Here is a 72089-nt window from a genome sequence, read left to right as displayed (position 1 = left end):
ACTAGAACAAAAACTAATTGGACCAATGGAGGAATCACATACCAAGGAACAATCTCCCTAAACAGTTTTGTGAGAGGTGCTTTGAGCAAGGATATCGAAAATGGCAGCAAAACGAGCTTGGACTCGGGTTTGAGCTGGTTATTTGAGTTTGTGGGAAGAAGAAGAAGTGTATGGGTGAAAGGATAAGTGGAGGAGGGCCACCGTGGGCCCACAAGGCAGGGGGGCGCACCCTCCACCCTCGTGGGAAGGTGGTTGACCCCCCTGCTGTGTTCTCGGTGCCAAATATTCTCAAATATTCTAGAAAAAATCATATTTAAATTTCAAGGCATTTGGAGAACTTTTATTTTCGGGGTATTTTTATATTGCACGGATAATCAGATAACAGACAGAAAAATATTTATTTTTATTTAATTTAATATAAGTAACAGAAAGTAAAGGAGAGTACAACAGGTTGTGCCTTCTAGTTTCATCCATCTCATGATCATCAAAAGGAATCCACTAACAAGGTTGATCAAGTCTTGTTAACGAACTCATTCCGAATAACATGGAACCAGACAAATTTCGAATAACACTATGTTACCTCAACGGGGATGTGCACATCCCCAATAATAAGAATATCATATTTCTTCTTGACAGTAGGAAGAGGAAATTCAAAACCTCCAAATATAATCGATGGAATTTTTCCAATAGAGTTGATACTATGAACTTGAGGTTGTTTCCTCGGAAAGTGTACCGTATGCTCATTACCATTAACATGAAAAGTGACATTGCCTTTAGTGCAATCAATAACAGCCCCTACAGTATTCAAAAAGGGTCTTCCAAGAATAATAGACATACTATCGTCCTCGGGAATATCAAGAATGACAAAGTCCGTTAAAATAGTAACGTTTGCAACTACCACAGGCACATCCTCACAAATATCGACAGGTATAGCAGTTGATTTATCAGCCATTTGCAAAGATATTTCAGTAGGTGTCAACTTATTCAAATCAAGTCTACAATATAAAGAGAGAGGAATAACACTAACACTGGCTCCAAGATCACATAAAGCAGTTTTAACATAATTTCTTTTGATGGAGCATGGTATATAGTGGGTACTCCTGGATCTCCTAGTTTCTTTGGTATTCCACCCTTAAAAGTATAATTAGCAAGCATGGTGGAAATTTCAGCTTCCGGTATCTTTCTTTTATTAGCAACAATTTCTTTCATGTATTTAGCATAAGGATTCATTTTAAGCATATCAGTTAATCGCATACACAAAAAGATAGGTCTAATCATTTCAGCAAAGCGCTCAAAATCCTCATCATCCTTTTTCTTGGATGGCTTGGGAGGAAAAGGCATGGGTTTCTGAACCCAAGGCTCTCTTTCTTTACCATGTTTCCTAGCAACAAAGTCTTTATTATCATAACGTTGATTCTTTGATTGTGGGTTATCAAGATCAACAGCAGGTTCAATTTCTACATCATTATCATTACTAGGTTCAGCATCATCATGAACATTATCAGTAACATTATTACTATTTTCAGGTTCATTACCAGATTGTGTTTCAGCATCAGAAATAGAAATATCATTTAGATTCTCAGGTGTTTCAGTAATAGGTTCACTAGAAGCATGCAAAGTCCTATCATTTTTCTTTTTCTTCCTTTTAGAAGGACTAGGTGCATCTATATTATTTCTCTGAGAATATTGCTCAATTCTCTTAGGGTGGCCTTCAGGATACAAAGGTTCTTGAGTCATTCTACCACCTCTAGTTATAACTCTAATAGCATTATCATTATCATTACTATTCAATTCATTGAGCAAATCATTTTGAGCTTTAAGTACTTGTTCTACTTGAGTGGTAACCATAGAAGCATGTTTACTAATAAGTTTAAGTTCACCTTTAACATTAGCCATATAATCACCCAAGTGTTCAAGCATATTTGAATTGTATTTCAATTGTCTACCAAAATAAGCGTTAAAGTCTTCTTGCTTAGCCATAAATTTATCAAAGTCATCTAAGCATGGGCTAGCAAATTTAGTAAATGGGATTTCAGCTTTATCATATCTGTAGAGAGAATTTACCTTTACTACCTGTGTCGGGTTATCAAGACCATGAGTTTCTTCAATAGGTGAAGGATTAAGATTATATGTTTCTTCCACAGGCGGTAAATTAAGACCGTGTATTTCTTCAATGGGAGGTAAATTCTTAACATCTTCAGCTTTAATACCTTTTTCTTTCATAGATTTCTTTGCCTCTTGCATATCTTCAGGACTGAGAAATAGAATACCCCTCTTCTTCAGAGTTGGTTTAGGAATTGGCTCAGGAATTGGCTCCAGAAAAGTCCAATTATTTTCATTTGTCAACATATTATTCAATAGAATTTCAGCTTCATCCGGTGTTCTTTCCCTGAAAATAGAACCAGCACAACTATCCATGTAATCTCTGGAGGCATCGGTTAGTCCATTATAAAAGATATCAAGTATTTCATTTTTCTTAAGAGGATGATCAGGCAAAGCATTAAGTAATTGGAGAAGCCTCCCCCAAGTTTGTGGGAGACTCTCTTCTTCAATTTGCACAAAATTATATATATCCCTTAAAGCAGCTTGTTTCTTATAAGCAGGGAAATATTTAGCAGAGAAGTAATAAATCATATCCTGGGGACTACGCACACAACCAGGATCAAGAGAATTAAACCATATCTTAGCATCACCCTTTAATGAGAACGGAAATATTTTAAGGATGTAAAAGTAGCGAGTTCTCTCATCTTTAGTGAACAGGGTGGCTATATCATTCAATTTAGTAAGATGTGTCACAACAGTTTCAGATTCATAACCATGAAAAGGATCAGATTCAACCAAACTAATTATATCAGGATCAACAGAGAATTCATAATCCTAATCAGTAACAAAGATAGGTGAAGTAGCAAAAGCAGGGTCAGGTTTCATTCTAGCATTTAGAGATTGCTTACTCCATTTAGCTAATAACCTTTTGAGTTCATTTCTATTTTTGCAAGCTAAAATAGCTAAAGAAGCTTCTTGATCAAAAACATAACACTTAGGAATAACAAGTGATTCTTCATCATCACTTTCATCAGTATCATCAGATTCAATATTTTCAATTTCTCTAGCTCTAGCAAGTTGTTCATCAAGAAATTTACCAAGTGGCACAGTAGTATCAAGCATAGAAGTAGTTTCATCATAAGTATCATGCATAGCAGAAGTGGCATCATCAATAACATGCGACATATCAGAACGAATAGCAGAAGCAGGTGTAGGTGTCGCAAGCTTACTTAAAACAGAAGGTGAATCAAGTGCAGAGCTACATGGCAGTTCCTTACCTCCCCTCGTAGTTGAGGGATAGATCTTGGTTATTGGATCTTTCAAGTTCTTCATAATGATAAGCAGATATATATCCCAAGTGACTCGAAGAATAGAGCTATGCTCCCGGGCAACGGCGCCAGAAAATAGTCTTGATAACCCACAAGTATAGGGGATCGCAACAGTTTTCGAGGGTAGAGTATTCAAGCCAAATTTATTGATTCGACACAAGGGGAGCCAAAGAATATTCTCAAGTATTAGTAGCTGAGTTGTCAATTCAACCACACCTGGAAACTTAATATCTGCAGCAAAGTGTTTAGTAGCAAAGTAATATGATAGTAGTGGTAACGGTAACAAAAGGTAACGGTAGTAAAAGCAATGTTTTTGGTATTTTGTAGTGATGATAGCAATAGCAACGGGAAAGTAAATAAGCGAAGAACAATATATGGAAAGATCATAGGCAATGGATCGGTGATGGAGAATTATGCCGAATGCGGTTCATCATGTAACAGTCATAACCTAGGGTGACACAGAACTAATGTAACACCCACGATGCGGCTATATCTCCCACGTGTCGGAGCACGACTTAGAGGCATAACCGCATTGTAGGCATGTCGCAAGAGGGGTAATCTTTACACATCCCATGTACTGAATAAGAAAGGGATAAAGAGTTGGCTTACAGTCTCCACTTCACACAATACATAAATATAACATTACATCATCCAGAATACAATCAAGGTCCGACTACGAAACCAAATAAATAAAGACAACCCCTAATGCTAGATCCCCGATCGCCTCGACTAGGCTCCACTACTGATCAACTGGAAACGAAACAACACAATGAACATGATCTTCATCGAGCTCCTCCTCGAGCTGGGTTGCGTCACCTGCACTGGTATCATCGGCACCTGCAACTGGTTTTTTGAAGTAATCTATGAGTCACGGGGACTCAGCAATCTCACACCCTCGCGATCAAGACTATTTAAGCTTATGGGTAGGGAAAAGGTAGTGAGGTGGAGTTGCAGCAAGCACTAGCATATATGGTGGCTAACTTACGCAAATGAGAGCGACAAGAGAAGCAAAGCACAGTCGATAAACTATCATGATCAAGAAGTGATCCTGAAACTACTTACGTTCAAGCATAACATGAGACCGTGTTCACTTCCCGGACTCCGCCGAAAAGAGACCATCACGGCTACACACGCGGTTGATGCATTTTAATTAAGTTAAGTGTCAAGTTCTCTACAACCGGACATTAACAAATTCCTATCTGCCCATAACCGCGGGTACGGCTTTCGAAAGTTCAAATCCCTGCAGGGTGTCCCAACTTAGCCCATCACAAGCTCTCACGTTCAACGAAGGATATTCCTTCTCCCGGGACGACCCGATCAGACTCGGAATTCCGGTTACAAGACATTTCGACAATGGTAAAACAAGACCAGCAAAGCCACCCGAATGTGCCGACAAATCCCGATAGGAGCTGCACATATCTCGTTCTCAGGGCACACCGGATGAGCAAGACGTCGGGTTGGCATAGACCCTGGTTGCCCAGGGGGCGTCGGACATCGCTCAGGTCGGACCAACACTTAGAGAAGCACTGGCCCGGGGGGGTTAAAATAAAGATGACCCTTGAGTCTGCAGAACCCAAGGGAAGGTGATAGGTTGTTAGTGTAAATGTAAAACCAAGGTTGGGCCTTGTTGGAGGAGTTTTATTCAAAGCAAACTGTCAAGGGGTTCCCATTATAACCCAACCGCGTAAGGAACGCAAAATCAAGGAACATAACACCGGTATGACGGAAACTAGGGCGGCAAGAGTGGAACAAAATACCAGGCATAAGGCCGAGCCTTCCAACCTTTACCAAGTATATAGGTGCATTAAAGTAAACAAGATATGATAATGATATCCCAACAATATCCATGTTCCAACATGGAACAAACTTCATCTTCACCTGCAACTAACAACGCTATAAGAGGGGCTGAGCAAAGCGGCAACATAGCCAAACAACGGTTTGCTAGGACAAGGTGGGTTAGAGGCTTGACAAGGCAATATGGGAGGCATGATATAGCAAGTGGTAGGTATCGCAGCATAGCAATAGAGCGAGCAACTAGCAAGCAAAGATAGAAGTGATTTCGAGGGTATGGTCATCTTGCCTGCAAAGTACTCCGAGTTGACGTAAGCTTGATCCTCGTAAGCGTACTCAACGGGTTCCTCGATCACGTACTCGTCTCCCGGCTCTACCCAAGGCAAGAACACAAGCAAAAGAAACCACAATCAACCACGGTGCTATGCGCCAGCAACATGATGCAAAACATGGCATGATATGCGGGATGTGCTATGCAATGCATATGCGTGCTTCGGAAGGGAAAGATTGAACCAGGCCTCAAATTGGCAAACCAAGTGTGCCACTGGAAAGATGAGTTGATTTTGGCCGAAATCGATATAAAGATCACCGGAATCGGATGCATGGTTTGCAAATGGCAAGCAAAACAATGACACGATTCTGCGATTAACAGCATGATGCCATATAAAATGCAACAAGAAACTAAGTTACTGCACTCCAACGTAGCAACAAAGCACATGGAAGTGATCTACTCAAGATTCTTGACAAAAGATGAACACTGAGCTACGGCTAAATCACACAAGAGCAGGTTCAAACAAGCATGGCAAAAGTGCAAAAGATAACAGCATCACAGACTTAGTGAAAATACTAACATGTCAAGAATTAACATCAGGAAGCAATGTTTAGAGCAAGATATCAACATGCTACAGGATCAGATCATAGCAATACAAGGCATGGCATGCATCTACTCAAAGCATATAACAGAAGTCCCTTAATGACCATAAGCCAAAAAGGATCATAAGATATGATGGAACCCATGTAAACATAGCAAGTTTCGTTAACAGATTCAGACTTAGCAGAAAACTGGACATGGCATAAACAGAGTTACGTAGGCATGTTTGAGAGCTCGATGCACTCACCAAAAGGCATTGCATGACAAACTAAGCATACACCCAGCAAGAAGACATGATCAAGAAGCTAAACATGGCAAGAAGAATCTCATAGCATGCATGGATCAACTACAACAACCTTGGCAAAATTGATTAACACGTAAACAATCTGCAGGAACATTTTATACCAAAAGTAGAGCAAGATTGAGTCATGCTAGAGTTCTCCATAAATGCAAACAAGGACATGGATGGATAGAGCATAACCATATGCCCAAATCAACCTTACTGAACATACTCAAAAGAAGCATGGATCACTCTGTAGCAACATGAATACATGGCATAAAAATAACAGCAGAGCAAAAACTTAGTGAAATTCTAAGTCCCTGAAATCAGCAACATCACGAGAGCTACTTTGCATGCTTGTGCTAGTCACCACATTGATCACAAAAATACATGGCATACACCCCTGTAAAGATGGCATGGCATAACTCAAAACACATGTAGAACTCATGACCATATGCGGCACACAATAATCATGGCAAAAATGACAAATGATCAAGATCTAATAAGAAACAGCACCTAACATTTTATAGCACTCTTGCAATAGTCATTTGGGCATCAAGATGGACTCAGACAAGCATGGTGCAATGGAACAAAATGAAGAGCACATCCAGATGAACATTTTGATATATCATGCATGCAAAAGGGAGCACCGAGCACGAAGTTATGGCATGATGAAGTAGGCATGAAAATGTCGCAGATCTGGGACTTAGCAGAAATTGGACCTCGGGAAAAATAGACGGAGCGGAGCGGGACGAGGAGATCCGGGACGCGGGTGCCTGTTTGGATGGGGGTGCTGGTGGATCTCATCCACCTAGCGATCGGATCCAGCCGGAGTGGATCTCTGGCGAGCTCTGCGAGCTCCGGTGACGAAGGCGGCGGCGGAGGCGTGCTCCGGCAAGCTCGAGCGGAGCTGCTTGCCGGCGGAGCGGGCGGCAGAGGCGAGGTGGCGCGCCGGTGGGCCGAGCCGGCACGCGCGGCGGCGCGACGAGGTGCAGCGGTGGGCCGCGGTGACGAGGTGGCTGCCGGAGCGGGGCGCCGGCGACGATGGTCGAGGGCGGCACGCCGGATCGACGAGGCGGGGCGCGGGGCGCCTGCGGGCGGCGGCGGCACGAATCGGGCCCGGGGGGCTCGCGCGGGCTCTGCGGGCCGCGGCGGTGGGGAGGCCGGACAGGATGCGTGGCAGCGCGTGATTGGCCGCGAGAGGTGGTGGACATGTCCGGCGAGGGGCGGACATGTCCGGCGCGGAGAGAGAGTTGGATCTAGGGTTAGACTGCGTGAATTTTCGGGGAGGCACACATATATATAAGTAGAGGGAGCTAGGAGAGTCCAAATGAGGTGCGTTTTTCGGCCACGCGATCGTGATCGAACGACCGAGAGGATGGAGGGGGTTTGGATGGGTTGTTGGGCCACTTTGGAGGGGTGTTGGGCTGCAACACACACGAGGCATTTACGGTTCCCCGGTTAACCGTTGGAGTATCAAACGGACTCCAAATGGCACGAAAATTGACATGCGGTCTACCGGTGGTATACCAAGGCTGCTTGGCAAATCTCGGTCCAATCCGAGGACGTTTAACACCCGCACATGAAAAGAGGCAAAAGGGCGGCGCCGGATGACATAGGAGTGCCGGAATGCAAAACGGTCAATGGGGAAAATGCTCGGGTGCATGAGACGAACACGTATGCAAATGTGATGCACATGATGACATGATATGGAATGTTTCGGTGTCAAAACCGGCAGATCTCGGGTGGGGGGTCCCGAACTGTGCGTCTAGGCCGGATGGTAACAGGCGGCAAGGGACACGAAGTTTTACCCAGGTTCGGGCCCTTTCGATGGAGGTAAAACCCTACGTCCTGCTTGATTAATATTGATGATATGGGTAGTACAAGAGTAGATCTACCACGATATCGAGGAGACTAAACCCTAGAAGCTAGCCTATGGTATGATTGTTGATGTATATGTTGTCCTACGGACTAAAACCCTCCGGTTTATATCGACACCGGAGAGGGTTAGGGTTACACAAAGTCGGTTACGATCGTAGGAGATCTTCATATCCGTATCGCCAAGCTTGCCTTCCACGCCAAGGAAAGTCCCTTCCGGACATGGGACGAAGTCTTCAATCTTGTATCTTCATAGTCCAGGAGTCCGGCTGAAGGTATAGTTCGGCTATCCGAACACCCCCTAATCCAGGACTCCCTCAGTAGCCCCTAAACCAGGCTTCAATGACGACGAGTCCGGCGCGCAGATTGTCTTCGGCATTGCAAGGCGGGTTCCTCCTCCAAGTACTTCGTAGAAGATTTTGAACACAAAGATAGTGTCCGGCTCTGCAAAATAAGTTTCCACATATTGCCATAGAGAGAATAATATTTACACCAATCTAATCTGCTGACGTATTCCGTAGCGTGACACACCACGGCCAAGCCTTTATCCGAGTCGTTTCAATATCCCACCTTAGCGCATTATGCGAGGCGGTTTCCTTGGCACGTCTTGTTAAAGCAGAGATCGTGTCCCCTTATCCCGGGATTCTCATCAATACGGGCATGGGTAACCCAACCGCGCCATTGATTACGGCGCTTGGAGATAAGCGAGTCTTATCAGGCTAGTGGGGACATGTAGTTGCATCCACCCATATAAGGGGATAAAGATCCACCTTTTCACCTACGCCATCTTCCTCCTTCGCCTATCCATTCTTGCGCACTCGAGCTCCGGCGCCCAAGTCCGCACTCTCCACCTCAACCTTCTCCAGCCATGTCCGGAGCGGGAGGCAAGTGGATGGTCTCCTCCGTCACGGAGGGACATATCAAAAAGCTGAGGAAGGCCGGATATCTATCTAACGACACCACGTACCGGCTCCCCGAAAAGGGGCATCTCATCCCCACCCCTAGGCCCTATGAGAGGGTGTTGTTCCACCCCCATTTCCTCCGCGGACTGGGCTTCCCTCTCCACCCATTTGTCCGGGGGCTCATGTTCTACTACGGCCTGGATTTCCACGATCTGGCCCCGAACTTCGTCCTCAACATCTCGGCGTTTATCGTCGTGTGCGAGTCCTTCCTCCGCATCCGCCCCCATTTCGGCCTATGGCTCAAGACTTTCAACGTCAAGCCGAAGGTGGTCCGCGGCAACCAGGCGGAGTGCGGAGGCGCCATGGTGGGCAAGATGGCCAACGTCCTATGGCTCGAGGGCTCCTTTGTGGAGACCCTGAAGGGGTGGCAATCGGGGTGGTTTTACATCACCGAGCCACGCGATGCCGAATGGGTCGCACCCCCCGAGTTCCGATCCGGACCCCCTACGCGGCTCACCTCCTGGAAGGAGACGGGCCTGTCTTGGGGTAAAAAAGGAGAGCTGACCGGACTCCAAACATGCATCCAAACCCTGGCGGACAAGAAGCTCAAACTTGTCAACGTAGTCCAGGTTATGCTCATCCGCCTGATCCTCCCGTGTCAACAACGGGCTTTCAACCTGTGGGAGTTTGACCCGGCGCGGCACCAAACTCTGAGCAGGCTCTTCGACACGATGTACGAAGATGCCTGGAAGGTGCTTTTCAAAGGCGCCGAGGCTCCCGCATCCGCTACCGAGGATCGCGGACTCAGTGCGCAGCATCACGCCCTCGCAGTAAGCTGTTTTTTTCCTTTTACAGGGTATCAGTTCTTCATAGTTTGACTCCATGCAGGATCTAAGCTCCCTTACCTTTGACAGGATTGGCAGGTGACGTCCGGACAGATCAACTATCCGGCTCCTTTGCCCGAAGGCCCAGCGGACGCTCGCTTGGCGAAGCTGCTGGTTTCGGCACCCTATGTGGTGCCGGAGAAGAAGGCCGCGAAAAAGGCTGCGGGGACTCAAAAGAGTGCCCGGTGCCAGGAGGTGTCAGATCCATCATCCGATGGTTCCGAGGCGCATTCTTCCCGTGAAGACGAGGAGGAAGAAGAGGAGAACTCTCCCCCTCCAGCGGGAGGAGAGAAGAAAAGGAAGGCCGCCCTCTCTGGGGAGGCCGGAGGGTCCAAGAAGGGGAAAACCCTTCCTCCGGACTACTCCACCGATGCCGAGGGCGAAGAGGAGTGGCAGCCCAGGGCCAAGCCCCTGGCAAAATCTTAAGTATCCGGATACCAGAGTAATTCATAGTATTCGTTTATTGCACAGCTTTCCCTTATGTCGAATATGTTTATGTAGCCCACCCAAAGACCGGCTCGACGCGTCATCGAGCGGCTCACTGGATTCGTTGGATGTGAACTCGCTTCCGACGGCTTCCTCCTCCCGCCCTACGGACGACACCGAAGTGTTGTCCCAGCAGGTTCCAAGCCGGGAGGAGGTGGTCCTGGAGGCATCGCAAGGCGACCTCCCGGACTCCAGGAGTAAAGGGGATGAAACCCCTCAGGGCTCCAAGTCCGGCTCTAGGCCGGACACCACTCCGGAACCTTCAAAGGTTCCAGAGTCCGGCGGGGGACCTCCTTCCAAGAGGAGCAAGTCCACCGTGCCAGCGGCCCCCGTCCAACCGGAGGCGCCGGACAATATGTTGGAGGCGCTCCAAGGCGCCTCCATCGACGAGGAGCACCGCGCTATTATGAGTGCGGTGGTCCAGAAGGTTCAGTCCGCCAAGAGCGGACTGACTGAAGCTTGTACTAGCCTTTTGACAGGCTTTGAGGTAAGTAAAGAATGTGTAAATAATAGTACCGCATAGACAGTAGCCCCTGATGCTCTGTTTGGCGTTCGGGAAGAAAAGCCTAATAGAGGATCAAATAGAATTCGCAGGAGTCTAACAAAAATGAGTCAATATGCATATGCAGGCTTCCCTGCTTGCGTCCGCCGCACTGACTGCGGAAGTGGACACGCTAAAGCAGAACCTCGAGCGGTCCGAGCAAGAGCTCGGGCGTGCTAAGAAGCAGCTCGAGGACAATGAAGGTAAGAAATACCATGTAAATATATATATATATAAAGGTGCAATTGCAAATAATGACAGGATTATCATGGCTATTTTAGGGGCCACGTCTGAAGTGGCGACCCTTAAGCAGGCGCTGGTCGAGGCCGAGAAGAGGGCGGCCTCGAAGCGCACCGAGCGGGAGAAGTATGAGGCCGAGGTTGGCAAGGTGCGGCAAGAGCTCCATGCTCTCATGGAAAAACATGAGAGTTTGGAGCTTGACTCAAAGACGCGAGCGTGTGAGCTCGCGGTGGCTATTGAAAACGCCAAGTCTGCCAAGGCCGAATACCAGAAGACCCTCCAGGAGTTGGATGAGGTGAAGAAGATAGCGGCGGGTAAGGCATTCTTTATGCAAAGCAAACACATAAACATGAGTTACTTGTTACTTACCCGAATCCGGAGCTCTCCAGGAGCGTTCGCAGATCTTCCCCGGAGTGTATCCGATGCCGCCGCATTCTACCGAGCCGAGGAGGGCAGCTCGACAAAGAAGGTGTTCTGGTCTCAGTATACTGAGGCCGGACACCCCGTGCCCCTGAGCGACCAGCTGAAGCAACTGGTCGAGCTCCACAAGGCGGCCGAACAGGCCATGAAGGGCCTCATTGTTCGGCTGTGGCCTGGAGGGGCTCTGCCTGGGAGCTATTTCGGGCTGGTGCGGCAGTTGGTGGAGGCCTGTCCAAGGCTCGAAGTCATCAAGCGCTCCGTCTGCATTGAAGGTGCCTGTAGGGCCCTTGCCCATGCTAAGGTGCACTGGGGAAAGCTGGATGCTAAGAAACTGGTGAAGGACAGGCCACCGCCGGGGAAAGAGCATCGCAAGCCCGAGAATTACTATAAGGATGTTCTGAAGGGTGCCCGCCTTGTGGCGGATGAATGTTCTAGGGATGTAATGTTTGAGTGAAACTTGCTTGTTTTGTCATGTGCGCTGAAAACTTGTTTATATGCGCTAAGCAATGGCGTTGGAATTTAAAATATTACCTTCTGTGCGGCTGTTTATCAATTCTGAGAGATGGCGAGTCGTCGGCTTCTGCCCCCGTGCCGCTAGTGCTGGGGTGTTTGGGGATAAACCTGAGCGCTCTTTTTCCCATGTTTGGGTCCTTCGAGGGAGGCGCTCAGCCCAACGAACAAGGCAATCGGACTATAATGCGTGAACACTCTCACTTAGCCATAGAATTCTATAATTTTAAATTTCGGTGAAGCCCCTGGTATTCGGAAGACCGAGTTCGGGGCGCTATCCATGCCTTGGCCAGACAGAGCCGGCTCCTCGCCCTAAGCGGCATAAGTCTTTAGGGACTCGAAAAACCTCTTGAACAGCGACCAGCTCTCGCTTCATCATGACAGTCAGTTTTAGCTTTCTCCACTGAGGTGCTCGACCCAGCTCAACTGGGGCACAATCGCAGTGGTTCTCCTAGTGCTACCTTAGCCAATATAGCGGAACGTAAGGCACCAAAACATAGGAGCCGGGCAAACCCAACTATTGACCCAAGACATGATTCGGAGCCGCATATAATGCTATAAGTTCAGGGTGCCGCACTTGTTAAAAGTGTTCGGACTTCTCACACCATATTGAGGGGTACTAAAGCCCCTGGCGTATTTTGGCCGTACCAACGTGTACGGGTGCAACATGTCGTTAAGGAACATACATAAAAAAAGAAAAAAGGTAATGCAAAAATAGACGAAAGCTATGCATTGTTTATTAAAAAGGGTTGCGATCAAAGCAGAACGATACAAATAATGCGATAAGTGGAAGGTTGGACTAGTTAACATGTCCGTTCCAGGGGCAAGCTGCGGAATAATATGCAGAACAGGTATACTGCTCGTGATAGAGACCACCTGGGAGTTCCGTACTGCGGCGTGGCTTGTCTGCTTCCCTGGTTCTTGCATCGTTTGTGTGGCAATTGAACTGCCGAACAGGCCTTCCGAAGGATGGAGTCCTGAAAGTAAGAGAAAAATAAAAAAATCGGCAGCCCCTGGTACGGTTTAAGCCGTATTTTTGGGCGTGCCGTGATGGTGCCCCTCCCCCTGTACCCATGGTATCTCTAGGGCGTAGTTATGGACGCGAAGTACTGGCGTCGCCTTTTTGCGAGGGTTGGAGTTGGGGCCGCATTGCTACGCCTGCTTGGATCGTGCTAGGCGGTCTTGTTTTAGGTTACGCCGGGCGCGCTTGACGGTGTCCGGTCGTTTAGTGGCCGGACTAGAGAACTGCCTGGAGAGGCTGCTTTGTACTTCTGCTGCAAGGGCCGCCGTGTGCTCCTCCGTTCGGAGGGAGCATTCAGTGTTTCCATTTACCGTAATTACTCCTCGAGGGCCCGGCATCTTGAGGTTAAGGTATGCGTAGTGCGGTATCGCATTGAACTTAGCGAATGCGGTTCGCCCGAGTAGTGCGTGATAACCATTGTGAAACGGGACTATGTCGAAGATTAACTCCTCGCTTCGGAAATTATCCGGAGATCCGAAGTCCACTTCAAGTGTAACTGAGCCTGTACAGTTGGCCTCTACACCTGGTATTACGCCTTTAAAGGTCATTTTGGTGGGTTTAATCCTCGAGGGATCTATGCCCATTTTCCGCACTGTATCCTGGTAAAGTAGGTTCAGGCTGCTGCCGCCGTCCATAAGGACTCTAGTGAGATGAAATCCGTCAATGATTGGGTCTAGGACCAATGCGGCGAATCCGCCATGACGGATGCTAGTGGGATGGTCACTTCGATCAAAGGTGATCGGGCAGGAGGACCATGGGTTGAACTTTGGGGCGACTGGCTCTACCGCGTATACGTCCCTTAACGCGCGCTTCCGCTCCCTTTTGGGGACGTGGGTTGCGTATATCATGTTCACCGTCCGCACTTGTGGGGGAAAACCCTTCTATCCACTGTTGTTCGGCGGCCGGGGCTCCTCGTCGTCATCACTATGCAGCCCCTTGTCTTCATTTTCGGCGTTTAACTTGCCTGCCTGCTTGAACACCCAACAATCCATGTTAGTGTGATTGGCCAGTGTCGGTGTCAAAACCGGCGGATCTCGGGTAGGGGGTCCCGAACTGTGCGTCTAGGATCGATGGTAACAGGAGGCAGGGGACACGATGTTTACCCAGGTTCGGGCCCTCTTGATGGAGGTAATACCCTACGTCCTGCTTCATTGATATTGATGATATGAGTGTTACAAGAGTTGATGTACCACGAGATCGTATAGGCTAAAACCCTAGAAGCTAGCCTATGGTATGATTGTTGTATATCTCTATCGACTAGCTTGGCCTCGGTTTATATAATGCACCAGAGGCCTAGGATAACAAGAGTCCTAGCCGAATACGCCAGTGGGGTGGAGTCCTTGTCTTGATCGCCAAGTCTTGTGGAATCTTCCTTGTATGCAGCAGCTGTCCGAACTGGCCCATGAGTATGCGGCCATGGGGGTCCTCGGCCCAATCCAACTGATTGGGAGACGATATGATGAGTACCCCCTAGTCCAGGACACCGTCAGTAGCCCCCTGAACCGGTCTTCAAGTTAGGGACGCTCCTCGATTCTTCCGAACTGTTCTTCATCTTCGGTTGACAGTCTTGAAAACTGGTTCAACAAATCTTCTCATCTTCGATCTTGAGGATCGCCGAAATGCATTCGGTGAGTTTACACGTCGGGTATCCGAGGAGCCCCTTTAAGTTTCCGGTCTTTATCAATGCCTTGTTATTTTTATGCCACACCTCGGGTTTGAACTTGTTCCCGGGAGGCAGTGTCCTCTTGCGTCCGAGCTCTAACGCCGGACTGCATTGGAGGTATCTTTTGCGGCCGAGCACCAATGTCGGACCGCTTCCGAGCTCCAACGCCGGAATGTATCCGAGCTCCAACGCCGGACTATGTCCAAGCTCCAACGCCGGACTGTATCCGAGCTCCAATGCCGGACTATATCCGAGCTCCAACGCCGGACAGTGTCCCAGCTCCAATCGTCGGACTATATCCGAGGTGTCATATCACCTTGGTTCAAAAAAGTTGAAGGAGTTTAGTCGAGCTTAATGCCGGAAATGCCCTCTATGGAGCCAGCCACTAGCGCCCGAGCTTTATGCCGGACTGCTTCCGAGGTGGTGCACCACCCCGACTGTGGGCCGATTTTTTGTCAATATTTTTTGTTATTGCAATTTATTCTCTGCCGAGATATATGGCCAGTAGCCCTCAAGGTGTGTATCGGTCTAAAACCCGAGATGCACCTGAAGGATGACGTAAGACCGCTAATCCCAGTAGCCACTGAGACTCCGGATGATTTGCAAAATCAGCCTGAGGATCAAGTCCTAGCTCGGCAGAATACTTCGGGACACAAAAAGCGGCGTGCTTAGTCCTCGAGACTCGGGTTGGGTGCGGCCGACCAACCTGAGGGTCAAAATCTCCTCAGCAACTGTATTGCACTTAAATTTTCCTGCATTGGACAGGCAATGCAGTAGCCCCCGAGACACTGGTCGGGTGGCAACACCAGATCAGGGGATCGATGTGCCCCTTTAATATTTGTAAATAATAAGGCCGAAGCCCAGTAGCCCCCGAGCCTTAATGCGGGCACGGGTGGCTGAATTAAGGATCGATATCCATAGTAAAATCACAAACTATGTGTAATGACTCTATGTATCCAAGTACTTTACGTCATTAATGCTTGGATCCGCATTGTACAAAACTTTGTTGACCGACCATCGGCTTCCACCTCCTCGTGTTTGTCCTACTTTATAAAGCCTTTATGAGGGCAAAGATTTACGACAAACAAGGCAATCTGGCCATACGGTTTTATGAACAAGGGTACGCAGAGAGATATGTTATATTACTGTTTAACATAAGAAATGTCTTCCAAAGAAAATAGTCCCGCTATCGGTTCCTTTCTTTGGGTTGTCATGCTAAGCATGATCATGCAGCCTCAGCTCTAATGTAAGAGCATAATATCGAGGATTTAGTTTGGGAGGCCAGTTAATAGCCCCCGGTAGTGTTCGGCGATAGTCGAGGTCAAGCCGTAAACACTTCGGCCATTGTTATGAATGGCCTGTCATTTAACACTGTTATCGGATTGCTGACCAGTTTACGCTTATTGTGACAGTCAATTTTCGGCTTTCTCCACTGAGGTGCTTAACCATGTGAGCTGGAAGCACAATCGCAGTGGTTCTCCCTTTGCACACCTAGCCGAACAAAGCGGAACATAGGAGGCAAGCGCAGGAGCCGGGCAACCCAACTATTGACCGAAGACACAATTCGAAACCAATGCATATATAGTGAGATCAGAAAATGTTTTTGCCGAATCTATAAAGGTGTCCGGCATTGCACTACGAGACTTGTGCTGAAAACAAACAAATAGTTTAAAAGTGCCATAAGCTTGGAAAACCAAAAAAACGTCAGTAAAAACTTGACGTTCGAACAAGATCAAGTGTTCGGTGCCAATCCGAAAATTGGGAAAAAATCGTGCTTCTGTCGTGCATTAAGATTACACATCCGATCTCAAGACTTCAAGCGGGTCAGCCTACGGCTGCAGCCTCCTATCCCGAAGGCGGAGTGCTTCTCGTTAGACCAGTTTAGCGAACTAAACTCGAGCGGTCACTAGAGAGAAAATGGGTTATCTGGCTATTGACCACACACTCACGTCGAAAAAGGAGCAATAAAGACTTTGCAACGACCAAGAAGAAAACACATTTACTATAAAATAGCTCATATAAATTTTAAGAGCCCCCAAGTGACTTGGGTAAAAGATTTTATGTATAATGAGTGTATGTACCGAAGTACTTATATCATATCTTTGTTCAACCGAACTTTAAACGCGTCTTAACCGACCGTCGGCTTCTCCCTCTTCGGTCAAGGACCGAAAAGTGTTATGTACTCCACCTGTCGAGAATATCGACAGTGTTTCCGATAACCAGGCAACCGGGCCATAAGGCTGTAACAGACAAAGCGCGCTCAGGGAACTTATGCTATATTACAGACGAAGTGTAAGAAGCATCTTCGAAGAAAATAGTACCCCCACCGATACCTTTCTTCGGTGCTCATTTTTACTATGAGACTTGTGCAATAGATTTTTGTACTCATGAGTTCCGTTGTGTGCCGACCATGATTGAAAACAATAAGAGCGCTAGCTTTCGGCTTCACCCAGTCTGAGGTCAGAGCTCGGAGGACCCGGTCGTGACAATCGCAGAGGTGCTCCCTTTACTCCCTAGCCGAACAATCGGGAACGTAGGGGTAAGCACAGGAGCCAGGCAACCCAGCTTGCAAATCGCTTAAGTCAATATGGTGCATATTGTGGCATAATACACGAACAAGGAACGAAGCCGTACAAGTATAATCATATGCAAGAGGAAAAGCTTCATAAAGGAAGCCCCCAAATAAGCGGGGTATTTGAATATGTGTGTCACAAACAAAGTTTGGATAAGGAAATTTTTTACAAGCAACTTTTTCCCAAAAAAGTATAATGCTTGGTCGAACCGAACACAAGTTAAAAATTAAAACTTTGAGCATGAAAGCGACTTAGCTGGTTAATGTGTTCGGCATTGATGACGCTGTCCGGGCTTGATGCGGGACAAGGTTCTATCCCCCAAGTCGGTCCCGAGGTGGCGGAGCGGAGAGCTCGACACGCTAAAGTGGTGACATAGCACGGTCAATGCAGACCGGTAGAGTGATGCCGAAGTCCCCGGATCATTTTCCTGTGGACAAAAAGTAGTGCAAACCAGAGATAATAGTAATAATAATAATTAAAAAAATTGTTGCATAATAAATAATTTATGCAAAGTGAGTAATAAAAGAAATATGGCATCGCGCCGAAGTCAATGTCGATGCAGGGCGTCGGCGTGATGCAGTAAAGGCGTGGCAAAGCCTGAATTCACAGGTCGGTCCGAGTTCCGGATGCGGCGTTCGCCGGACTATGTATGGAAACTGAACGAACCACCACGCGACCATCATTAATGCGGCCATCATTTGATAGACCTGTGTATAGATGATGGACAAACCAGAGTAATAATTCCTTGGGAAAAATAAACCCAAACAAGCAAAAAGTACTAGGATTAATAGCACCTGGTTCATTTGTTGTAGCAATCCGAAGAAAGGTGATTCCCAAAATTGGGACTCGATCTGCACACCCATTGCCTGAATGGCGATAAAGCGACGGTATGGCGATGCTGGCAAAGGTTGGTTCGCCGAGGCAAAGCCCTCGGTCCAGCTAACATGACGGAGCTGGTCGGCTAGTGACGCCGAAGTCTCCGGAGTAGGTTGATGAAGAGATGGCGAAGCCCCCGGTCCAGCCGAGATGTTGAAGCCTCGATGTCAGCCGATGAGTCGAAGTAGGTCGGCGTGATGGACACCAGCTTGAAAAAGCAATAGTGCGGCCCTGCCGATGCAGGTCGTGACGTGGTCGATGCCGGCTTGATGAAGTGGCCGTGCGGCGATGCCGGTATGCCCGCTCCGTATAATCCGTGGGGCGGCGATGTTGGTGGTGATTTATCCTTCGCGGTGCCGATCTCTTGTTTGGCTTGCCGAGATGATGATCGAAGGAATTGAGCTCGGCTCAATAAAGTGGCGACGTGTGTAGCGCAGGTCGGCAGCCGTGGAGCAATACCGCTGGACTGGTTTGACACCAGCGTGATGGTGAAGAATACCTCGAAGGAGGCTTAAAATTTTATGGGTACGTGTTTAAAAACAACGCACAATACCATAAAAGAAAAATTCCTTAAAAAAGGTTGTCCAATATCACGTTCATAAAGAAATATGAATTCGGGTCGGATCTGTATTCACGCAGAAAACAGATCCAAAAATTGGTCCACTCATCGGAAGTTTCCCGGAGTTTGAACCGTTGGATCGAGCTGAAATTTGGAGGGGTGGTAGATATGGGATTTACGCAGTAGATGAACGGTTGGATCTTCCAAAGGACCTCCGAGATGGGCTATGGAGACCACGCCCTACACTCGTCCAGATTCCCGTCCAGATTTGTCAGGGCTCCGGTATATCGTAGATTGTCGGAGATTCCTCCATCGGAACTCGACGAAATTTTACAGGGTTATTGTAGACTCAATTCTGCACAATTCCACCAAAGGGATCATCAAAGCGATACTCTAAGAGGTGGTGGCAGCGGATACAAGTTTGCTGTTCAGAAAAACAGCACGGTCGCCCGAGGGCAATGTTGACGTTGAGCCCCCGAGCTCCATGCATGATTCCTCCATGATCTTAATAGAGATCGGAGTTGATGTTGATGAAGAACCTCGTCCGAACATGACGATCAGAGATGGAGCATGGTCCTTGGTCGAGCCAAGGTGACCAGTCGAGCCGGCGACGAAGATGCCGGCATCGCAGTTGACCTGCAGATGAGCCATCGATCCTTTTGCCGATCACACATCGGAACTCTCAATGAAAGCACCAATGTCGGTGTCAAAACCGGCGGATCTCAGGTAGGGGGTCCCGAACTGTGCGTCTAGGATCGATGGTAACAGAAGGCAGGGGACACGATGTTTACCCAGGTTCGGGCCCTCTTGATGGAGGTAATACCCTACGTCCTGCTTCATTGATATTGATGATATGAGTGTTACAAGAGTTGATCTACCACGAGATCGTACGGGCTAAAACCCTAGAAGCTAGCCTATGGTATGATTGTTGTATATCTCTATCGACTAGCCTGGCCTCGGTTTATATAATGCACCAGAGGCCTAGGATAACAAGAGTCCTAGCCGAATACGTCGGTGGGGTGGAGTCCTTGTCTTGATCGTCAAGTCTTGTGGAATCTTCCTTGTATGCGGCAGCTGTCCGAACTGGCCCATGAGTATGCGGCCATGGGGGTTCTCGGCCCAATCCAACTGATCGGGAGACGATGTGATGAGTACCCCCTAGTCCAAGACACCGTCAGCCGACTTTTCAGGGGTGCCATGTATCTGGCACAAGCGGTCGAGTATTCGGTCCAAACTGGACGGGCCCCTAGGATTCCTTTTGAATGACTTTTTCCGCTGACCGGATTTAGAGCCTCTGAATCCGGCATTAACTGTCGTATCCTCAGCATTGTCGCTGTTAATGCGGCGCTTTTGCTTGTTGCGACGCGACCTGCCACTACTGTCCCTGGTGTCCGAATTACCAGGGTTTTTTGTCATATTGTTGCTACGAGCAAGTCAGTTGTCTTATCCCGCGCAAAAGCGGGTCATGAGTGTCGTGAGTGCTGCCATAGATTTCGGCTTTTCCTGTCCAAGGTGCCGGGCCAGCCACTCGTCACAGATATTGTGCTTGAAGGCTGCTAGGGCCTCAGCGTCCGTACAGTCGACTATTTGATTTTTCTTTGTTAGGAACCGTGTCCAGAATTGCCTGGTTGATTCCTCTGGCTGCTGAATTACGTGACTTAGGTCATCGGCGTCTCGGGGTCGCACATAAGTGCCCCCGAAATTGTCAAGGAATGCGGCTTCCAGGTCCTCCCAACAACTGATTGATCCTGTTGGTAAGCTGTTAAGCCAATGCTGAGCTGGTCCTTTAAGCTTGAGTGGGAGGTATTTTGTAGCACCCTCGATGTGGCTATATCTCCCACGTGTCGAAGCACGACTTAGAGGCATAACCACATTGAAAGCAATGTCGCAAGTGAGGTAATCTTGACACAACCCATGTAATACATAAGGGAAAAGAGATACATAGTTGGCTTACAATCGCCACTTCACACAATACATGAATAAAGCATTACAACATCCAAATACAATAAAGGTCCGACTATGGAACCAAAATAAAAGAAGAACCCCAAATGCGACAAGGTCCCCGATCGACCCCAACTGGGCTCCACTACTGATCAACTAGAACGAAACAACACAAAGGACAAGATCTTCATCGGGCTCCTCCTGAGCTTGGTTGCATCATCTGCACGGACCCATCGGCACCTGCAAGATGGTTTTGTAAGTATCTGTGAGTCACGGGGACTCAGCAATCTCGCACCCTCGCGATCAAGACTATTTAAGCTTATGGGTAAGGTAAAGGTATGAGGTGGAGCTGTAGCAAGCGACTAGCATATTTGGTGGCTAACAACGCAAATGAGAGCGAGAAGAGAAGGCAAAAGCACGGTCGAGAATCTATGATCAAGAAGTGATCCTAGAACAACCTACGTCAAACATTACTCCAACACCGTGTTCACTTCCCAGACCCCGCCGAGAAGAGACCATCACGGTAACACACGCGGTTGATGTATTTTAATTAAGGTCAACTTCAGGTTTTCTACAACCGGACATTAACAAATTCCCATCTGCCCATAACTACGGGCACAGCTTTCGAAAGTTCAAATCCCTGCAGGGGTGTCCCAACTTAGCCCATAACAAGCTCTCACGGTCAACGAAGGATATTCCTCCTAGCGGGAAGACCCGATCAGACTCGGAATCCCGGTTACAAGACATTTCGACAATGGTAAAACAAGACCAGCAAAGCCGCCCGATGCGCCGACAAATCCCGATAGGAGCTGCACATATCTCGTTCTCAGGGCACACTGGATAGGTCAAGCTACGAGTAAAACCAATCCTCGAGTTGCCTGAGGTGGCCCCGCAGGCTGCCCGTTTCGGACCAACACTCAGAGGAGCACTGGCCTGGGGGGGGTTTAAAATAAATATGACCCTCGGGCTCGCGAAAACCCAAAGGAAGGTTATAGGTTGTTAGTGCAAATGGTAAAACCAAGGTTGGGCCTTGCTGGAGGAGTTTTATTCAAGGCGAACTGTCAAGGGGTTCCCATTATCACCCAACCGCGTAAGGAACGCAAAATCCGGGAACATAACACCGATATGACGGAAACTAGGGCGGCAAGAATGGAACAAAACACCAGGCATAAGTCCGAGCCTTCCACCCTTTACCAAGTATATATATGCATTAATTAGATAAGAGATATTGTGATATCCCAACAAGTAAGCATGTTCCAACAAGGAACAACATCTCCATGTTCCAACAAGGAACAAACTTCAATCTTCACCTACAACTAACAACGCTATAAGAGGGGCTGAGCAAAGTGGTAACATAGCCAAACAAGGGTTTGCTAGGACAAGGTGGGTTAGAGGCTTGGCTCAACAATATAGGAGGCATGATAAGCAAGTGGTAGGTATCGCAGCATAGGCATAGCAAAAGAGCGAGCAACTAGCAAGCAAGGATAGAAGTGATTTCGAGGGTATGATCATCTTACCTGAAATCCCGCAAGGAAGAAGAACGAGTCCATGAAGAAGACAAACGGACGTAGTCGAATGGGTCCTCACAAACGCGACGTTATCGGAACCAACCCGAATAAGCAAACACCGGAAAGAAGCACACAACATAGTAAACAAACCACACATGAACATGGTACGATGCGCAAACAAGTATGATGCATGTCCGGTTTAATGAGGCATGGCATGGCAAAGTGCACAAGCAATCCTACAAATTAAGTGGAGCTCAATATGCAACGAGTTGCATATTGACGAAACACCACGCCAAGTTATTTAGTTCGATCTCGTTTATGTACCCAACAATATTAAATGTTGTTAAACATGGCAAGAGGGTGAAGCAAAGTAAAACTATCTATATAGCCAAGGTTAAATGAGGCCGGAAGCAATGAACAACAAATCCGAAAACTCCTCATGTGCATAATTTAGATTTGGTACTGTTCTGCCCTAAACACAATTTTAGAGTTATTAAAAAATGCAAAACAAGTACACCATGTTAAACTAGGCATTTTTCTACCCCATTTACATATAAAGATTATTTAATTCGGAGCTACGGTTATTTAGTTATGAAATAAAGCATTTAACATGGCATAGGAGCAAATTTAATCAAACAACATTTTAAACATTTCAAACGTGCATGAAAGTTGGATATTATTAATATAGACAAAAATTTAAGCAACTTTCATATATAAAACATTTTAATCCAATGCACCAATTGTGAGTTATTATATGCATGAACTAGAGGGACTAATCTGTAAAACAGCAGTCTTCGGATAATTAGACAAATTCACAGGGCACGAAAAAACATACACGGGCCGAAGCATGGCAGGCTGGACCAACAGAGAGAAAAAAACAAAAAAAAGGGGGGCACTGGGGCCTCACCATGGGCTTTGGCCCAAGGCGGTGGAGAGGAAGGAGGCAGGCCACGGGGCGTAGGCTGGGCCTTGGCGCACAGGAGGGACTTGGAGGTCCAGCGTGCGAAGCAGAGGGGCGAGCGGCTCGAGTTGCTGCTGCTCATTTCTAAAGAACAGAAATAGCAGCAGGGAACAGCGGCGCGATGCAGGGGCTTGGCGATGCGGGACTTGGACGATGGCACGACGGCGCTCGAGCGACTCCGGCAGGAGGAGGCTGGGAACGCAGGTCAGGCGGAGGTCGGCAGGGCAACATCGGCTAGATCCAGGCGCGAGCAGGGCAGGGGAGGCATCTCCCATCGGTGGTCAAGGCGGCTAGCTGCAGCGAAGACAGAGAGAGCAGTCAAGAGAGACGTGAGCGAGAGAACAACAGAGGAGGACTGAAGGAAGGAGAGGAAGGGTCGGTGACCTGCGGGGCTCCGGTGAGGTTGGGTCTGGAGCAGGGCGCCGGGGTGCACTGTTGCTGTTGGCCAGCGCGGAGGAGCACGGGTGGCGCGACGAAGGTGGTCGATGCAGAAGGTTTGCATGGCGCAGAGGCGAGGCCGTTCCGCGCGAGAGGGGGGCACGTGCGGCGGCGCTGCCGGAAGAGATGCAGACGACGGGGCGGTGTTCATGGCGACGGCAGCGACTGCACAAAGGCATCGGCCATGACCTCGGCCGCTGCGAAGAAAGAGACACAGAGAGAGACGAACATGAGAGAACTAGAGAGCTTGAAAGGGAAGGAGAGGAAAGGAACGGGGCAGGGGAGGCGGCCTGGTGGATGAGGTCCCTGGTGGTGGTGCTCCGGTGGCGCCGAACTCCGGCGAGGCGAGCTGTAGGAGGAGAGCACGGGAGGGGCTCCAAGTGGGAAGGAGGAGGCTGCGATTTGCTGGGGATTTTGGTGGCGCGGAAATCATGGGAGGCGGTCGGAGGGAGGTGGATCTGAGACAGACGGTGGTTGGCTCGGTGGGGAAGACGAGGAGGAGACCAGGTGGACTGGCGGCGCGATTGGAAAGGATGGATGGGACAGGAGGCTAGGCTAGGGTTGGACCTTGTGTATTTATATGGCAGGTGGATTAAGTTGGGGCTATCGGATCCCTCCGATCGTAATCGGGCGATCGAGAAAATAAATAGTTAGGAAGTCCAAATAGGAAAAAGGAGATGTTTGGTAGACGTTTGGGGATGATCCGGATCCAACGGTGACGACACTCCAGGTCGGGTTCGGGACAACTTCCGGATGCCCGCGAGGGGTTCGATGCACTGTGCAGAGATGGTAGGCATGGCCTAGGTGAACTGTGGCGAGGCTGAGAGGAGAGAAGAGAGAGAGAGGCCCGGCGACTGTTTCCGGAGATCGAAAACGTCCCGCGTTAGACCGACTATAATGCCGCTATAGTTATACGTTGGGGCATCAAACGAACTCCGAACGCGATGAAATTTAACAGGCGGTCTACCTACACTAAAATAAGACTGCACGCCAACTTTCAACCCATTCTGAGAACATTTTCCGGCCACTTATAAAATACTATTTCAGACATGCCGCGGGCGCGTGCAAGTGTGTCTGGGTTCAGAACGGAAAACGGACGGAACTGGGAGAACCCGAATGGATGCAAGTTTCGAAAACATGATGATGCAATGCACATGATGACATGACAAGATGCAACACGCAAGCAAATGACATGGCAACGACGGCGAATAACTGGAAGACACCTGGCACATCGGTCTCGGGGCGTCACATATTTGATGGCATGGAAATCATCGCCACAGGCCATGTGGATATGAAGGAGATAATCCTCGATCCATACCGCAGGATCTGCTGTGCCATCATATGATTCGATGTTTACGGGTTTGAAACCCTCGGGGATTTGATGATCCATTATTTCGTCTGTAAAGCAGAGTGGGTGTACGGCGCCTCTGTACTGGGCTATATCATGACGTAGCTCCAATGAGCTTTGTCTACTATGGTCGGCCCCACCGAATTTGTGGCCGGCGTGACGGTTACCGTCTCGAGCCGTGGGGTGCCCACGTGATCCGTAGATCGATCTTGTTTGCCTTGCCTTGTCCTCCAACATGTCTCGTAAGTCCGGCGCATATTCCCGTGCCTTGGTATGGGGTGCGGCTTGAGTTGAAGGCCGAGAGGCCTCTCTGTCGCGACCACGAGGTGGCCGGTCGGCCGCATCAAGTGCTTCCTCCTCTAATCGGGGTAGCAACCTGCGCTTTGGTTAGCTCTTGGAGGGGCGTTCGAGTATATGCTCTTCGGCCGCAAGGACTTCAGTCCATCTGTCAACTAGCAAATCTTGATCAGCTCTAAGCTGTTGTTGTTTTTTCTTGAGGCTTCTTTCCGTGGCCATAAGCCTGCGTTGAAAACGCTTTTGCTCGACGGGATCCTCTGGCACGACGAATTCATCGTCGTCGAGGCTTGCCTCGTCTTCGGAGGGAGGCATATAATTATCATCCTCGACCTCTCTGTCTACCGCTCTCTCATGAGGGCTGGTTTCTCCATCCTCCTGTGCTAAATCTTGCTGGAGGGGGTTTTCTTCGGCGCTTTCCGGAGTATTATTATCTCTCGTCCTGGAATCACCTTGTTTGTTTTGGCGGGATTTTGAGCGGCGCCGCTGACGTCGGCGCTTAGGCTGTTTCTTGGAGGGGTCATACTCCGCTGTTCCATCGCCATCTCCCTCTTTTGGGGTGTCCACCATGTATATGGCATACGATGAGGTGGCTTTCCAGGGCCTAGTAGGCGCTGGTTCTTCATCATCTCCTTCATCGGCGTCCATACCGTCGATGTCTTCGGAGTCGAAGTCGAGCATGTCGGTTAAGTCGTCGACAATGGCTACAAAGTGGGTGGTGGGTGGGCTTTGAATTTCTTCATCGCCCGTACCCCAACCATGCTGATCGTAGTCCGGCCAGGGCTCTCCTGATAAAGAAAGAGACTTCAATGACTTCAGGATATCGCCGAAAGGCGAGTGCTGAAAGATGTATGCGGCAGTGAACTCCATGATCGGCGCGCAATCGGATTCGATCGGTAGGCGCGCGGAGGGTTCGGAGTCCGGAGAGGAGTCCGGCTCCTTGGAGTCACGAGTCTCGCAGAGTACGGGGCTGGTGCTTGGCTCAATTGCCATTGGGGTCGCAGCCCCTGAGGTAGTGTCCAACCGCCCATCCTCGATCGGCGCAGTTGGCTCCGAATTAAGGGTCGGAGCCGATGCGGGTGCGGCCTCCAAGGCACTGTTCGATGGCAGAGCTAGATCGTGCTCGTCATGACAGTGCGGCGCGCTCAGCAATGGCTCGAATCCGTCGAAGATCAAGTCCCCGCGGATGTCAGCCGTGTAGTTTAAACTTCCAAACCTGACCTGACGGCCGGGGGCGTAGCTTTCGATCTGCTCCAGACGGCCAAGCGAATTGGCCCGCAGTGCGAAGCCGCCGAAAACGAAGATCTGTCCGGGGAGGAAGGTCTCACCCTGGACTGCATCGCTATTGATGATCGTAGAAGCCATCGAGCCTGACGGCGACGACACAGAGGAACTCTCAATGAAAGCACCAATGTCGATGTCAAAACCGGCGGATCTCGGGTCGGGGGTCCCGAACTGTGCGTCTAGGCTGGATGGTAACAGGAGGCAAGGGACACGAAGTTTTACCCAGGTTCGGGCCCTCTCAATGGAGGTAAAACCCTACGTCCTGCTTGATTAATATTGATGATATGGGTAGTACAAGAGTAGATCTACCACGAGATCGAGGAGGCTAAACCCTAGAAGCTAGCCTATGGTATTATTGTTGATGTATATGTTGTCCTACGGACTAAAACCCTCCGGTTTATATAGACACCGGAGAGGGTTAGGGTTACACAAAGTCGGCTACGATGGTAGGAGATCTTCATATCCGTATCGCCAAGCTTGCCTTCCACGCCAAGGCAAGTCCCTTCCAGACACGGGACGGAGTCTTCAATCTTGTATCTTCATAGTCCAGGAGTCCGGCTGAAGGTATAGTACGGCTATCCAAACACCCCCTAATCTAGGACTCCCTCAGAATGCATGACACGCAAACAAATGACAAGGAAACAACAGCATATAACTGGAAGACACCTGGCGCAACGGTCTCGGGGCGTTACAACTAACTCCAGTTCATTGATATAATGTAGGCATGTATTCCGAATATAGTCATACGTGCTTATGTAAAAGAACTTGCATGACATCTTTTGTCCTACCCTCCCGTGGCAGCGGGGTCCTTACAGAAACTAAGGGATATTAAGGCCTCCTTTTAATAGAGAACCGGAACAAAGCATTAACACATAGTGAATACATGAACTCCTCAAACTACGGTCATCACCGGTAAGTATCCCGATTATTGTCACTTCGGGGTTAACAGATCATAACACATAATAGGTGACTATAGACTTGCAAGATAGGATCAAGAACACTCATATATTGATGAAAACATAATAGGTTCATATCTGAAATCATGGCACTCAGGCCCTAGTGACAAGCATTAAGCATAGCAAAGTCATAGCAACATCAATCTCAGAACATAGTGGACACTAGGGATCAAACCCTAACAAAACTAACTCGATTACATGATAGATCTCATCCAACCCATCACCGTCCAGCAAGCCTACGATGGAATTACCCACGCACGGCGGTGAGCATCATGAAATTGGTGATGGGGGATGGTTGATGATGATGATGGCGACGGATTCCCCTCTCCGGAGCCCCGAACGGACTCCAGATCAGCCCTCCCGAGAGGTTTTAGGGCTTGGCGGTGGCTCCGTATCGTAAAACGTGATGAATTCTTCTCCTTGATTTTTTTCTTCCCGAAACACAATATATGGAGTTGGAGTTGGAGTCAGAGAGGCAACAGGGGAACCACGAGGTAGGGGGCGCGCCCCCCACCCTCGTGGACAGGTGGTGGGCCCCCTGGCCTTCATCTTTTGCAGGTATTTTTCATATTTTCTGAAAAGTTGCTCCGTGAAGTTTCAGGGCATTCCGAGAATGTTTGTTCCTGCACATATATAACACCATGGTAATTCTGCTGAAAACAGCGTTAGTCTGGGTTAGTTCCATTCAAATCATGCAAGTTAGAGTCTAAAACAAGGGCAAAAGTGTTTGGAAAAGTAGATACGTTGGAGACGTATCATACCATACTTATTGTGGTTTTCTATTGCAGATGGTTACTCAGACATCACCGTGGGCGATGAACTCAAACAACCCACACGGTTCCTAGAAAGTAGGCGTGTTCGGTCAATTAACAATCACACACGGCTGACGGCAGAGAACTGTTTGCGTTAGGCCACCTTGCACAAACATTTCCACACCAAAAATTGTGTGTGATATACATACGAACGGAAATGTTTTTCTGGGATTCGCCGTGTGGGATGTACATACGAATGGAAATGATTGGGTTTCGATGCCTCGCCAGATCACACACGAGCTCATTTTGTGTGCCAGGAGGACCTATCCCCGTCAGTTTCTGGGTCGTGTGGAAAGGACCCCCTATCACCCACACTCACTTGGCGACGGTTCCAAGCGCTGTCGCGGAAAGGGGTTAAAAACCGTTTGTATAGCAGGTCTCTGCACCAGTGATTACTTTGATGCCTATTCACCTATGGCTAGAGTGACCACCATTGGGGTGCTACTTTCCCTGGTTGCCTCCTATGGTCTTATCATTCATCAAATGGATGTAAAGACAACTTTCCTAAATGGAGAGTTGGAATTGGAAACCTATATGGATCAACGTGATGGGTTTGTGGTAAAGGGTGAAGAGAGAAAGGTGTGCAAGTTGTTAAAATCTTTTGGATGGTCTGAAACAGGCACCTAAGCAATGGCATGAGAAGTTTGAAAGAACTTTGACTTCCGCGGGATGTTTCATTAAGAAGGCTGATAGGTGTGTTTACTATCGCCTTGGTGGGGACAATAGTGTTATACTATGTTTGTATGTGCATGACATGCTAATCTTTGGTATAAACATTGATGCGATCTATGATGGCATGAGAAGCCGATGTGATTCTAAACATCAAACTTATTAAGGATGATAGTGGGATTACTTTAACACAATCTCGTTATGTTGAGAAGGTCTTGAGTTGTTTCGGCTGTATGGGTAGCAAGCCTTTTCCAGCACCTTATGATCCCAGTGTGACACTTAAAAAGAACAAGAAAGGCACAACAGATTAATTAAGACACTCTCTATAACACCCTCGATGCGACTATATCTCCCACGTGTCGAGGCACGACTTAGAGGCATAATCGCATTGAAGGCATATGTCGCAAGTTAGGCAATCTTCACAACATCCCATGTAATATATATGTAATAAAAGGGGAGATAACATAGTTGGCTTACACTCGCCACGTCAATCAAGTACATAAATAACATTACATCATCCAAACACTCATGGCCCGACTACGGCGCCAAAATAAAAGAGAACCCAACATGCGACACGGTCCCGATCACCCCCAACTGAGCACCACTACTGATCATCAGGAAAGGAAACATAGTAACATTGAGAGTCTTCGTCGAACTCCCACTTGAGCTCAAACGCGTCACCTGGAGTGGAATCATCAGGCCCTGCATCTAGTGTAATAGTAATCTGTGAGCCACAGGGACTCAGCAATCTCGCACCCTCGCGATCAAGACTATTTAAGCTTATAGGTAAGGCAAGGTAAAATATGTGGAGCTGCAGCAAGCGACTAGCAAATATGGTGGCTAACTTATTCGAAAAAGAGAGCGAGAAGAGGAGGCAAAGCGCGAGCGAGAAACTAGAGGACAACATGCGCATACATTACTCCAACACCGTGTCCACTTCCCGGACTCCGCCGAGAAGAGGCCATCACGGTAACACACTCAGTTGATTCATTTTAATTAAGTAAGGTTCAAGTTATCTACAACCGGACATTAACAAATTCCCATCTGCCCATAACCGCGGGCACGGCTTTCGAAAGTTCAAATCCCTGCAGGGGAGTCCCAACTTAGCCCATGACAAGCTCTCACGGTCAACAAAGGAATAGACCTCCTCCCAAGACGTTCCGATCAGACTCGGTATCTCGGTTCTTCAAGACACTTCGACAGGTTAAAACAAGACCAGCAACACCGCCCAAATGTGCCGACAAATCCCGATAGGAGCTGCACATATCTCTTTCTCAGGGCACACTCAGATTGTCTTAGGTACGGGTAGGCCAGCCCAGAGTTGCCCCTGGTGGCCACCGGCAGCTGACAGGTGGACCAACACTCAGAGGAGCACTGGCCCGGGGGGTCTAAAAATAAGATGACCCTCGGGCTCCGGAAACCCAAGGGAAAAAGAGGCTAGGTGGCAAATGGTAAAACCAAGGTTGGGCATTGCTGGAAAAGCTTTAATCAAGGCAAACTATCAAGGGGTTCCCATTATAACCCAACCGCGTAAGGAACGCAAAATCCGGGAACATAACACCGATATGACGGAAACTAGGGCGACAAGAGTGGAACAAAACACTAGGCAAGAGGCCGAGCCTTTCACCCTTTACCAAGTATATAGATGCATTAAAATAACATGGCAATATAATGATATCCCAACAAGCAAATAAATGTTCCAACAAGGAACGGCCTCCAATCTTCACCTGCAACTAGCAACGCTATAAGAGGGGCTGAGCAAAGCGGTAACATAGCCAATCAACAGTTTGCTAGGACATGGTGGGTTAGAGGTTTGACATGGCAATTTGGGAGGCTTGAAATCAAGTGGTAGGCATCGTAGCATTGGCATAGCAAAAGAGCGAGCAATCTAGCATAGCAAAGATAGTAGTGATTTCGAGGGTATGATCATCTTGCCTGCACAGTTGTCAGAGTTGACTGGATCCTCGAAAGCAAACTCAACGGGCTCCTCGTTAGCGAACTCGTCTCCTGGCTCTACCCAAACAAGACAAACAAGCAACAAGGACACAATCAACCACGTGCAAGATCTCAAACAATATGATGCAATGATGATATGCTATGCGGGATGCGATGCGGGATGCATATGCAAGATATGACAGGAAATGCAAGAACCTGGCCCCAACTTGGAAATCCAAGTGTGCCACTGGAAAAATGAGATGAAACCGCTTGAAAACGATATAAAGAACGCCGGAATCAGAGTTACGGTTTGGAAATGGCAAGCGATTCAAATATGGCACCGGTCTGCGATTTACAGCAAGTAGCCATCTAAATGCAACGAAATGAACATGTTACAGAACTCAAACATGACAACAAAATACATGGTAGGGATGCATTCAAGATGCTTAACAAAAGTCTAGCACTGAGCTACGGACAATTCATCCATTAACATGTTCAAACAAGCATGGCAAAAATGCATATGGTAAACAGATTTCAGACTTAGTGAAATCAACACTTGTCTGGAATATCGGATCAAGTAGCTCTCTTTGGAGCAACAAAACTATATACTACAAGAACTGAACATGGCCAAGTAAAGCATGGCATGGAGCTACTCAAAGAGCTTAACAAAAGTCCCTTAGTGACCTTGAGCCAAAAGGGATCAGAAAATACAATTGCAAGCATGTGAACATGGCAAAAACATAATCAGATCACAGACTTAGTGAAAACTGAAGCATGCTGAAAACAGATATCAAGTAGGCATGTTTACGAGCTCGATGCACTCAATACGGAGCAAGTCATGATAAAATAAGCATATATCTATCAAGAACACACAAAATTCAAGCTAGACATGGCAAGAATAATAGCATACCATGCACGGATCAACTACAACATCATCGGCAAAATTGCAAACAAGTTGGCAATCTGCCCAGGTTCACAAAGTAGTAAACGTAGAGCTCGATTGACTCAAGCTAGGGTGCTCCATAATTGCAAACAAAGACATGGATGGATAGATCACTACAAGATTAACAAAACATCCTTACTGATCATCCTCAAAAGAGGCACGGATCACTAGGAAACAGCATGAACATATGGCATCATGAGATAAACAGGTCAAGGACTTAGTGGAAATGCTAAGTCCCTGAAATCAGAATTACCAAGTGCACCACTTTGCAAGCTTGTACTAGGCACCACACACATCACAAAAATACATGGGTTGCACCTCTGGGAAGATGACAAAACCCTTAACAAAACATATGTAGAACTCATGGTCATAACATGCACACAATAATCATGGCAAAAATGACAAAAACCTAAATGGAGTAGCAGATCTGACAATTATCTCAAGTAGCCCTCTTCTAATAGTATTTTGGGCATCAAGATGAACTCAAATGGAAATGATGCAATGGAATGAAATGATGTACTCTCTGAGATGAACATTTTGATATGCTATATGCATGAATCGGAGCTACAGATGCAAAGTTACGGTACGACGAACATGGGCACTTGGATCTGAAATTTTGGGACTTAGAAGAAAAACAACCTAGGGTTCACTGTTCATCCGGATCTGGATCGGGCACGAAATCCGAGGTTCGACGCCGGGGCTCGCCGGAGTTCTTGCCGGACGATGAGGGAGAGGACGCCGGGGCTTCGGGCGCCGACGACCGAGGCGACGAGGGGCGGAGGCGGCGGCGGTGGCCGGGGCGGCGAGCACCGCGGTGGCCGGCGATGGCGGCGGCGTCGCCGGGCGGCGATGGCGCAAAGGCGGCGGGCGGCCGGACTTGACGAGGTGGCGGCGGAGCGGCGGGCGCCGGCACCGGCGTCGGGGGCGAGGAGGCGCGGGGCGGCACTGGCGGCTGCGGGCGCGCGGGCCGGGGAGGGCTCCCCGCGGGCTTCGGCGGCGGCGCGGTGAAGTGGGGCGCGGCCCGGTGACGTGGCACGCAGCGATTGGGCGAGGGGTCGGCGGCGGACGTGTCCGATCAGGCGGCGGACATGTCCGTCGGTGGCGGGGCGATTTTAGGGTTTCGGGGGAAGAAGGAGATCCGAATTTCGGGGGGGGTCTATTTATAGCCATAGAGGGAGCTAGGAGAGTCCAAATGAGGTGCGGCTTTCGGCCACGCGATCGTGATCGAACGATCTAGATGATGGAGAAGGTTTAGGTGGGTTTTGGACCAAATTGGAGGGGTGTTGGGCTGCAACACACACGAGGCCTTTTCGGTCCCTCGGTTAACCGTTGGAGTATCAAACGAAGTCCAAATGGTACGAAACTTGACAGGCGGTCTACCGGTAGTAAACCAAGGCCGCTTGGCAAGTCTCGGTCCAATTCGGAAATGTTTAATCTCCACACACGAAAGAAAGGTAGAAATGACCACCGGAGGAGAACGAAGCGCCGGAATGCAAAACGGACAACAGAGAAAATGCTCGAATGCATGAGATGAACACGTATGCAAATGCAATGCACATGATGCCATGATATGAGATGCATGACAGCGACAACAACACACGGAGACAAAAACCCGAACCCGAGAAAATAAAATAACTTAACGCCGGAAACGGCAAGAGTTGGAGTACAAATTGGGAAAGTTACATCCGGGGTGTTACACTCTCAAATTGTCGGCTCACTCATGTACTTAGCTAGCGCAACAAGAGCATATATCTCTTTTGCTGTGAGCAAACTGAGTAGGTTCATCTCCAACCCAGGTGATGATAATTGGCATGCACTAGAAAGAGTCTTGCGCTATCTAAGAGGTAATATGAGTTATGTAATTCACTACTCAGGGCATCCTACTGTGCTAGAATGATATAGTGATTCAAACTGGACCTCCGATGTTGATGTGCTCTATGCCACAAGTGGGTATGTATTTACTCAACAGGGTGGCGTAGTGTCATGGAGGTCTTGCAAACAGGTCATATTGACGAGGTCAACTATGAAAGCAAAACTTACTGCTTTAGACACATCCACTTTGAGGCATAATGGCTGCGTGAGCTCTTGATGGACTTGCCTATGGTTGAAAAACCTGTACTGGCTATTCTTTTGAATTGTGACAACCAAACGGTTATTTCTAAAGTGAACAATTCTAAGGATAATGCGAAGTCATCAGGACACGTGAAGAGACATTTGAAATCAGTCAGGTAGTTGAGAAACTCTGGAGTAATAACTGTTATGCACATTCAAACAGACAAAAAGCTAGCAGATCCCTTTACAAAGGGAGTATCATGAAATGTGATAGATATTGCATCGAGGGAGATGGGTATGAGACCCATAGATGTTACACCATAGTAGTAAACCCACCTTTGTGATGGAAGATCCCGTGAATTAGGACACGGGAAGAACAAGCTATTGGTTAACTGAGAAGAGTAATAAGTGACCGTCTCCAGGTGAAGATGCAAAACGCTAAGAGCTGTAAGGCAGGTTGGCAACATGCCTTAATGTGGTTCTATTGGCTATGATTAGGAAAGACGTTGTCCTACAGAGCAGTCTTGAAAGAACGCACCTATATGAGCTCCGATTGTAAACGTCGCAGTCTATGAGACTTGGGTGATCTTTAATAAGCTCATGAAGAGACCATGGAGTACGATGTATATGCTCCAAACCGCGGGGTAGCCTACTAGCAGCCAGATATTGGTTAAGACTTTGAGTGAAACCTGTTCACACAAAACTAGCAATTCAAGGTGTAGTCCATTGTCAAGTTGTGGATGGATGTAGCTTAAAGTTCTAGGCAGAAGTTCAACTTAACAGTTTCTGCTGAAACACTAGTATATTAAACAAATAGTGAGAAAAGACAAATCTCTAAATAGGTATTTGAGATATGATGGGGGTTGTTAGAAATAAATGGGCTAGGCCCATGACAATTTCTGAAATCTCTAATAGTGGCCCATTAATGAAATAGTAAGTGGTTGTTGTAAGTTTAGTCTCACCCTGGAAGTTGAGAAAGAGTTGGACCTCTTTATATAGTGGGCTCTCTACACCACACTAAGTGAGATGTGAATGAGGGAAAGAGAAGACCACACACGCACTCGCTCGCCTCGCCTGCCTGGCCAGGCTCGGGCCGGGGCCGGGCGTACGTGTGACATGTGCATGGATGGTCTATCAAAATTGGGCCCGTTGCCTTGCAGGAACAGTTTCCTTTTGTCGTTTTATTTTTTGGTGTCATGACGGACAAGTTCATTGTTTCCTTCTTCGGTAAGGTTGACTTCGAAATCAAGTCGGTTTGAGATCGTGCGCGTGACACGATACCGCCACTGGTCCTATATATACGGCTTATCGGCCTCGCCCAAAGACACACCGAAAAGACCCAGGGTTTTGCCTCATCTCGCAACTTGCGTCGCCACCGTATACTCTTAACCTGAACACCGGCGTGCGGGAGAGCAGGTCTTCGAAACCGTTCGTCCTGGTGATCCTGCATTGAGAGGACGAATTAGGTTTTTGGACAACGCTCTGCGCGACTGCTCAACTTCGTCATCACGGGTCGTCTTTCATCCAAGTCGGGCGGTGCTACTCATCGCCATCAGCATCATCATCAACACCGTTACTCCTGCAGCAACTAACGAACAATACGTCCTTCGTGATATGTTCATGTCTCCTTCTATAGTTGTTGTTTCGTCTCCTTCTATAGTTGTTTCGTGTGGTTCGTCTCCTTCTATAGTTGTTGTTTCGTGTGTGATGCTGGTGTGCATGGTTTGTTGTTCATCTTGTTTGTTACTAGATCGTTGCATGCTAGTCTCTGTTTTAGTCATGAATTATTTACTGGAATTAATTGAATTTGCCTAATATTGCAACAGAAGAACAATATACAGCCTATAACAACAGCAGTCACATCGCCTACCAAAAAATGTCCTGGAGCTAAGTAACTGACACCAGCGAATCCCTAATGGGCGCCGCAGGAAATGGCAATCATAATCCACAAGTTCGACATTGGTGACCTGAATAAGCAACCGAGGCAAGCAGGCGTATTCCACGTATTGCTTTGGGCGTAAGCTTGAAGCACACAGCACTACAGGCATAGGCGATGCCTCGTTCCACTACCAAAGACCCGGGCCCCTTCCGTCTCCACGAACGCAACCCCGAGCCCCGACACATCAACTTGACAGCATATGTAATTGTGTATCGAAGCCAAATCGGAGAGTGCAGCCAGCAGCAGCAGCAGCAGTATACTTTTGAGGCCAGCCAGTGCAGCACATTAGCATGTCATTTCGTGCACCATCTCTTCCCTTGCAGCCACCCTCCCAACTCAAAAAGGCGATCGGTAATATTACCGGTGATTCGGTGCGATGTGCAAGGGGCAACAAAGCAATGAATGTTCAACGAACAACAAGCCGCTACTATTGTACGGAGTAACATATAAACTTCCAAAATTTACTACTCCTACCAGTATTACGTACAAGCATGACCAACTACTTTTACCGACGGGTACACCCGAAAGTACCACGTCACGAAGGAAAACCTCACGAGCCGACGTGAGGAAACAGACATTAATCGACAAGAAAGGCGGTAGGCCCGGATGCACGCTCGCGCCCACTACTTGGGCAGTACAACTACGACCTGTGTACAAGTGTATGTAGCCACAATCACGCGGTGGAGTGGATCAGCCGATGCTATCTACAACTTCGCCAAGCAACAGGTGACAAAAACAACGACGACAATCAGTAGCGTAATAATGTACTCTTTCCATATATTAGCTACGAGGATTATGAGTCGCTACAGCTAAGCTTTACTAGTAGATCAAGAAGAACAAGCTCATCACACCTTGCCAATCGAACAAATAAGAAACGATAAAAATAGAGGACGGGTGCGAATTAATTAAGCAATTGTCTGGTGCCGGCAATGATGGCGCGACCTCACCAGATTAGCGCCAGGCGGACGCCACGGCCACCACGCGCTGCTTCCACCCGAGCCGGAGCACGCCGTTCTCTTGATTCACGACGAGGCCTGGCGGGGGAGCGCCGGCGCGCGCCATGACCTGGTCGGCAATGCCCGCGGCCAGCGCCACCGGCCGGAACCCGGCCATGCCGAACCGCGCGCGCCATTTGCCGAAGACCTCGCACCGCTCCAGCCGGTCGGCGCCCTCCCGGCCAACCGCGTTGGCCGACATGTTTGCCACCGCCTCCTCTGCCCGCGCCCTATCCGCGCTATCCCGGCTGACCGTCGAGTCCAGTGCATCGAGAATGGCTCCGTAGTGCAAGTACGCGTCCGAGAAGCGCGTGGCCAGCGGGGCGGTGTTGGAGTTCAGCTCCTGCTCCACGAGTGTCACCACCTGCGGGCCGAGGGCGCGCACGCGGCGGAGAAGCTCGTCGCGGGGGTTCGCCGGCGAGACGCTCTCGTCAGGCACGTGCGAGAGCGCGAAGGCCAGGTTGACGGCCAGCGCCTCCCCGGGCTCGCACCCCAGCTTGGATGCCTCAATCTCTGCCGCTCTGCAGCTGATCATTCTGAAGTGGTACTCTATGCCGGCCCGCTCCGCCAGCTTCTTGAGCCGCTCCCCGACGCCGGGCAGCGTCGCTGCCAGGGACTGCGTAAACGGTGAGGTGGGATCGGTTACGGCGGTCACCTGGAGGCATGTCCCCGGCACGCGCCGGTCGGCGAGGCGCTGGATGAGAGCCGCGTGCTGCGGGGCGTTGATGTCGAAGTCCACCAGATGTATGACGCGGTGGCCGGCGACGGCCTCGACGATGGCGATGTTAGCGGCGTCGAGGGCGAGGCGGAAGCAGGGCGTGATGTCGTGGAGGAGCTGGGACCCGGTATGGTGCTCGGCGCCGCAGAGGTCAGCGAGGTGCTGGGACGATGCCGATGCAGTGGGCGCAATGCGCGAAGACAGGGCGGCCACCATCACGGCCACCAGCCGCTGTTCCGCGTCACCGCGCGGGTTAGCGGCGCGCTTGAGAGTTGCAAGATTAGCGGCCGCCGTTTCAAGGTTGCCGTCGGCTATGGCAGCCGCTGCTTCGGACAGTAATTGACGCGACGTGGTGGCCGAGATTGGCGGTGAGCAGGAAGCCGATGAAGAAGCCGTGGAAGTGGACGAGTTCGACGGCGACCCCGTCATCGCCGCGCTGTAGTTGTTCTTATTGTTCGGAGTCGCCTCCGCGTAGAGTGGAGGAGACGGCACGGCCGTGATGGAGTTGAGCCGCTGGATGGTCTCCTCCCACTCGGAGCTGGTCACCGTGGAACCGGTTCCGCTCATCGCCGGCTCAGCCTCGTCGTCGTCGCCGAGCAGCTGCTTCTCCAGGTCCTGCAGGATGGACAGCTCGCTCCCAGCCGCGGACGGAGCCGGCACCCTCGCCACCGCGAGAGCATGCGCCTGAGCCTGCGCCTGCGCGTGCGCCGAGGACGGCAGAAACGGCGCCTGCCGTTGCACATGCTGCTGAATCAGCGGCATGGCTGCCCTGGACGCGGTCGTGAGGGACGACAGCGTGGACGACGGCGACGCGAGGCCACCGCCGAGGCTCGACCCGGAGAAGAAGGGCTGAGCCGGTACCCCGCCGAGCACGGCGGCGATGTCCGCCGAGGTGAGCGGGGAGACGGCCGGCGACGTGGCGGCCGTGCGCTGCCTGACGGCGCGCATGTAGAGCTCCTGCTGCATGGCGAACTGGCGCTGATGCTGCCACCTCTCCAGCTCGCCGAGGCTCCGCTTGAGAACCCCGCCAGCGGCGGCCGGGTCGGAGCGCTGCTGCGCCGGCATCTGCATCGGCGATCCGAGCCCGTACATGTACCCCTGGCGCGGATCGCGCCACGGCCCGCCCGGCTCCATGCCGGCAGCGGGAGGAGGAGGGAAGAGGAGGTAGACGGAGGCGCTCCCTCGCGGTAGGCAGGCAGGGGCAGGGGAATACTAGCTCCGAACGCAAATGCTATGGGTACAGCTACAGGCCCAGCTATAAACGGGTGCCATTCATCCCATTCAATTGCTTCCCCTAATAAAACGCCCTCCTCCCCCCCTCCCCGCTGTTATAAAGCGACCCCCACCCGTATACAGCATTACCTCTACGGCGGCAACCCCGCTGACGCCGCGGGCCACGCCGCGGGTGCCCGTGTTTGTTCACCTCGAACTTACCTGCGGGGAGGGGGCGTTACGGCGGGGCCCGCGCGGCCTTTGCGCTAAAATAAATGCGCGGGCGTGGTGAGTGAATGGTGTGAAGCGATGGATACGCGCTGCGTCACGCAATCCCGCCTCGGGTGACGCCGTCTCCTCCAGACGACCAAGGGTGAGGGGGAGGGGGCCTGGCTCTGCCTTGCTGTGGCACCGACGCCTGCCGGTGCCGGTGGTGGCCGCCACCGCCTGGTTTTCGCCTCGTTTTCCCCGGAGACGGCCCGCGGTTTCGTGGAGCTCCACGGCACGCCACTCACCTGCGAGCCACACCACAGGCGCGTGAATTTCGAACTACTAGTACTGGTACTACAACAACAACAGGTGATGTTTGCGGGTGGGGCCGGGCATCGGAGGGTGGGGGGTCCCTGTGCATGCACGCGCCGGGTCACCGCCAGTGGGGCCCCGATTGCGATTTCTAGAAGTCGCAGTCGCTTTCCATTCGGCGAAAGGGAAGGAACAGATGGCGGGATATCAATATTTTATCAACAGATTGGTGTACTCCTAGCTATACAACTGGTAGCGGTGGGAAACAATTATATTGTTGTCCAGATTGGTGGCGGTAGGGCTGTGCGCTGCACGGGAGGCCTCGCTTTCGCGGCTTAGGTAGACCCGGGCGACGTTGCGCGTCGCCGGGCCACACGAGCCGGCCCGGCGATCCTGGCCGTCGCCAATTGGCTGCCGGATCTACGTGACAGCTTAAATCGGGGGGTTTCTATGAGAAGAAATCCGGTTGCGGAGGAAAAAACGGGGGAAGATAATGCTATTCCATTCGCAAATAAAAAAGTGATAATTCTGTTCCGTTCCGCGAAATGATCGAATCGTCCGCGATTTTCTTCTGCCTCTTTTTTCCCCTTTTGATTGATGAAGGGCGTGTGCACTCGAGGTTGCTTGTTTCGGGGTGCGTTTGGAGTTGGTTAGGAAACCGATCGAAATACCCGCCCAACAACCCCGTACCCACCTCTTCGTGCCCAAACCCGTGCTGCTTCTAGTTCCGTTGCCTTCTGTGTGTTCATACCACTTTCCACGCTTCAGGATCCCGCTTTCGTGCTACGCACACAGGCGGCCACACCACGCTTATATCTAATCTAATCAGTTTCTATAGCCACACGACTACACTTGGTGCATGCTTATATTATATGGGCACAACAGCGTGACAGAATATTAACCGAAAAAACGAAAGAGGTTTATAGGTGCCAACCCATACGTGAGAATTGGGCCAGTTCCACATGAGTCCTTCCTACGAAACAGTTTGTCCCTAAAGTACTCCTCCCTTCATTCCAAACTACTTGTCGCAGAAATGGATGTATTTAGAACTAAAATACATTAGATACATTTATACATGTAACAAGTAATTCAAAACGGAGAGAGTAGATTGTTTAGACTTTGGAGCAGCAGTATTTGTGTTCACAACAAATATGCTAAAGTTCAAACATACAGTACGATAGACCAGGGCTGACACGTGTGAGCCGACGAATTCGAATGTTCGGCTCCAAATTGCTTGACCAGCACCGAGAAGAACCCGTAAAAAACATAGGACGCTGAAAAGTGGGCCCGGGAACGTGGGTCCATGCTTTATTCTAAGTATATGTTTCGTCCGAGCCAAGTGGAGCTGTCAACATCACCGCTACTATTCTGCAGCATCGACTACGGGGTCCCACTGGTGCCCCACCTGGTTCACGTTCCAAAATCATGACCATGTTGCACATAGAAAATGCTAGGTACACGCCGCACCGAAACACTCGCTGAGATGGCATCATGCTGCATTTCTGGGCTTAACATAGTTTTCTTATTCATACTAGAATCAGTAGATAATCAGCAGATCAAGGAGACTAAGCGAGTCTTTGTTTGGCAAGCGATTTTCGAAGATGGTTAAATAGATAATCAGAGATTGAGACAGTAACGTCAAAAGAAAAAATCTGACTCTCCTAACTGTGTGCAAGATAATATAGTATCAATTTGCTTACATTTTGTTCCTTTTGCTTACTCTCCATACTCAACCCAAGGGTTTCAAGCAGACAAGTACTAGTACTAGAAATTTTAAGACAAATTATGAAGTTAAGTTAAAAAATGCATTAAAAATGTGCAAACATCATATCTCTTCTCTTTAATTACCCAACCTCCAATAAGCTAAGTGCATGTAAAAATTTAAAAGACTATGTGTAGATTGTTATTGATCTTGATTACCGTGTGATGAGAGAGAATTATTTTTTTCTATTTTAAAGAGCATTGGGAAGATAGAAGTACACTTTTTTTATGGACAAATTTTAAAGCCAAGCGTACACTTTTTACTGAACGGAGGGAGTAATCCCTTTGTCCTTCGTCGCATAATGTAGAACTTTTTTGATACTACACTAGTGTAAAAAAACATCTAACATTATAAGACAGAGTAATACTGTATAAGACAGAGTAATAGTAGACAAAACTATTTCGTTCATGTAGGCAACTATTTTCGTGTCGAGATGCGCTTGAAGCTGAATTATGTGCATGCATACAAGGACTATCCTTCGCCATTCAAAGAAGTGACTTGCCAGTGGAGATCGAGATGGACTCGCTTATTGCTGTGAAACTGATTCAAGCTATGGATGTTGATAGATCGATCTACTCATCGCTCATCAAGGAGATTAGATATTTCATGTCTATTTATGAAACATGTATTACTCATGTAAGTCGTAGCCAAAATAAAGTTAGCGATAGCATAGTAAAGTTCGCTCGTTTAGAGGCAAGAACCATGACTTGGCTTGGTTCTGGTCCTCAGGATGCTATCACCTGGCTGTGATTGACTGTAAAAACCTTTTGAGTTGAGTAATGCATGTTTTTCCCGCAAAAAAAAAGACACTTGCCACCATAAATTAAACTCTGCCTACCCACTACCAACCGAGCACTACACAGGATCTCACCTATTCTTTTAAGCCAGCACAACAAGAACGGCAACTGTCGAGCAACAGGTGTCTTATGGCTCGGTCATGCAAAGTATACATGCATGAAAGGCGTGCAGGGAGTGCGTTTCCCATCTCCAACGCGAATCATCTATTTTAGATCATCAAGTGGGCGAAGGTCATCCAACCGTGGTCTCAATTTCGAACGGTGGGTCATAATTGGAGAGTTTTTATGATACTCCTTCTGTAAACTAATATAAAAACGTTTAGATCATTATTTTAGTATTTTAAACGCTCTTATATTAGTTTATGAGGAAGTACATCACACTACTGGATGTAATAGGTAGTATTGAGTAGATCCAATGGCCAGCATAGTTTGGGTCAAAATTTGTTTGAGAATAGATTGGTAATCTTCGGGTTAAAATTTTCCTTTATATTAATCTTAATTAATCTACTTAGTTAATTAAGATAGTCAAAGGCTTGCAGTTGTATGACGCAATGAAGTTCCTTCCGTCGCCGCCTGCCTGCGTCTACCATCTCGCCGCCTGCCCCCGCCAGCTGCACATCCCTATCTCCGGTTGTGCCCAAGACCCAAGGACGACTGCACGAGCACCCTGCACCGAGGCCCTGCCTTGACTAGCTTACGAACCGGCAGATCCCTCCTCTGCATGATCGGCACTGCCTTCGTCTCCTTGGCTTCTCTTCTTTTCCCCACACAGACTGCACAACATTTTTTGCCCCGAGTACGTTCTATGTGCATATGCAAGTACCTGGTAAACAAGGACTACAACTGATGATTTCAAACAAGGTTTGCTTAGCAAGTTGTTCTCTTCTCGGTATTATCATGTACTATGTCCCTATTGACCATGCTTCTCCACATAATTACATAAATATGCTCGGATCCTTCTAATCATAGCTGAGGTCAGACTTGCATGAAAAAAGAAGATAATAAGTTAGATGTACACACCTGAGGTTGGTAAGAACTGAGGGCTGGATTGGCCGTAGGGCTTTGCTTCTATTGGACCTGGATTGGCAGAGAACACGGTTAGACAAAGCAGTGGCCAGTGTGGGAGTCTCCGTAGTGCACGTGGGCATGATAGGGGGCCTTCCTACTCACAAGATAGTTCCTCACTCGGCAATCACCGGGCGTATGTCCATGCCCCCGGCGACGGCTGGGCGGAGGTTGCGGAGCTGCCGTTCGCGCTGCTGGTGGAGTGAGGGATGGTGGTGGCCTAGTGGGGAGATCAATGCGGTGGAGGCACGGACAGGGGTGGCGAGGGAACAGATGTTGCAAGGATGCGAGTGAATGGCGGCAAGGCCAGTGTCGGTGTCAAAACCGGCCGATCTCGGGTAGGGGGTCCCGAATTGTGCGTCTGAGGATCGAAGGTAATAGGAGACAAAGGGGACACGATGTTTACCTAGGTTCGGGCCCTCTTAATGGAGGTAAAACCCTACTTCCTGCTTGATTGACTTTGATGAGTATAGGGGTTACAAGAGTTGATCTACCTCGAGATCGTAATGGCTAAACCCTAGCTGTCTAGCCTATGTTAATTCTGATCGCCTCTACGGACTAAGCCCTCCGGTTTATATAGACACCGGAGGGGCCTAGGGTTGTACAGAGTCGGTTTACAGAAGAAGGAAACTATACACCTGGACGCCAATCTTGCCATCCACGCAAAGGAGAGTCCCATCCGGACATAGGGGAAGGCCTTGTACTTTGTATCTTCACGACCCATCAGTTCGGCCCACAACACACGGGGCGGACACCCGAGGACCCCTTAATCTAGGACTCCCTCAGTAGTCCTTGAACCAGTCTTCAATGACGATGTGTTCGGCGCGCAGATTGTCTTCGGCATTGCAAGGCGGGTTCCTCCTCCGAATACTTCAAAGTAATCTTTTGAACAAGAGAACTATATCTGGCTCCGTATAACAGCCACAACCCTCAACCACAAGGGCAAGATACTTAATCAAAATATGGTCTGTCTACTGACAACTTTTTCGACGAAACGTTATGTCTGGCCTCATTATCATTTCAAACCGTTTGTTGGCCTCCCGCTTCGCGTTTCGAGGCGCAGCCTCTAATGACACGTCTTGTCATAGCAGAGATCGTGTCCCCTTATTGCGGGATTCTCATCAATACGGGTTTGGGTAATCCAACCGTGCCATTCGCACGACCCCTTGGGAACAGGCGAATTTTAAGGCTTGAGGGGGGCGTTTGATATTCACTGCCTATATAAGTGGATAAGCATCCCTTCTTTTTACCTCATGCCTTGTTCCTCCCTCTGCTTCCCCATCCTCGAGCTCCAGCACCCAAGCTTCGATCGTTACCACCGCCTCCAACCTCTCCAGCCATGTCCGGATCCGGTTCTCAGGGCAAGTGGATGACCTCCTCCGTTACGGAGAAGGACGTCAAGGAGCTCCGAGAAGCGGGGTACCTGGCTGCGGACGTCGCGCACAGGATCCCTGCCAAAAAGCAAGTCATCCCACTCCGGAGCCCGGCGAGAGAGTGGTCTTTATCCCCCACTTCCTCCGCGGACTAAGGTTTCCTCTCCACCCTTTTGTCTGCGGCCTCATGTTCTATTACGGGCTAGATTTCCATGATCTAACCCCAAATTCCCTCCTCCACATCTCGGCATTTATCGTCGTGTGCGAGGCGCTCCTCCGCATACCCCCACTTCATCCTATGGCTCGAGGTCTTCAACATGAAGCCGAAGGTGGTCGACGGGCAGCACGCAGACTGCGGCGGCGCCATGGTGAGCAAGCTCCCCAACATCACCCGACCCAAAGGGGCCTTCATGGAGACTGTCAAGATATGGCAGCACAAGTGGTTTTACATCACTGAACCTCGCGGCGCCACATGGGCAGCTACTCCTGAGTTTAGATCCGGACCCCCAACGTGGCTCGCGTCGTGGACCAACAAGGGTCTAGACTGGGGGTCGTCCGATGAAGTGACGGTGCTGCAAAAGCGCATCGAAAATATGATAGAGAAGAACACCAGTCTCAATGATGTGATTCAGGTGATGCTTTTCCGCCGGATCCTCCCCTGCCAGCACTGGCCTCTCCACATGTGGGAGTTCAATCCGGAAGGGCCTCGAACCCTACAACGATTCTTCGGCACAATGCATGAAGAGATCTGGAAGCTGCTCTTCAAGGCCCAAAAGACGTGGCCGGAGACAACCGACGACATCGGCCTCGACAGCGCGCATCCGGCCACCCCGGTAAGCATTTAGTTTCCGAACATAACTTCAGTTCATAAATCAAAGGGTATGATGAGCCTTCCATCCTCCAATCAGGGCTGGACAAAGAAGGTGGAGCGGATCAAGTATCCGGCTCCGCTACCCGAAGACCCATCCATTCCTCTGCTAACGAGGATGCTGGTCCTGGCGCCGTATCAGGCGCCGGAGAAGAAGGCCAAGAAGAAGAGCAAGGAGGCCAAAGGTGGCCTCTACTGTAAGGGTATTTCAGACGCTTTGTACGAAGAGATGGAGGCTCCCTCCTCCCATGAGGGGTATGAAGACGAAGAGGGGGAGGAGGCAGAGAGCGATTCTCCACTTAAGGGGAGGAAGAAGATAAGGGTGGCCTCCGTAGACCTGGAGGCTGGGGCATCTAAGAGATGGAAGATATCCCTCTCGGACGGCTTGGATTCGGATGCCGAAGCCATCCCCGAGAGGCGCCCCAGGGTGAAGCCCCTGGCCGAATCATAAGTATCCAAGGATGCTTTACATATATCCGGTATTTCATGATTGTAGGATAACATACTATATTATGTGTTTCAGTCCGGCCCATGACCTCCCCCAACAATCATCATCCGAGGGGAACTCTCTGGCACCGAAGATGGTAGAGAGCGAGACTCCTCCGCGAGCCTCTCCGCCAACCACCGTGGATGACACCAAGGTGTTGTCCCAAAGGACCTCTCCGGGCCATGGAGAGGTGCGGGAGGTTGCCAGGACGGCGCCGGAGGGTGATGCCTCGGCTGCCGAGAACATGGGGGGCGCAACCCCCATGGAGACTGGCGACGGGGGCCCTGACCAATCCGGCCCCAGCCGAACACCATTCCAGAGACCCATGTGGCTCCGGAATAGAGTGAGCAACCCCCTTCAAAGGATGGGAGATCGCCAAATCCAGCGGCGACCTCCACTAATCCGGAGGCGCCAAACACTTTGATGGAGGCACTGCGACATGCTTCCATCATGGAGGAGCACCGCACCCTGATGGGTGTGGTGGTTGAGAAGGTTCAGTCCGCCAAGAGCGGGCTGAACGAAGCCTTCACCAGCCTACTAACAAGCTTCGAGGTATGCAATGTAATATTCTTAGCCGCTTTTCATATGAAAAATATGCCTGTGTATAGATAGTAGCCCCTGAGAGTATATTCGGTTTTGAAAAACGACCGAACAGAGGATCAAATAATAATCGCAGGAGGTAACGTACTGGTCTATTGGTAAACAGGCTTCCCTGTTAGCGGTGACCGCCCAGGCCGCTGAGGTTTCCGAACTCAAGCGGAAGCTGCAACTGGCTGATGATGATATCGTCCGCATTAATAAGCGGTTCGATGATGACCCACAAGTATAGGGGATCTATGTAGTCCTTTCGATAAGTAAGAGTGTCGAACCCAACGAGGAGCAGAAGGAAATGATAAGCGGTTTTCAGCAAGGTATTCTCTGCAAGTACTGAAATAAGTGGTAACAGATAGTTTTGTGATAAGGTAAATTGTAACGAGCAACAAGTAACAAAAGTAAATAAAGTGCACCAAGGTGGCCCAATCCTTTTTGTAGCAAAGGACAAGCCGGAACAAACTCTTATATAAGGAAAAGCGCTCCCGAGGACACATGGGAATATCGTCAAGCTAGTTTTCATCATGTTCATATGATTCGCGTTCGATACTTTGATAATTTGATATGTGGGTGGACCGGTGCTTGGGTGCTGTTCTTACTTGAACAAGCATCCCACTTATGATTAACCTCTATTGCAAGCATCCGCAACTACAACAAAATTATTAAGGTAAACCTAACCATAGCATGAAACATATGGATCCAAATCAGCCCCTTACGAAGCAACGCATAAACTAGGGTTTAAGCTTCTGTCACTCTAGCAACCCATCATCTACTTATTACTTCCCAATGCCTTCCTCTAGGCCCAAATAATGGTGAAGTGTTATGTAGTCGACGTTCACATAACACCACTAGAGGCTAGACAACATACATCTTATCAAAATATCGAATGAATACCAAATTCACATGACTACTAATAGCAAGACTTCTCCCTTGTCCTCAGGAACAAATGTAACTACTCACAAAGCATATTCATGTTCATAATCAGAGGGGTAATAATATGCATATAGGATCTGAACATATGATCTTCCACCAAATAAACCAACTAGCATCAACTACAAGGAGTAATCAACACTACTAGCAACCTACTAGCACCAATCCTGGACTTTGAGACAAGAATTGGATACAAGAGATGAACTAGGGTTTGGAGATGAGATGGTGCTGATGAAGATGTTGATGGAGATTGCCCTCTCCCGATGAGAGGAGCGTTGGTGATGACGATGGTGATGATTTCCCCCTCCCGGAGGGAAGTATCCCCGGCAGAACAGCTCTGCCGGAGCTCTAGATTGGTTCCGCCAAGGTTTTGCCTCGTGGCGGCGGAGTCTCGTCCCAAAAAGTTCCTTCCTATTTTTTTTCTCATCGAAAGACTTCATATAGGAGAAGATGGGCGTCGGAGAGCCACCAGGGGGCCCACGAGGTAGGGGGGCACGCCCTAGAAGGGGGGGCGTGCCCCCCACCCTCGTGAGCAAGGTGTGGGCCCCCTGGCCTTCATCTTTGGCGAGGATTTTTCTTTATTTATTTTAAGATGTTCCGTCGAGTTTCAGGACTTTTGGAGTTGCGCAGAATAGGTCTCTAATATTTGCTCCTTTTCTAGCCCAGAATTCCAGCTGCCGACATTCTCCCTCCTTATGTAAACCTTGTAAAATAAGAGAGAATAGCCATAAGTATTGTGACATAAAGTGAAATAACAGTCCATAATGCAATAAATATCGATATAAAAGCATGATGCAAAATGGACGTATCAACTCCCCCAAGCTTAGACCTCGCTTGTCCTCAAGCGAAAAGCCGATAACAATAAATATGTCCTCATCTTTAGGGGTAGAGGCGTCGATAAAAATAAAATACGGACATGAAGGCATCATGATTATTCTCATAACAGCAACATATATAGATTTTGTCATATGATTATTTATGTTCAAGTGATGATCTATTCACAATGCAAAAGTATAAATCATAAACCTTATTGGGCTCCGACAAACTATAATCTCAGTCATTGAAGCAATTTCAATGTATCATAACATCGGAAAGAGTCTATGTCAGAGCTAAAAAGCAAGTCCACATACTCAACTATCATTTAGTCCTTCATAATTGCTAACACTCACGCAATACTTGTGGTTATGAAGTTTTAATCAGACATAGAGAAAGATAGGGGCTTATAGTTTTCCCCCACAACCTTTTACCTCAAGGGTAATGTCAACAATAATAATTCATGCTCCCCTATATCCAATTAGATATATATATCATGTTCTTTCCAACATGCTGAGCTTGCCAAAGGATAAAATGAAAAAGGAAAGGTGAAGATCACCGTGACTCTTGCATAAGGTAGAAGATAATAATAAAAGATAGGCCCTTTGCAGAGGGAAGCAGAGGTTGTCATGCGCTTTTATGGTCGGATGCACAACATCTCAATGATAAAGAACGTCACTTTATATTGCCCCTTGTGATATGAACCTTTATTATGCAGTCTGTCGCTTTTATTACTTCCACATCACAAGATCGTATAAAGCTTATTTCTCCCACACCAATCAATCATACATATTTAGAGCAATTTTTATTGCTTTGCACCGATGACAATTTACTTGAAGGATCTTACTCAATCCATAGGTAGATATGGTGGACTCTCATGGCAAAACTAGTTTAGGGATTTTGGAAGCACAAGTAGTATTTCTACTTGGTGCTGAGAATTTGGCTAGCATGAAGGGGAAAGGCAAGATCAACAAGTTAGAGGATCCATGACAACATACTTTATCTCAGATATAAGAAAGACATAACTCATTACGTTGTCTTCCTTGTCCAACATCAACTCTTTAGCATGTCATATTTTAATGAGTGCTCCCAATCATAAAAGATGTCAATCATAATATATCTATATGTGAAAACCTCTCTTTCCTTATTACTTCCTATTAATTGCAGCAATGACCAAAGCTATGTCTGCCAACTCCCAACAACTTTTAATCATTATACTCTTTCTATGTGAAGTCATTACTCTCAATAAGATCAATATGAACTTTTTGTTTCTTTTTATTCTTTTCTTCTTTCTTTTATTCACCCAAGATCATGGCAAAATAATCAAGCCCTTGACTCAACACTAATCTTTATTATATATAGCTCACGGACTCGATTACAAAGAAAGATCATAAAGCAAACTCAAAACTAGATCATGCCATAAACTTTATTCTACTAGATCAAGATACTACTAATAGGATCGAACTAAGAAAAAATGGTAAAGATAAGAGTTGTGATTGTGATACGATACCGGGGCACCTCCCCCAAGCTTGGTAGTTGCCAAGGGGAGTGCCCATACCCATGTGATTATATATCCTTTGTCGGTGAAGAAGGTGGAGGTGTTGTAGATGATGCGGGCCTTGTGTCCATCTTCCAAGGCATAGGTTCTCCATCATAGAAAGATGATCAAGTCTCCAGGATCCTCAAATCTGCAGCCAAACTCATCCTTTTGAATCTATATTCATACTCACAGTTTTGGTTTTGCAGGTCATAGATTTGGGCTTGGAGGTGCTCGATCTTCTCATGAAGCTTGAAGATAGTCTCCCCGATGTTGTCAGCATCCAACTTGTGGTTCTAGTGAACTCTGCGATCATCATGTGGTTACAGTTGAGTCCACGTTCCACCATCCCTTGGCACTTGAAAACTTGTTGCTCCACTGCTTCGAGCCTCGTCTGCATGCTTCCGGTCCCCTTTGGTCCCTCTTCATCGCAGATGTGCAGCAACCCATCACGCAACTCAATGGTTTGAGGGTGTCGCAGCACCTCCGCGAGGTAAGGGTTGATGACCTTCTCGAAGAAATTGTCCTTGGAGGCGCTTGGGGCCGTCATGTTAACCTAGATATGTCAGAAAAACAGTTCGAAACAAGAACAGAGGAGATTTGTGTGATACGGGAGTCAAAACCTTCGGGAGGTTATATAATGAATGTTTACCGACCAAAATACGTAACATGCAAGAAAATGGAGTCCGGAAGGCACACGAGGTGCTCACGAGGTAGGGGGGGCGCCCAGAGGGGTAGGGCGCGCCCACCACCCTCGTGGGGCCCTCGTGTCCTTCCCGGACTGCAACTTATTTTTCTATTTTTCTAAATATTCCAAGGTGGAGAAATATTGCCTTAAAAATTGTTTTGGAGTCGGTTTACTTACCGTACCACATACCTATTCCTTTTCGGAGTCTGAAACGTTCCAGAAAGTGTCCCTTATGTATTCCTCCGGGGTTACGGTTTCAATAATATTGATTTCAACATTTATGGGATTACCTGAGGTATAATGTTTGATTCTTTGACCATTTACCACCTTCGGATTTGTGCCTTCGAAGTTGTTAATCTTTATGGCACCGGAACGATAGACCTCTTCGATAACATAGGGGCCTTCCCATTTAGAGAGAAGTTTTCCTGCAAAAAATCTTAAATGAGAGTTGTATAGCAATACATAATCACCTACATTAAACTCACGCTTTTGTATCCTTTTGTCATGCCATCTTTTAACTTTTTCTTTAAACAACTTGGCATTTTCATAAGCTTGGGTTCTCCATTCATCAAGTGAGCTAATATCAAATAACCTCTTCTCATAGGCAAGTTTGAAATCATAGTTAAGCTCTTTAATAGCCCAATATGCCTTATGTTCTAGTTCGAGAGGTAAGTGACATGCTTTTCCACAAACCATTTTATACGGAGACATACCCATAGGATTTTTACATGCAGTTCTATAAGCCCATAATGCATCATCAAGTTTTTTGGACCAATTCTTTCTAGACCTATTAACAGTCTTTTGCAAAATTAATTTGAGCTCTCTATTGCTCAATTCTACTTGACCACTAGACTGTGGGTGATAAGGAGATGCAATTCTATGATTAACATCATACTTAGCAAGCATTTTACGGAAAGCACCATGAATAAAGTGTGAACCACCATCAGTCATTAAATATCTAGGGACTCCAAACCTCGGAAAAATAACTTCCTTAAACATTTTAATAGAAGTGTTATGATCAACACTACTAGTTGGAATAGCTTCTACCCACTTAGTAACGTAATCAACAACAACTAAAATATGTGTGTATCCATTAGAGGCAGGAAAAGGTCCCATATAATCAAAGCCCCAAACATCAAACGGTTCAATAACAAGAGAATAATTCATAGGCATTTCTTGACGTCTACTAATATTACCAATTCTTTTACATTCATCACAAGACAAGACAAACTTATGGGCATCCTTGAAGAGAGTAGGCCAATAAAAACCAGATTGCAATACCTTATGTGCAGTTCTATCTCCAGCGTGGTGTCCTCCATAAGCCTCGGAATGACACTTGCATAGGATCTGTTCCTGTTCATGCTCAGGTACACAACGTCTAATAACACCATCTACTCCTTCTTTATAAAGATGTGGGTCATCCCAAAAGTAATGTCTCAAGTCATCGAAAACCTTTTTCTTTTGCTGGTATGTGAAGCTAGGTGGTATAAACTTAGCAACAATATAATTAGCATAATCAGCATACCATGGAGTATTACGAGAAGTACTTATAACATTTAATTGTTCATCAAGAAAGCTATCATTAATAGGTAGTGGGTCATCAAGAACATTCTCTAACCTAGACAAGTTGTCTGCAACGGGGTTCTCAGCTCCCTTTCTATCAACAATATGCAAATCAAATTCTTGTAGCAAGAGAACCCATCTAATAAGTCTAGGTTTAGCATCTTTCTTTTCCATAAGGTATTTAATAGCAGCATGATCAGTGTGAATAGTTACTTTAGAATCAACAATATAAGGTCTGAACTTATCACAAGCAAATACAACTGCTAAAAGCTCTTTTTCAGTAGTAGTACAATTTCTTTGAGCATTGTCTAGAGTCTTACTAGCATAATGAATAACATTTAATTTCTTATCAACTCTTTGCCCTAGAACAACACCTACAGCATAATCACTAGCATCACACATAATTTCAAAGGGTAAATTCCAATTAGGTGGCTGAACAACAGGTGCAGAGACTAATGCTTTCTTAAGTATTTCAAATGCTTCTACAAAATCATCATCAAAGACAAATGGTATATCTTTTTGCAATAAATTAGTCAGAGGCCGAGGAATTTTTGAGAAGTCCTTAATGAACCTCCTGTAAAATCCAGCGTGTCCAAGGAAATTTCTTATACCTTTGATGTCCTTGGGACATGGCATCTTTTCAATAGCATCGACCTTGGCTTTATCAACTTCAATACCTCTTTTAGAAACTTTGTGCCCCAAGACAATACCTTCATTAACCATAAAGTGGCACTTTTCCCAATTCAAGACAAGATTAGTTTCTTCACATCTCTGCAAAACTCGATCAAGATTGCTCAAGCAATCATCAAAAGAGGAACCATAGACGGAAAAATCGTCCATTAAAACCTCACAAATCTTTTCACAAAAGTCAGAGAATATAGCCATCATGCATCTTTGAAAGGTAGCAGGTGCATTACATAAACCAAAAGGCATACGTCTATAAGCAAAAGTACCAAAAGGGCATGTAAAAGTATTCTTTGGTTGATCTCTAGCCGACACAGGTATTTGAGAGAAACCAGAATAACCATCTAGAAAGCAATAGTGTGTATGTTTGCATAATCTTTCTAGCATTTGATCAATAAAAGTTAAGGGGTAATGATCTTTCTTAGTAGCTTTATTTAATTTGCGGAAATCAATTACCATCCTATAACCTGTGATAATTCTTTGTGGAATCAATTCATCTTTATCATTAGGAACAACAGTAATACCTCCCTTCTTAGGGACACAATGGACATGACTTACCCACTGACTATCAGCAACGGGATAAATTATACCTGCCTCCAGAAGCTTGAGTATTTCTTTTCTTACCACTTCTTTCATTTTAGGATTCAGACGTCGTTGAGGATCACAAACTGGTTTGGCATCTGCTTCCAAATTTATTTTATGTTGACATAGAGTGGGACTAATGCCCTTAAGATCATCAAGAGTATATCCAATAGCAGCACGATGCTTCTTCAGAGTTTTCAATAATCTTTCTTCTTCATGCTCTGAAAGGTTAGCACTAATAATAATAGGATATATCTACTTTTCATCAAGATAAGCATATTTAAGATTATCAGGCAAAGGTTTAAGCTCAAACACGGGATCACCCTTGGGTGGAGGAGGATCCCCTAAAATTTCAACAGGCAAATTGTGTTGCAGAATAGGTTCCTGTTTAAAGAATACTTCATCTATTTCCCTTCTTTCATTCATGAACATATCATTTTCATGGTCTAGCAAATAGTGTTCTAAAGGATCACTATGAGGTACGGCAATAGAAGCAAGACCAATAATCTCATCCTTACTAGGTAATTCTTCCTCATGATGTTGTTTACTAAATTTAGAAAAATTAAACTCATGAACCATATCATCCAAGCCAATAGTAACAACATTCTTTTTGCAATCTATCCTAGCATTAACAGTGTTCAAGAAGGGTCTACCAAATATAATAGGACAAAAGCTATCTTGCGGAGAAGTAAGAACAAGAAAATCAGCAGGATATTTAGTTTTCCCACACAAGACTTCAACATCTCTAACAATTCCCATCGCTGAAATAGTATCTCTATTGGCAAGTTTAATTGTGACATCAATATCTTCTAATTCAGCAGGTGCAATTTCATGCTTGATTTCTTTATACAAGTCATAAGGTATAACACTATCACTAGCACCCATATCACATAAGCCATGATAACAATGATCTCCTATTTTAACATAAATAACATGCACACCTACCACAAGTCTATGTTTATCTTTAGCACAATGTTTAGCAATTCTAGCAGTTTCACCATCGAACTGAATAACATGCCCATCAATATTATCAGACAAGAGATCTTTAACAATAGCAATATTAGGTTCTACTTTAACTTGCTCAGGAGGTGGATAAGTTCTAATATTGCTTTTACGAACAAAAGTTGAAGCTTTAGCATGATCCTTTATTCTAACAGGGAAAGGTGGTTTCTCAACGTAAGAAGTAGGAACAATAGGGTCATTATAAGTGACAGTCTTTTCTTCAACTTTAATAGGTGCAGCTACTTTTACTTCTATGGGAGGATGATATTTAAACCACTTCTCCTTAGGGAGATCAACATAAGTAGCAAAAGATTCACAGAAAGAAGCTACTATCTCAGAGTCAAGTCCATATTTAGTGCTAAACTTATAGAAAACATCAGTGTCCATAAAAGATTTAACACAATCAAACTTAGGTGTCATACCTGACTCCTTACCTTCGTCGAGGTCCCAATCTTCAGAGTTGCGTTTAATTCTATCCAATAAATTCCATCTGAATTCAATAGTCTTCATCATAAAAGAGCCAACACAAGAACTATCGAGCATGGTTTGATTATTATGAGAAAGCCGATCATAAAAACTTTGCATAATTATTTCTCTCAAGAGCTCATGATTGGTGCATGAATATAACATTAATTTAAGCCTCCCCCAAGCTTGAGCGATGCTTTCTCCTTCGCGAGGCCAGAAATTATATATATAATTGCAATCACGATGAACAAGATGCATAGGGTAATACTTTTGATGAAATTCCAATTTCAATCTTTTATAGTTCCATGATCTCATATCATCACATAGCCTATACCATATCAATGCGTCTCCCTTCAAAGATAAAGGGAAGACCTTCTTAGCAACATCATCGGGTACACCTGAAAGCTTAAATAATCCACAAACTTCATCCACATATATTAAGTGCTCATCAGGATGCTTTGTTCCATCTCCTGTAAAAGGGTTAGCTAGCAGTTTTTCCATCATACCCGAAGGAAATTCAAAAGGAGTTTCATTTTCAATAGGTTCAATAGGTTGAGGAGCAACTCTTTGCTCTACTGGACGGGGTGAAGATACCCCGAACAAGCCCCTCAGAGAATTACTTTCCATAGTAGCAAGTGACAGTAAATTTCAGCACACTATATTAATTTTTCCTTACCAAATTCCACCTACCAAAGGCGCTACACTCCCCGGCAATGGCGCCAGAAAAGAGTCTTGATGACCCACAAGTATAGGGGATCTATCATAGTCCTTTCGATAAGTAAGAGTGTCGAACCCAACGAGGAGCAGAAGGAAATGATAAGCGGATTTCAACAAGGTATTCTCTGCAAGTACTGAAATAAGTGGTAACAGATAGTTTTGTGATAAGGTAAATTGTAACGAGCAACAAGTAACAAAAGTAAATAAAGTGCAGAAAGGTGGCCCAATCCTTTTTGTAGCAAAGGACAAGCCGGAACAAACTCTTATATAAGGAAAAGCGCTCCCGAGGATACATGGGAATATCGTCAAGCTAGTTTTCATCACGTTCATATGATTCGCGTTCGATACTTTGATAATTTGATATGTGGGTGGACCGGTGCTTGGGTGCTGTTCTTACTTGAACAAGCATCCCACTTATGATTAACCTCTATCGCAAGCATCCGCAACTACAAGAGATGAACTAGGGTTTGGAGATGAGATGGTGCTGATGAAGATGTTGATGGAAATTGCCCTCTCCCGATGAGAGGAGCGTTGGTGATGACGATGGTGATGATTTCCCCCTCCCGGAGGGAAGTATCCCCGGCAGAACAGCTCTGCCGGAGCTCTAGATTGGTTCCGCCAAGGTTCCGCCTCGTGGCGGCGGAGTCTCGTCCCAAAAAGTTCCTTCCTATTTTTTTTCTCATCGAAAGACTTCATATAGGAGAAGATGGGCGTCGGAGAGCCACCAGGGGGCCCACGAGGTAGGGGGCGCGCCCTAGGAGGGGGGGTGCGCCCCCCCACCCTCGTGAGCAGGGTGTGCCCCCCTGGCCTTCATCTTTGGCGAGGATTTTTCTTTATTTATTTTAAGATGTTCCGTGGAGTTTCAGGACTTTTGGAGTTGCGCAGAATAGGTCTCTAATATTTGCTCCTTTTCCAGCCCAGAATTCCAGCTGCCGGCATTCTCCCTCCTTATGTAAACCTTGTAAAATAAGAGAGAATAGCCATAAGTATTGTGACATAAAGTGAAATAACAGTCCATAATGCAATAAATATCGATATAAAAGCATGATGCAAAATGGACGTATCATTCGACGAGGCGCAAGGTATGTTTTGAAAGATTGTTTACACATCTGAAGTAATATGCCAATGCGGAGTCTAAGCTCTTGTGTTGCCCTGATCATTATTGCAGGTAGTGTGGCCGAGGTCGAGACCCTGAAGAGCGCTCTCGCCCAAGCCAAGGAGCAGGCACGGGTGAGCAAAGCGGCCGCTGACAAAGCGGCCACAGATTTAAAGGCCGAGCAGGTCGCTCGCCGCCGGTATGAGGAGCGGGCGACAGAAGTGGAGCAAGAGCTCAAGGACGCTGCTGGCAAGTGCGAGGCCTTGGGGGAGAAGAATAAGGCCCAAGCGGCCGATCACACCAAGGCTCTTCAAGGGGCCAAGGAGGCGCGGACTGAGTCCCGGGCGGCTCGTGAGGAGATCAAGCAGGCCGAACAGATAGCGGTTGGTAAGCCCTTCCTTTTGCAGAGTAAATTCGGCAGTCAGAAATATGCCTTGCTCACTCGACTAGGGAGTTCTCCAGACGCCTTTGTGGATCTTTCGAAGAGTGCGGCCGACGCCGCACAATTCTTCCGAGCCCAGGAGGGGAACACCACGAAGAAGCTCTTCCGGTCACAGTACCTGGCACCAGAGCGTCCGGTGCTGTTGAACAACCAGATGATGTAGCTGGCGGAGTTGCATAGGATGTCCGGCTTGGCCATGAAGGACGTCATAGTCCGGCTCTGGCCAACCGAACCTTTTCCTAGCAGTTACTTCGGCCTGGTGAAGTGACTCGCCGACACGCTGCCCCGAATTGAAGCTGTCAAGCGCTTGGCGTGCATCGAGGGTGTACAGATGACCTTTGGCCGCGTTAAGATGCAATGGGCGAAGATGAAGGCCACCGTCGTGGCAACCGAGGGTCCGCCCGAAAGCAAGGACCACCGCAAGCCAGAGCGGTATTTTGGCGACGTCCTAGAGGGTGCCCGGATAGTAGAGGTCCAATGCTCGAAGGATATCATGTTTCTTTGAATGCCGAGCTGTCCAGGTGTTGTTTTATGAACCAAGGCTTTGTAATATATTTATGCCTTTATCTGAAATTATTTTCCTCCTGTGCGGCCGTTTTTATTTCTCAGAGTTTACCAGTCGTCGGCTTTAGCCCCCACGTAGATGCTATGGGGGTGTTCGGTATAGCGCACGACCACACTTGACCCAACGTCTTGGTCCATAAAGGAGGTGTCTGCACAACAAACTTGGCAATCAGACAATGCGGCTTTATCACTCTCAGTTAGCCATAGGAGTTTGATAATGGGACTAGGAACTGACCCCTGGCGCTTGTGCGGCTATTCAAACTTGGATGGCTTAGGCGCGTGACTGGATGAAGGCCAGTTCTTTGTATAGTACGGAAGAAATCGCAAGAGATTTATGGTAAGTCACCGAATCGCTGACCAGCTCTCGCCGTATCATGATAATTCAGTTTTCGGCTTTCTCTACTGAGGTGCTTGACCGGATGAGCCAGAAACACAATCGATGTAGTTCTCCCTTTACCACCTTAGCCGAACAAGCGGAACGTAAGGTAGCAACCACAGGAGTCGGGCAACCCAACCATGGACCAAAGACATGATTTGGAGCTGATGCATATAATGCAATGTTCGGGACGCCGAAGTGTACTTCTAAAAGTATTCGGACTTCTCTTTTTCTGAAAGTATGTGTGGGCGAATAGAGCCCCAGGTATTGAAGTTGTACCAGAATGTATATGTGGCAATATTAGCACAAAAGAGGAATGCAGATTATGAAACAAACCAAGACCGAACGAGGGTTGGTAAAAACTATTTTCATTATAATCTGTTTGATACGTCAAGACATGCTATTACAGATAGTGCCGAGGCTATTTTACATGCCAAAATTTGTGCACAAGGGAAAGCTGTATACGGGACCTAAAAAAGGTCTTGAAGATCTCATTGATGCCCTGTCGCATGTCTGCGTCGCTTTCGCCTTTGTTAAAAAGATTCCTTGAGAGGAGCTGTCCACAGTCGTTTATACGAAAGCGGGCCCGGAAAGAGTCCTTGCCTGACCATGGAGTAGCTAGGTTTTAATGCACCTGTGGTAGGAAAAAAAGATCAAAGGAAAAAGGTCAAGGTCACATAGGGTCGAGCTGCACTATAGACCTATCCGTATTCTGCCTCCGTCGTTGCCCAGGGTATTTTGAGTGCGTAATTATGCACACACGGTTTATGTGCCGCGGATGTGTGTGGCGATTGACGGAGGCGAAACTGCTAGTCTAGCTTTGGAATCACCGAGTTATCATCATGCAGAGTAGTCCGGACGCGTTTAACAGTGTCCAGGGGCTTGATGGCCGATTGGGTGTTCGACCTAAGGAGGCCGCTCTACACTTCAGCCGCAAGGGCCATGGTATGGTCCTCAATGCGGAGGGAACGCTCCGTGTTTCCATTGACTGTGATAACGCCGTGGGGTCTGGGCATTTTGAGTTTTAAGTAAGCATAATGCGGGACCGCATTGAAGCAAGTGAAGGCAGTTCGTCCGAGCAGTGCGTGATAACCACTATGGAAGGGGACGATGTCGAAGATCAAGTCTTCACTTTGGAAGTTATCTGGTAAACCGAAGACTACTTCCAATGTTATTAAGCCCGTGCAGCAAGCTTCTATGCCGGGTATCACTCCTTTAAAAGTGGTGTTAGTAGGCTTGATTCTTGATGGGTCAATACCCATTTTGCGGACCGTGTCTTGATAAATCAAGTTAAGACTGCTGCCGCCATCCATGAGGACTTAGGTGAGATGGAATCCGTCGCTGATTGGATCAAGGACCAAGGCTGCCGAACCTCCATGATGGATATTGGTCGGGCGGTCCTTACGATCGAAGGTGATCGGGCAAGCCGACCAGGGGTTGAATTTTGGGGCGACCGACTCTACGGCGTAGACTTCCCTTAGCACACGCTTGCACTCCCTCTTGGGGATATGAGTGACATATATCATATTCACTATTTTTACCTCATGGGGAAATTTCTTCTGCCCCCTTGTGTTCGGTGGGAGGGGCTCATCATCGTCCTTGCTTGGCGGGCCTTTCCCCTTATGTTCAGTATTTAACTTATCGGCCTATTTGAAGACCCAACAATTTCTATTGGAGTGGTTTGCAAGCTTGTCGGGGGTACCATGAATTTGGCAAGGCCGATCAAGTATCTTGTATAAATTGGATGGGTCGTCCCTATTTCCTTTGAATGGCTTCTTCCGCTGGCTGGGTTTAGAGCCACTAAATCCGGCGTTGACCACCGTGTCTTCCGTATCTTCTTTGTTGCTTTGACGCTTGTGTTTGTTGAGTCGTGGCCTGCCGTTGCCATCTCTGGCTTCAGAGGTGCCAGGGTCGCCGGTACTGTTGCTTCTACGAGCTAACCAACTGTCTTCTCCCACGCAAAAGCGGGTCATGAGTGCGGTAAGGGCTGCCATGGACTTTGGCTTTTCTTGGCCGAAGTGTCGGGCGAGCCATTCGTCACGGACACTATGTTTAAAGGTAGCGAGGGCTTCAGCGTCCAGACAATCAACGGTTTGGTTCTTTTTAATTAAGAACCTAGTCCAAAGTTTGTGGGCTGACTCTCCGGGTTGCGGGACTATATGACTTAGGTCATCGGCATCCGGAGGCCGGACATAGGTACCTTGGAAGTAGTCTCTAAAGGCATCCCCCAAATCTTCCCAGCTGCCAATAGAGTTCTCTGGGAGTCTGTTTAACCAGTGTCGTGCTGGTCCTTTCAGCTTTAAGGGGAGGTATTTGATGGCGTGGAGATCGTCACCGCGAGCCATGTGAATATGGAGAAGAAAGTCTTCAATCCATGTCGCGGGATCAGCCGTTCCATCGTATGCTTCAATGTTTATGGGTTTAAACCCTTCTGGGAACTGGTGCTGCATTACCTCATCGGTAAAGCATAAGGGGTGTGCGGCTCCTCTGTATCGGGAAACGTCGCGACGGAGTTCGGCCCGGGTGAGGTTATGCCTATCGCTCCAAGCTTGATGGCCGTCGTCTTGCGTTGGGGCACGCCTCCTTGATCCATAGATTGATCTGGCCTGACCGGCTCTATTGTCCAGGTCCTGGCATAAGTCGTAGGTATAGCCCGGAGCTGCTACCTCTTTGCCTCGACGGCGAGGTGGTAGGGGCTGGTGTTTGGCATAAGCAGCCGCTTTATCTCGCCCACGTGGAGGACTGTCTGGTTCATCAGCGCGGTCATATCTCGACGGTATTGGCTCAAAGGCCTCGTCGTCGAATTGGGGTAGTAGCTGACGCTTCGGATAACTCTTTGTTGGGCGCTCAAGGCCGTTGTCGGTGTCAAAACTGGCGGATCTCGGGTAGGGGGTCCCGAACTGTGTGTCTAAGGTCGATGGTAACAGGCGACAGGGGACACGATGTTTACCCAGGTTCGGGCCCTCTCTATGGAGGTAATACCCTACGTCCTGCTTGATTGATCTTGATGAATATGAGTGTTACAAGAGTTGATCTACCACGAGATCGTAATGGCTAAACCCTAGAGGCCTAGCTTGTATGGCTATGGTAATGAATATCCCCCCTCCGGACTAAGTCCTCCGGTTTATATAGACACTAGGAGGATCTTGGGTTACACAAGGTCGGTTACAAAGAAATGAATCTACATGTTTGGTCGCCAAGCTTGTCGTCCACGCCAAGGAGAGTCCCATCCGGACACGGGTGCAGTCTTCGGTCCTTGTATCTTCACAACCCATCAGTCCGGCCCATAGTTAACAGGCCGGACGCCCGAGGACCCCTTAGTCTAGGACTCCCTCAGTAGCCCCTGAACCTGGCATCAATGACAAGGTATCCGACGCGTAGATCTGTCTTCGGCATTGCAAGGCAGGTTCCTCCTTCCGAACTCCAAGATAGTCTTCGGACGAAACAAACGTGTCCGGATCTGCAACACACAGCTGTAGAGAGTATAATATTTCACGAATCCAATCTACTGACAACTTTAGTAACGTGACATCACGCTTGCCCGGTCATTATTTCGAACCGTTTCCCGTCCCGCCGTTCCATGTTTCGGGGTGTGGTTTTTGTTGGCACGTCCTGTCGAAGCAGAGATCGTGTCCCCTTATCGCGGGATTCTCATCAATACGAGCGTGGGTAACCCAACCGTCATGCGGGAAAGATTCCTTAGGAATAGGCAGGTTCTCAGGCTTAGGAGGAGGCGTTCAATACCCGCTGCCTTTATAATGGAACCAAGGGCCGTCTTTTTTATGCGAAACCTCTCCTCAGCCTTCCCAACCTCGAGTTCTAGCACCCAAGGTTCGACTTCATTGCTTCAAGCCTCCCCATCATGTCCGGACCCAGCCCTCAAGGCTGATGGGTGGCTTCCTTCGTTACAGAGGAGGATATTGCAAAGCTTCGGTGGCCAGATACTTGACCGCGGAGGTCCACCATAGGCTTCCTGCTCAAGGACAGGTTATTCTGACCCCCAGACCTGGTGAGAGGGTCGTATTCATCTCCCACTTCCTCCGAGGGCTAGGGTTCGCTCTTCACCCCTTTGTCCGGGGGCTAATGTTTTATTATGGACTAGATTTTCATGATCTAGCTCCGGACTCTTTCCTCCATGTCTCGACATTTATCATTACATGCGAGGCCTTCCTCCGAATCCCCCAACACTTCGGCTTATGGCTCAAGACTTTTAGTGTGAAGCCGAAGGTAGCCGACGAGGAATAGGCGGAGTGCGATGGTGCTGTAGTGAGCAAGCTTACCAACACTCTCTGGCCAAAAGGCTATTTCATCTAAACCTCCAACCAATGGCAGCGAGAGTGGTTTTATGTCACAGAACCCCATAGCACCAAGTGGGCAGCTATACCTGTGTTCCATTCCGGCCCTTTGCCACAGCTTGCATCATGGATTAACAAGGGGCTGGACTAGGGATCAGTTGACGAAGTGCAAACTCTACAAAGCTGCATCCGAACCCTCCTTGAGAGAGACATCGATCTTGTCAATTTGATTCAAGTGACGCTAGTTTGCCGAATCCTGCCATGCCAACGCAGGTATTGCCGCATGTGGGAGCTTAATACAGAAGGACCATGAACCCTCCAACACTTCTTCGGCACTACGCACGAAGGGATGTGGAAGCTGTTTTACGGGAAGCGAAAACATTGGTCAGACACTACTGAGGACACTGGCCTTGACTGCAACCGTCCGGATACCCCGGTAAGTACTTGTCTTCCGAACACTTTGTAGTTACGCATACTGTAATATGGTACTGAGCAAACTATCTTCTTCCAGGGCTGGATAAAGAAAGCGGAACTAATTATGTGTTCGGCCCCCCTGCCCGAAGGCCCAGCGAATCCTGTTTTAACAAGGATGCTGGCCTTGGCACCATACCAGATGCTTGTGAAGGGGGCAAGGTAGAGAGGACCAAAGATGGCCTCCATCCCGAAGGTGTATCAAACATTGTGTCCGGAGGAATCAGGATCCCATCGTCCGAAGACAAAAATGAGGGGGAGGTCAATGCCTCTTCCCCTCATGGAAAGAAAAGGGCTGCCTCCGAAGATTGGGAGGAAAAGGTTCCTAAGCGAGGAAAGATTCCTCTGTCAGGCGGCTTAGGCTTGGAGGACGTCGACGCACAGTCTCACGATGAGGGCAAGCCTCAGGCCAAATCGTAAGTAAACAAAGTTGTTTTTAGACATGTCCCGTTCTTTTTCTTGCAATGCCTAGAATATATATTTTTTGCAGTTCGACACGCAGTCTTCTTCCACAATCCTCTTCCTTGGGGGACCTTCTCCCAGAGATGATGGAAAGAGAGACGCCTCCACCGGCCTCTCCGCCCAATAGGGCGGACGACTTTGAGGTGTCGTCGCAGAGGGTCTCCCCCGACCAACAGGCGGTGCGAGGGATGATGAAGATATACCTGAAGGTGACACTTTGGTGGCCCAGGGTCCAGTAATGAAGGCTCCGAACAATCCGGTCTGCAGCCGGATACGAATAAACGGATCCCTTCAAAGGGTGGCTGTACTCCTATAGCAGCCTCCGGAGATCCAGAGGCGCCGGATATACTGACGAACATGCTGCAACAGGCGTCCATCTCGGAGGAACATCGTACCTTGATGGGCACGGTGGTTGAAAAGGTCCTGTCCGCAAAGCGCGGATTGAATGAGGCCTTTGTGGGCCAACTAAGAGGTTTCGAGGTTTACTATAATATGTTCAATTGTGTTTTATTCACAAAATACACCTGTGTATAGATAGTATCCCCTGAGACTCTGATTGGCTTCCCGAGGGAGGCAATCAGAGGATCAAAAGAAATGCCCAGGGACTGACCTGATTAATTGGAACACAGGCTGTTTCTCCCCTGACGACTGCCCGGACTACAGATATTGTCGAGCTGCAGCAGAAGCTTGATGTGGCAGGGGATGGCATTGCGTTAATCAATAGGCGTCTTGATGAGTCGCAAGGTATGTATTCAGAGTAGTAGTCCTTACACATACGTGTTTGTAATATAAGCGTGACGCTGAAAATTCCATACTATGATATATATGGATGCAGATGGTGCCGCCGCCGTTGAGAGTCTTCAGGCGGAGCTGGCCCAGGCCAAGGAGCAGGCCCGGCTTAGTAATGCGGCTGCCGAAAAGGCATCGGCCGAGTTAAAGGCCGAACAAGATGCTCGACACCAAGACGCGGGGAAAATATCCGCGATGCCGCTCGAACTAAAGAATGCTACTAGCCATTGTGAGTTCCTTGAGAAGGCGAATAAAGCGAAAACGGCTGATCTTGACAAGGCCTTGCGAGAGGCGAAAGAAGCGTGGTCCGAATCTAGAGCGGCCCGTGAGGAGATCCGGCAAGCTGGGGAGATTGCGGCTGGTAAGCCCTTTTTATTACAGACTAAGTTCGGCGATCCGAATTATGCTCAGCTTAACCAAGTGTGGAGCTCTCCAGACGCGGTTTTGGACCCGCCAAAGAGTTATTCCGATGCGGCGCAGTTTTACCACACGCAAGAGGGATATGCAACGGAGAAGCTTTTCTAGTCAAAGTTTAGTGCATCAAAACACTCTCTGATGCTTAATGAACATATGTCCCAATGGGCCAAGCTTCACAGGATGTCTGGCGCTGCCATGAAGAACGTCATACTCCGGCTGTGGCCGACTGAGCCTTTTCCGAATAGCTACTTTGGCTTGGTGCAGCGGCTTACTGATGTGGTGCCACGTATCGACGCCACAAAGCGGTCAGCGTGCATTGAAGGTGCACGGATGGCCTTTGCCCGAGTCAAGACATACTGGGGGAAGATGAAGGCCATCGATATTGCAGCGAAGGGTCCAGCCAAGGGCAAGGACCATCACACACCAGAGCATTATTTTGAGGACGTCTTGGAGGCTGCCCGCTTGATAGAGGTTCAATGTTCGAAAGGCATAATATTCGAATGAACTCTGTATGAATTGTAAAAGACAATTTTTATAATCAGTCTATATTTTAGTTTTGCCTAAAGGCTTTTATTCCTCAAGTGCGGCCATTTGTATATAATCTGAAAGTTTTCCAGGCGTCGGCTTCAGCCCCCTCGTAGGAAATACGGGGGTGTTCGGAAAAGCATCTGATCACTCTTGACCCAACGTCTTGGTCCGTGAAGGAGGTGTCAATGCGGTGAACCAGGCAATCAGATTATAGGGCGTTAACACTTTCCCTTAGTCATAGGAGTTTTATGGTGGGTCTACGATATAGCTCCTTGTATGTATGCGGCTTATTCATACGATGCGTTTACATATTTGACCGGAAAGAGGTCCTTCGTGTGACACGGAGGGAATCACGAAAGATTCCAATAAGTCATCGAGTGGTTGACCAGCTCTCGCCGCATCATGACAGTCAGTTTTCGGCTTTCTCTACTGAGGTGCTTAACCAGGTGAACCAGAAGCACAATCACAGTAGTTCTCCCTTTACTACCCAAGCCGATAGAGCGGAACATAGGATAGCAAGCACAGGAGCTGGGCAACCCAACTATTGACCCAAGACATGATTCGGAGCTGATGCATATAAGGCCGAACTCGCGACGCCGAAGTACTCTATAGAGCTGTTCGGACTTGTCGGCAACTCGTTTGTTCCCATACCGAGCCCCTAGCAAGTTATACCGAGGTGTATGTTTAAAACAACCGTAGGGGCAAAACTCGGTTCTTTAGAAAAGAGTGGATTATTTTTACTGGGATCTGAGTGATGTGCCAAATGTTTATATAGATAAGAAAGCCGCAACCCCGGCTATTTGACATGCCAGGGGTCGAAGGCGGAGGAAAAAGGCACTTTACAGGCTCGAAATAGAGAGTGCGGTCTACAAAAAGTTATTTTGGACCTCCTGTCGCACGTCTGCGCCGCCTGTCCTCTGTGAAGGGACTCCTTGACGGATATAGCCCTTGGGTGAGTGTACGAACCCAAACTCCAATGAGTCTGTGGCCAGCCATTGAGCCACCTATGGAGAGGAAAGAGAAAAAGGAAGAAGAAAAAGTAGTTAGAAAAAAGGGGAAAAGGGAGTAGTTTATGGGAGTACTTGTGGATCCGTCTGTGTTATGCTTCCGCCGATGTCCAGGCTATTTGAAGTGCATAGTTATGTATGCACGGTACTGATTTCGCAGGTATATGAGGTGGACGGCGGAAGCCGAACTGCTAGCCTGCTCCGAACTTGGTCGATCCTGTTGAATGGAGACTGGTGGCTTAATGATCGACGAGGTATGCGGTTTAATGAGACCGCTTTGTGCTTTGGCTAAGGGTGCCATAGTGTGATCCTCAGTCCAGAGGGAGTGTTTCTCCTGTTCCCCTGTAGAGTCGTATGGCGTGTATACCATATTCACTGTTTTCACTTTAGGGGGAAATTGCTTCTGACCCCTGGTATTTGGTTGGTGAGTATCTCGTCATCGCTATCGCCCAACGGACTCCTCCCCTTGTGTCCGGCATTGAGCTTGCCGGCCTGCTTGAAGACCCAACAACTTCTGTTGGTATGATTAGCTGGTTTGTTGGGGTGGCCATGAATCTGGCAGGGCCGATCCAATATCTTGTCCAAATTGGATGGTCCATCTATGCCTGCCTTAAATGGCTTCTTCCGTTGGCCGGATTTGGGGCCGCTGAATTCGGCATTAACCGCAGTGTCATGCGTTCTTTCGTTATCATTGCAGTGTTTGTTTTTGCTGTGTCGTGGTTTACCATTGCTCTCCCGGACTTTGGAAGTGTCCGGGTCGCTGGCGTTGCTGCTTCTACGAGCGAGCCGGCTGTCTTCTCCCGCGCAAAAAGCGGGTCATCAGAGCGGTAAGGGCTGACATGGATTTTTGTTTCTCCTGACCGAGGTGGCAGGCGAGCCACTCGTCCCGGACACTGTGTTTAAAGGCCGCTAGGGCTTCCGCGTCCGGACAGTCTACGATTTGGTTCTTTTTAACTAAGAACCTAGTCCAGAGCTTCCTGGCTGCTGGACGATGTGGCTTAAGTCATCGGCATCTGGTGGCCGGACATATGTGCCTTGGAAGTTGTCGCGGAAGGCGTCTTCCAGATCCTCCCAGCTGTCGATAGAGTTTTCAGGCAGACTGTTTAACCAATACATTGCTAGTCCTTTGAGTTTTAGTGGGAGGTATTTGATGGCGTGAAGGTTATCTCCGCGAGCCATATGAATATGGAGAAGAAAATCCTCGATCCATACCGCGGGATCAATTGTTCCATCATATGATTCGATATTCACGGGTTTAAACCCTTCTGGGAATTCATGCTCCATTACTTCGTCAGTAAAGCAGAGTGGGTGTGCGGCGCCTCTATATTGGGCCACGTCGTGACGTAGCTTAGATGGAGTCCCTCTGCGGTTTTCGGCCCGGGCGTGACTAGACTTGTCACGTCCGAATAGGTAGCCGGAGTTTCGCATCGAGGCACGTCCTCGCGATCCGTAGATCGATCTGGTATGTTCTGCTCTACTGTCCAGGTCCTGCCGAGGGTCGTATGTATGACCCCGAGCTGTTTTATCTCTATTTTTTCTTTGGGGTGAGGCGGGCTGCTGTTCGGCTTGAGCTGCCGCTTTATCCCGACCGCATGGTGGTCGGTTAGCCGCATTGTCCCAACCACGTGGTACAGGTTCCCGCGCCTCCTCATCGAACTGAGGTAGCAATCCGCGCTCCGGGTAACCCTTGGTTGTGCACTTGAGGCCGTATTCTTTGGCTGTTAGGATGTCTGTCCATCTATCGTTGAGCAGGTCTTGGTCAGCTTGAAGCTCTTGCTGCTTCTTTTTTCAGGCTCCTTGCAGTGGCTAATAGCCGGCGTTTAAAGCGCTCCTCCTCGAGAGGTTCCTCAGGCATGATGAAATCCTCGTCGCCGAGGCTCTCCTCATCCTCGGAGAGCGGAAGATAATTACTGTCCTCCTAGTCTTCATGTATGGCCTGTTCATCAGGGCTATCGTGCTCGTCTTCCCATTCATTCTGTTCGGACGTTGCCTCAACAGGGTCTTCATTGTCTTCGGCATCGTCCGAGGTGTTGTTTTCTCCGGTGCCGACATTGCTATCTTTTGCACGACGTGACTTAGAGCGGCGCCGCTAAAGCCGGCATCCGGGCTGTGCCTCAGGAGGTTTATCTTCAACTAGATCTTCTTTGTCATCGTCGTTAGTTTCTTTAGGTGTATCCACCATGTATACGTCGTATGAAGAAGTGACCGTCCAACATCCGATAAACGACGGGTTTTGGCCCTGCTCCTCATCGGCATCGTCGACTACACCGTCGAGGTCTTCGGAGCCGTAATCGAGCATGTCGGTTAAGTCCTCTACAGTGGCTATGGAGTGGGTGGCGGGTGGGAAGCAAAATTCTCCATCATCAGCCCCTAGTTCGAACCGGATATAGTTCGGCCGTGAGTCCCCTGCTAAGGATAGATTTTTTAATGGGTTTAGCACGTCGCCCAAAGGCGAGTGCTGGAAGATGTCTGCGGCGCTGAATTCGAAGATCGATAAACGATCAAGTTCGGCGTCCGCGGACTCGCACGGTTCGGAATTTATTGCTGGAAACGAGTCCGGGGTTCCGGTGACACAGATATCGTGTGAGGTTAAGTCCATGTGCGGCTCCAACGCCAGGGAGTCTGTGGCCTCCATGGTGGGGTTGAGCCTCCGGTCCTCGGATGGCGCAGTATGCTCCGGATCTAAGGCCAGAGCGGTTACAGGAGCTATCTCCTGGATGCGGTCCGATGACAGATCTAGGTCATGTCCATCGAGGTGACCAGGAGTGGTTGCTGTGGTCTCGAATCCGACGAAGATCAAGTCTTAACGGATGTCCGCAACGTAGTTCAAGCTCCCAGATCTGACCTGGTGGTCAGGAGCGTAGCTATCGATCTGCTCCAGATGGCCAAGCGAGTTGGCCCGCAGTGCGAAGCCGCCAAACACGAAGATCTGTCCAGGGAGGAAGGTCTTACCTTGAACAACATCGTTGTTGATGATTGAAGGGGCCATCAAGCCTTTTGGGGACGGCACAGTGGAACTCCCAATGAAAGCACCAATGTCGATGTCAAAACCGACGGATCGCGGGTAGGGGGTCCTGAACTATGCGTCTAAGGTCGATGGTAACATGAGACAGGGGACATGATGTTTACCCAGGTTCAGGCCCTCTCTATGGAGGTAATACCCTACGTCTGCTTGATTGATCTTGATGAATATGAGTGTTACAAGAGTAGATCTACCACGAGATCATAATGGCTAAACCCTAGAGGCCTAGCTTGTATGGCTATGGTAATGAATATCCCCCCTCTGGACTAAGTCCTCTAGTTTATATAGACACCAGGAGGATCTAGGGTTACACAAGGTCGGTTACAAAGAAATGAATCTACATGTTTGGTCGCCAAGCTTGCCCTCCACGCCAAGGAGAGTCCCATCCGGACACGGGTGCAGTCTTCGGTCTTCGTATCTTCAAAGCCCATCAGTACGGCCCGTAGTTAACAGGCCAGATGCCCAAGGACCCCTTAGTCCAGGACTCCCTGAGCCGTATTCTTCAGGAGCTAGGACATGGGTCCATCTGTCATTGAGGGTATCCTATTCGGGTTGGAGCTGTTGCTGCTTCTTCTTTAGACTTTGCGCAGTTGTGATTAGCTGACGCTTAAAGCGCTCTTGCTCGAGGGGTTCCTCTGGCACGATGAAGTCTTTGTTGCGGAGGCTGACATCATCCTCGGAGATCGGTAGATAGATACTATCTTTCGAGTCCTCATTCCTGACCGGCTCGTCGGGGTTGACTTGTCCCTCCTCCCATTTATCCTCCTCAGGCGTAGGTTCGACCTCAAGTTGGCAACGGTTAACCGTTACCCGCATCCCCGTGGGTAATTACTCTATTAGGGGACAGGGATGGGCCAGCTTTAATGCCCACAGGGAAGTTGGTGGGTTAAATACCTTACCCAGCGCACAAGACGGGTATGGGGATGGGATAGCATTACCCGTGCCCATTACCCCTCTTACCCATGAAGACCTTACATGTGAGCTCTGAAATTAGTAGACCCCATGCAATTCCCTCCTTTACCCACCCAAATTTCTTCCCATCACACCCCTTTGGCCAAAAACCCTACGAAAACCATAACCTAGTGACAACATATTATTTATTGTGCTAAAATGCTATTTTTTCTCCCGAAATGCTATCGAAGGTTGTTGTTGATTGAGTGCATGGGTTTTCCCATGGGGATAAAAAATGACGGGGATGGGGATGGGAATGTTTTGATCCCCGCGGATGGGTATGGGGATGGGGACGGGCATAGGAAGGCTATTGCGGCTTGTGGGGACGGGGATGGGAGTCCAATACCCGCATGGGTAATCCCCATTGCCAGCCTGAGTTTGACCGGGTCTTCGGGATTTTCGGCATCGTTCGGGGTGTTATTGTCTCCGGTGCCAGTGTCGCTTTCCTTTTCGCGACGTGATTTTGAGCGGCGCCTCTGACGTCGACATTTTGGTGGTGCCTCAGTGGGCTTATTCTCGATCGGATCTTTCCTGCCTTCGTCGTCATCCTGTTTGGGTGTATCCACCATGTACACATCATATGTGGAGGTAGCCGTCCAGAGCCCGGTCAATGGCAGGTCTTGGCTTTGTTTGTCTCCGACATCGTCGTCCATACTGTCGATGTCTTTGGAGGCGTATGCAATGCCCTGGACACACCCGTCTGTGGTTGTTACTCCTGGCGGGATCTCGACTGGCCCCACAAATCAAGACTAGTCTTTTCTACACACTTTGTCCTCACTCGTGCGCACCCGGGAGCAACTCCCCGGTCGGTCACCCATCCTGAAATTACTCCAAGCTGAGCACGCTTAACTTTGGAGTTCTTTCCGAATGGGCTTCTAGAAAAGAAGGAATTCCTTAGTGATATTGAGTAGTCTATCATCCCTAATAAGCCAGGCTATTACATACACCCCCACTCAGAGGAACCGATGTCCTAGTCGGGCCACAGGAACGTTCCCTCTTGGCACATACGTCTGTGCATCCAGTCTGGCACATGTGCCATGCCGTGTGCCACGACGGGTCACAAACGTCATGCACAACATGACCGCACACCTGTCCGCAAACATCCGTGTAACCATGAGGGTCGGCTCTGATACCAACTTGTAACGCCCCGGACACACCCGCCGGTGGTCGTTACTCCTAGCGGGATCTAGACTGTCCCCATAGATCAATACTAGTCTTTTCTGCGCACTTTGTCCTCACTCGTGCGAACCCGGGAGCAACTTCCCAGTCGGTCACCCATCCTGAAATTACTCCAAGCCGAGAACGCTTAACTTTGGAGTTCTGTCCGAATGGGCTTCCGGAAAAGAAGGAATTCCTTATTGATATGAGTAGTCTATCATCCCTAATAAGCCAGGCTATCACAGCGTAATCTAGCATGTCAGTCAAATTCTCGACAGTGGCTATTAAGTGGGTGGTGGGTGGGACGTAAAATTTCCCGCTCTCAGCCCCTAGTCCAGGCCGGGCATAGTTCGGAGGTGACACTTCCATACTGGCGAGGGATCACATTAAGTCCAGGGTCTCGTTTAAGAGCGAAGGTCGGATGGGGGTCCGAGGACCTGCAGGACTAGGCACGGCAGATTCCAGGCTGTGCTCACCAAATGCAGACCTCGAGAGTTCATAGTTTGCATCCTGAGGCGGGTTCGTCTGTCTGATGATAGGGAGAGTCCTGCTTGACTCCAGGCTCGCTGAAGACATAGTTGCCTCCGGGTCTCCATAGAAAAGTTCCATAGTAGGAGAGGGTCCGGTGGGTTTCAGATACCCATCTTCGGATGAAGTAGTTTGCCCTGGATCTAAGGCCAGGGAAGGGATGATAGTTGGTCCTTGAGCGGTGCCTGATGATGGGTTCGATGAGTTTCTCTCTTGGAGCAGAGGAACAATGGTCGAGGCTGTGAACCCTTCGAAGATCAAGTCTCCTCGGACGTCGGCGGCGTAATTCAGGCTCCTGAATCTGATCTAATGACCAGGGGCATAGCTATCGATTTGTTTGAGGTGACCAATCGAATTGGCGCGTAGAGCGAAGCCGCCGAACACAAAAATTGACCGAGGAGGAAGGTTTCCCCGGAAATAGCATCGTTGTTGATGATTGAATGACCCATCGAACCTTCTGCCGGCAACAAAGTGGAACTCTCAATGAAAGCACCAATGTCGGTGTCAAAATCGTCCAATCTCGGGTAGGGGGTCCCGAACTGTGCGTCTGAGGATTGAAGGTAACATGAGACAAAGGGGACACGATGTTTACTTAGGTTCGGGCCCTCTTAATGGAGGTAAAATCCTACTTCCTGCTTGATTGACTTTGGTGAGTATAGGGGTTAC

At 48.4% G+C, this 72089-nt stretch overlaps 1 protein-coding gene across 1 annotated transcript; it reads right to left on the bottom strand.

Moving 5' to 3' along the window:
- Positions 1-36698: 36698 nt before the first annotated feature.
- Positions 36699-38967, bottom strand: LOC125539273 (scarecrow-like protein 21). Its single transcript, XM_048702703.2, has one exon. It carries the CDS (start codon positions 38791-38793, stop codon positions 36898-36900), a length of 1896 nt encoding a protein of 631 aa, XP_048558660.2. The 5' UTR covers positions 38794-38967; the 3' UTR covers positions 36699-36897.
- Positions 38968-72089: the final 33122 nt, after the last annotated feature.

This window comes from Triticum urartu, chromosome 2A (genome assembly GCF_056163025.1).
Source record: "Triticum urartu cultivar PI428250 chromosome 2A, HENAU_Tu73, whole genome shotgun sequence".
In the NCBI taxonomy this organism is placed as follows: domain Eukaryota; kingdom Viridiplantae; phylum Streptophyta; class Magnoliopsida; order Poales; family Poaceae; genus Triticum; species Triticum urartu.
The sequence above is the reverse complement of the archived record's forward strand: the minus strand, read 5'-3'. Positions and strand labels throughout refer to the sequence as shown.

Excerpts from the sequence above, each read along its gene's own strand:
- LOC125539273 (XM_048702703.2), bottom strand. The coding sequence starts at position 38,793 with ATGGAGCCGGGCGGGCCGTGGCGCGATCCGCGCCAGGGGTACATGTAC.